Source organism: Bidens hawaiensis, unplaced genomic scaffold, assembly GCF_021521415.1.
Source record: "Bidens hawaiensis isolate Kalapana, Puna unplaced genomic scaffold, B.hawaiensis_p1.1 tig00013121_1, whole genome shotgun sequence".
NCBI lineage: Eukaryota > Viridiplantae > Streptophyta > Magnoliopsida > Asterales > Asteraceae > Bidens > Bidens hawaiensis.
The window spans coordinates 64,871-135,891 of record NW_027492109.1 but is presented as its reverse complement, the minus strand read 5'-3'; the positions used below and the strand labels follow the sequence as shown (position 1 = coordinate 135,891).

General features: G+C 35.3%; 2 protein-coding genes, 2 long non-coding RNA genes and 2 pseudogenes across 8 annotated transcripts; 3 read left to right on the top strand and 3 right to left on the bottom strand.

Annotated features, from left to right (window-relative positions):
• Nucleotides 1-13,614: 13,614 nt before the first annotated feature.
• LOC143543443 (putative methyltransferase TCM_000331 pseudogene) lies at nucleotides 13,615-15,961 on the bottom strand (annotated as a pseudogene). Its single transcript, XR_013137072.1, has 3 exons — nucleotides 15,761-15,961; nucleotides 14,567-14,812; nucleotides 13,615-14,453 (listed from the first exon to the last, which is right to left on the bottom strand). The product of XR_013137072.1 is annotated as a putative methyltransferase TCM_000331 pseudogene (transcript).
• LOC143543444 (benzoate carboxyl methyltransferase pseudogene) lies at nucleotides 13,705-14,070 on the bottom strand (annotated as a pseudogene).
• Nucleotides 15,962-27,862: 11,901 nt separating the features above from the next.
• Nucleotides 27,863-29,080, bottom strand: LOC143543454 (uncharacterized). Of its 4 annotated transcripts, none has more exons than XR_013137075.1 (3): nucleotides 29,039-29,080; nucleotides 28,070-28,149; nucleotides 27,863-27,982 (listed from the first exon to the last, which is right to left on the bottom strand). It is a non-coding gene; the product is annotated as an uncharacterized LOC143543454 (long non-coding RNA). The 4 variants fall into 4 exon arrangements; XR_013137073.1 differs by lacking the exon at nucleotides 29,039-29,080 and adding an exon at nucleotides 28,717-28,995; XR_013137076.1 differs by lacking the exon at nucleotides 29,039-29,080 and adding an exon at nucleotides 28,454-28,476.
• Nucleotides 29,081-29,760: 680 nt separating this feature from the next.
• Nucleotides 29,761-44,354, top strand: LOC143543435 (pathogen-related protein-like). The gene is made up of 6 exons (XM_077035757.1): nucleotides 29,761-29,904; nucleotides 30,094-30,226; nucleotides 30,306-30,344; nucleotides 31,719-31,722; nucleotides 41,349-41,607; nucleotides 44,283-44,354. Exons 1-6 carry the CDS (start codon nucleotides 29,761-29,763, stop codon nucleotides 44,352-44,354), a joined length of 651 nt encoding a protein of 216 aa, XP_076891872.1.
• Nucleotides 44,355-53,001: 8,647 nt separating this feature from the next.
• Nucleotides 53,002-54,318, top strand: LOC143543434 (nuA3 HAT complex component NTO1-like). The gene is made up of 2 exons (XM_077035756.1): nucleotides 53,002-54,097; nucleotides 54,182-54,318. Exons 1-2 carry the CDS (start codon nucleotides 53,207-53,209, stop codon nucleotides 54,224-54,226), a joined length of 936 nt encoding a protein of 311 aa, XP_076891871.1. The 5' UTR covers nucleotides 53,002-53,206; the 3' UTR covers nucleotides 54,227-54,318.
• Nucleotides 54,319-56,531: 2,213 nt separating this feature from the next.
• LOC143543432 (uncharacterized) lies at nucleotides 56,532-57,697 on the top strand. The gene is made up of 3 exons (XR_013137070.1): nucleotides 56,532-57,107; nucleotides 57,185-57,534; nucleotides 57,567-57,697. It is a non-coding gene; the product is annotated as an uncharacterized LOC143543432 (long non-coding RNA).
• Nucleotides 57,698-71,021: the final 13,324 nt, after the last annotated feature.

Here is a 71,021-nt window from a genome sequence, read left to right as displayed (position 1 = left end):
ATCGTCTTCCTCATCATCCAACTCCTTTAAAGCATCGATAACGTCCTCAACATCAGCATCATCACCCATATCAACAACAACATCACCAGCTACATCTGTAGACTCCCCCTCAGTTGTGGAAGCCCCAAGAGCCTGAGAGGTTCTTGGCAGCTCACCACCTGCACCCGAAGGTGCATTGGGATCATCGTCATGATCTTCTCGTCTTTTCGTTCTCAACTCATCGCCCCTACACGTCTTCTCCCCCTGAGATGCCAAGTAATCCTTGAAGGCATCTATTATTCGTCCATGAACACGTAACGAGAGGTCGAAAAAAAACTTGGTTTCGAGGGTTAGACGACCCGAGGTCTCTAACCGGGTAAAAGTATAAAGTGAATGAAAGGATGAAATCGACAACACATACCACTCAGTATAGTAGAAACAAGGAACAAAAGATCGAAATCGAAAGTGTATATAAGAAAGGTTAACCGGAATTATGGTTAAGTTCGCCGGAAAAAGTTAATAATAAAAAAATTTTACTGTTGAAAACCCCTTTTATAGGGCTGAGTTGGTTCAGGCGAAGTTATTCTTAACTTCGCCTAAGCGAAGTTAAGTACAACTTCGCCGATTCAACAACTTCGCCCGTTATTTACAAAAACAGCCCTTTCAGTTTGAAAAATCTTGAATATATCCTTATAAGTTACCAAAAAGAGTTAAACAAAAATGATCAAGACCCAGTAACCAACAATAAAAATATAACTACAAAAACAGAAAATACTTATAAAATTTTAACGAAATAAGGGATCAAATTTCAGTCTAGACAGGGACCACTACGTTTTAGAAAAGATCCGAATAGGAATCATACTAACTATGTGACTGTCACTTGGATCCGTGTTTGGCTGTATTATGACATAGAGAAACAGGTTGTAAGCATGTAATAACTTAAATGGTTTTCATTGTTTCTGTGATACGGATTAAGGTTCAGTTAAGCTCAAAAATTTAAGTTGGCAACAACTCAGAGGTAATGATGCCTTCTATCTATTCTCAAAGCGTATTTGGCTGTACCCAAGTCACCCCGAATTGACTTCGACCCATAGTGTCTGATTAACTTGTAGATACTCGTTGTCTGCTTCCCGTTTTCTTCTTACTCCAAACTTGAGAAATCTTGAGACGTTTCGGTTCTCGTGTTTATTGTCACTATTTCTCATAAGTACAAAAATTATACATGAATTTTTTTATTTTATTTTATTTTTTTTTTTTTTTTTTTAATCAAACATAAGAATTTTCATCGGAGTACTAAATCACTGCAAGTCCCGAATCTGGATCACTGCAGTATCTTGAAATGCTTTCTTCACGGGAATCAGAACACTCACGGGCTCGTGTATGACTGGGTAGTCGCTTTTCTGCCTATCCTTCGAAAAGATATGTATGAAGACATACAAAACTCTTAAGGAGTTTCCACGTAAATTCGAGTAAATTTAAGTTAGTATCACATCTACTTTTACACACCATTAAAATTACCATGACATACAATGACTGTTCTAAAGCCTTTTAAGCTTAATAACTTCACTAGTTAGGCACACATAGTCAGTATATATATCATTTTCCAAGGTTGGATCAATTTTCTTTTAAACACAGCAAAGAACTTCTTACGAAGTAATAGACTTGAAAAGTAATTTCATTTCCCTAAAAAAAATTTTGAATTCAATCACCCCAATCATGTCAAAGTCATCAGGTAAACGGCTATCCTGAAGATCCATTGGATCAGCTGGACCGACCACATACAAGTATGTGTCCTTCTTACTAAGAATGACCGACTAATTTTCAGCAACTGAAAGAAAAACATGTCAACACTGCCCCAGTTACTTTCAGTCTTCCGGTTAATGGCTATCCTCATTTCCTAAGTCGAAAACAAGGACCAAAACATATCCGAGGAGATGTCCATCAAACTGAGGTAACCGACTAATTTTAAGCAATAAAGACACCTTTTTTTTTTTTTTTTTTTTTTTTTTTTTTTTTTTGAATCAAAAACAAAGACATGGTTACTCGGGATTGATCATCCCATTTAGCTCAATTAGGTTTTGAAATCTGGATTTATCAAACGCTTTTGTAAACAAGTCAGCAAAATTTTCAAGTGTATCAACTTTTTCGATCTTGATCAGTTTCTTCTCAGCACAATCCCGTATGAAGTGATGACGAATGTCAATATGCTTAGTTTTACTGTGCTTCACGGGATTGTTAATTACTGAGATGGCGGCAGTGTTATCAATTAAAATAGGAGTGAGTAAGAAATTCAGACCATAGTCGCGCAATTGTTGCTGAATCCATAAAACCTGAGAGCAGCAGTTGGATGCTGCCATGTATTCAGCTTCGCAAGTTGAAATTGCAACTGATGTCTGTTTCTTGCACTGCCAGGAAACTAATCTTCCTCCAAGAAACTGACAGCCTCCTGTTGTTGACTTCCGACTCTGATTACAACCTCCATAATCAGAATCAGTATATGCCACCAGTTCAACGTCTCCTCCCTTTGGGTACCACAATCCTAGTTTCGGCTTGCCCTTGAGATACCGCAAAATCCTCTTCACACCTTTCATGTGAGATTCCTTTGGGTTTGCCTGAAAGCGAGCACAAAGACAAACAGAAAACATTATATCAGGCCTAGAAGCAGTTAAATACATTAAAGAACCTATTATCGCCCGATACAGAGTAGGGTCCACATCTGCGTCACCATCTGATTCAGCTCCCAATTTGTGATTGACGCAGATTGGAGTGTCATATGGAGAACTGTCCTCCATCTTGAATCTTTTCAGCACATCATGAACATACTTTGTTTGATGAATGAACATCCCATCTTTCTTCTGATCAACCTGCAATCCTAGAAAGAAAGTTAGTTCACCCATAGCACTCATCTCGAATCGTTTCTTCATGACAGCCTCAAAATCTTGACACATGGATACTCTTGATGCAGCAAAAATGATGTCATCCACGTAGACTTGAACCAGTAAGAAGTCACATCCTTCTCTCTTCACAAACAGCGTACTGTCGATCAAACCCCTTTCAAAACCATTTTCCAGTAAGTAGTCCGATAACGTTGAATACCAGGCACGAGGTGCCTGATGTAAACCATATAACGCCTTGCTCAACCTGTATACATGATCAGGAAAGTCTGGGTCAGGAAAACCCGGTGGTTGCTCAACATACACAACCTCGTCAACTTTCCCGTTAAGAAACGCACTCTTTACATCCAACTGAAACACCTTCATCTTTTTGAAAGCAGCAAACGCCAAAAACAATCGAATCGCTTCTAACCGGGCAACAGGAGCGAAAACCTCATTGTAGTCAATACCCTCTTGCTGATTAAAACCTTTAACAACCAGCCTCGCCTTATTTCTCACAATAATTCCCTTATCATCTCTCTTGCACTTGAACACCCATTTCGTGCCTATAGCATGCACATTCTTTGGTTTTTCAACCAAAGACCAAACTTCCATTTTCTCGAACTGAGCCAACTCTTCTTGCATAGCTTCGACCCACGAGCTGTCCTTCAAAGCCATTTGATAATTCTTCGGTTCAATTTGGCTTATGAAGCAAGAGTACAAACATTCATTCATAATACCTGTATCTTTAATGCTTGAATAAACACAGGTGTGCTCATTCAGGCTACTTCTGGTTTGTACACCCGAGGACACGTCACCTATAACATTCTCCAAAGGGTGATCTTTGTGAATTCTCGTGGTCGGAACAGCACCGACATGTAAATTTTCTTCCAAGTTTGAAGAGATCTCATCTATGGTAGTTTCAGGCTGAGAGTGAAAAGGATTAATAAACTCATCTTCAGTTGAGGCCGCAGGGGTATCAATAGAGTTTGATGTGGAAGGCTGAGATTTTTCTGTCATCTGATGTTGCACTAGCTCCTCTTCCTCATCAAATATCATCTTCGTCACAACTCTTTCGTCTTCTTCAGCAATTTCCAAATTAGGTACGTTAAACGACTTAAACAGTTTAACATAGTCAAAAAGCTCAGCAGGTCCATTGCTTGGTTTTGGCGGTTGATAACTAGTAATGTCGGTGTTACAAACCACCTCCACCTTGCAAGTTGTCGTATTGAAGACCCGTCTGTTGGGAGTCCCAACAACATAACCGACTAGGATTCCCTCATCGGCTACTTCACCAAATTTCGAGTTAGTCTTCAAAATCGAACAAGGAGAACCAAATGGTTCAAGACCGCACAAGTTGGGCTTCCTACCGTGCATAAGCTCGTAACAAGTTTTTCCAAGTCTCTTAACTGTTAACACCCGATTCAGAACATAGCAGGCTGTAGCCACTGCTTCAGCCCAGAACATCACAGGAAGCTTTGAGTCTGCCAGCATAGTTCTGGCTCCTTCAATCAACGTTCGGTTCTTCCTTTCAGCTACTCCGTTCTGTTGTGGCGTATACGGAGCGCTGTATTGATGCTCAATACCCTTCTGTAGACAAAAGATTTCCATCTCAAAGTTCTTGAACTCTGTCCCATTATCGCTTCTGATGAATTTAACTGATTTACTCATGACATTCTCGACTTTTGTAATGAGATTCTTTACCATCTGAGTCGTCTCGTCTTTCGTTTTCAGAAAATATACCCACGAGTATCGCGAGTAATCATCAGTTATCACCAAGCAGTAAGAAGTACACCTTGACTTTGTACATTCACCGGACCGAAGAGATCCATATGAAGTAGTTCTAGAGTACCAGCAATTGAGTTGATCGTCTTGGTGAGATGGCTTTTCTTGTGTTGTTTTCCCTTCTTGCACGCTATGCATTTATCTTCAAAGTTAAAACTCTTTAAGGGAACACCCATCACAAGCCCATTTTTGACAATGAAGTTCATCTTACGAAGATGAATATGTCCCATTCTCCTGTGCCATAATTCTGATTCTGATTCGCTTGCCTTTGTCATTAAACAGGATTCTCTGGTGGCCATTTCAGTAGACCTCATATCCATCACGTATGTATTCGTTTCACGTGGAGCTTTCATTACTATCCATTCTTCTGGTATATGAAAACCAGGCTTCAATACAATCGCTTCATTCTTAGTGAAATGGACAGTGTATTCTTTATCACAGATCTGCGACACACTCAGCAGATTGTGCTTTAATTCCTCCACAAAGTTTACATTTTCAAGTGTCATTCTCCCATTCGACACAGTTCCTCTTCCGGTAATCCTTCCACCGCTTTCACCAGCAAAACTAACTCTAGCTCCCTGAACAGGTTTTAAGTCTTGCAACAAGTGTTTGTTGCCTGTCATGTGCCTGGAACAGCCGCTATCTACAATCCAAAGATTGTTTGCAGCCCTGTTCAACTGTTCCTGCACCATAAAACAAAGAGTTAGAATCTTGGGACCCAAGACCAATTGGTCTTGGATCGATACATCCCGTATCCTGGCTTTCTCAAGTTAGCATCAGGATAATTTCTGTACGTCCTGTTAGGGAATCTCCCTGCAGATTGAGTGTAATGCCTTCCAAACCTATGAGAATTGAAAGAGTTATATCTTGTGGTTTGGTTGAAGAACTGAGGTTTGTATTTATGAAAACTTGAATTAGGTACATTTTTGACATTTGAAAAGTTTCCAATTTTAGCATTTACAAAATTACGCTTATTCTCAGTTTTGTTAGGCCTCACACCTCTGAATCTCGGCTTTAGAGGGCAGTCTGCAACTAAATGCCCTAATTTGTTACATCTAAAGCAACATCGTCTCTCCACTTTCTTGTCAAATGTTGATTTGGATGTAGAGGCAGTTTTACTATCCGTTTGTCTCACATAAGGTGGGACGTACGGATTGAGTGGAGTATTCTTTTTAGCTACTTCATTTTTATCTCCATCGGTGGGTAAACCTACCTTCTCTTTTGTCTGACCAGATTCGGACAACATATCCGAATCTGATGAGACTGGACTTGATACAGAAATATTCACACTAGAAACATTCGAGCTTGTTTCTCCACAGCTAACACTTGGTTTTGTAATCTTGATTGGAGTTGTCTGAGGAACTTCGAAATCGACAGATTTCTGAACACTTGGATTATAAGTATAATTGTGGTTAAAGGGTGGTGGAACTTCGTGATATCCGATTCCTCCCCTCTTTGCAGAGGTACCTGGATCACTCACGAGGTGATCAAGGATGGCCGAGGAATTCCTGAACTGCTCAAGTTTGAGGTTCAGTTCCACCACCTTTACCTGGTGGTCAGCAATCTGTTTATCCCGATCAGCAATCACTTTAGTTTTTTCTTCCAAAACTTCATAACTAAGATCAATAATTTCTACTTTCTCAGCAAGTTTGGTTTTTAAACTTTGAATGTCTTTTTCACAAGCCTTAATTTTAATTTTATAACTGTTTTCTCTGGCTTTAGTAAAATGGTGATCTTCTTTAATCGTTTTAAATTCAGCATCCAATTTGACATACTGATCAGTTATCGTTGTGAGTTGCTCAGACAAATTCTCACAACTAGTACAAACAGTCTTAAGACTTACCTCGGAGCGATTATCCTTGTCATTTGCCATGAAAGCGGTTTCTTCTTCATTCGCTTTCTCTGTTTCTTCAACCTTCTCACATTCTTCAGCTTCAGTCTCAGCCATGTTAGCCTGTTCACCAGAACCACTTGGGCGTTGATTCCAGTTGTACTCTCCTGCCTCTCTGGTCAACATGGCATTTATCTCTCTGTTAACTCCTGAGTGTTGTGTAGGTCGACCTTGTCCACGTTCAACCCTCTCATTTCTGCATTCCTTGGCAAAGTGCCCGTACTGTTGACAATTGTAGCACCTTACCTTGGACTTGTCGAACCCGGGCCGACCACCAACGAACTTTCTCCCCGTTTTATTCATGAAACGCTTGACTCGCCTCACTATCATGGCCATTTGCCATTGCAAGTCCATCTCCTCCAGATCATCAGCATCGATCTGGTCATAATCCTCATCCAGAACAGCAGGGTCCACAATCTTCCCCTGGATGTAGTTTTCGTAGGAAGCAATAAATGAAGCATAGACTGCAAACTGCTCTTCAGCAGATTTTACACTCATAGGCATCTTGGTATAATTATTGCTTGATGCATTTACAGAAAAACTACTTGTGGATGCTTGAGGCTTTGAAGTACTAGATCCTCCAGCAACGAAACATACATCACCATTCGTGTTTACAGAAACGTTTCCATCATGAGGAGAGTCGGGACCTGACTCCCCTTTTGAGTAAAAAGCTGCAGATTCAGGTCTCGAGCTTGAGCCTGAGTTAATCTTTGCACCATACATACCAGGGTCTTGTATCTGGTCTGTTGGTGTTTCTTTTCGAACCATATTGAGCTCATAAGTTCTGAGCTTGTTTACTGCAGTTTCCAAATCACAGTTAGGAAAGTCTCTGTCTTCCCTCATAAGGACGGTGTACATTTCCCACTTCGGTGGGAGAGCATCGAGAAGCTTTTCGACGATCTCTTCTTCTCGGTAGGCAATCGAATAATTGCTAAGCTCTGTCATTAGATGATAGTATCTGGTGATAATATCATCCAAAGATTCATTCTTCAAATATTTGAAGACGGAGAACTGGGTCTTCAAGAGTTTAATCTTTGAGGCACGGATACCTACGTTCCCCTCGAATCTGTTTTCCAGAGCATCCCAAAGCTCTCTTGCAGAAGTGTACTTTCGAAACGTATGGAGAACTTCTTGAGGAAGTGCCATTGTTATCGCTGCATGGGCCTTGCTCTCGGCCTCATACATTTTCTTTTCTTCGTCCTCCATTTTACTGTACTTCTTCACCACGTCACGTCCTTCGTATTGCATGGTTGGAGGAACGTATCCATCTTGAATGCACACCCACATTTTGGCATCCTGATATTTAATGTACTGGATGAATCTATCCTTCCATGCCACGAAGTCTGTTCCCTTCATCAACCTCGGGGCCTTAGTGGCTGACCCTGCCTCAACTTCCATCTTGACCAAATCGGAGATGTTGATAGACGACATCCTTGTAAAACCTGAAAAACCTGAAAAAAAAAAAACAAGAAAATATTAAAACAGCTCAGTAAGCGAAGTTAAGGATAACTTCGCTTGAAGGTCAACTTCGCTGAACAGAGAACTTCGCTGAGGTCTTTAATTCGCTTGAAATGGCGAAGTTAAAGTTAACTTCGCTTAGCTCAGGCGAACTTATGAGTTGAGCAAACTTGGGTAGTAAGCGAAGTTGAGGATAACTTCGCTAAGGCGAACTTATGAAATCTGCGAACTTAAGTGTGAAGCGAAGTTGCGGATAACTTCGCTAAGGCGAACTTATGAGTTGAGCGAAGTTGTGGTTAACTTCGCCAAACCTTATATCTTCGCCAAAAACCCTAATTCCAGTGACGGCAACTTCGCCTGAATTCAACAACTTCGCCTGAAGATCAGCAAGTTCGCCCGATGAACCTGGAAGTTTTTCCAGATCTGTTTTCTTCAAACCAGAAGCTCCCGATCAATGCTAAGGCTTGAAAATGACTGTCAAGCACTAGTAGAACACAATCCCAACAAAAATACGTCTCGCGAATAGGTCAAACGAGACGAAACTACACCCGCGTGAAATCCCGAACCTCACAATCGAGCCGATTGGCTCTGATACCAATTGTAGGTTCCTTGAACGGATCGTACACGGGATGTTCTCTAACAACGCAGGTGCGGAATCCCTGCGTAGGTAGGTTACGAGTGTAGATATAGAATAACACAAGCAATGAATCAAACACGTAATATTATTAACCAAACACGTGACTCGTAGTCACTATTACAGACACTGGAACTAGCAAACACGTCTGCTTCTCGTAGTCACTATTACAGACACTGGAACTAGCAAACACGTCTGCTTAAACTCGAACACTTGACTGAAACCCTAAACTGCTTAACCTACTCACGTTTCGGCTGAAACAGTGAATATATACACGACAACTTCGCCACAGGCGAAGTTGTCTGTAACTTCGCATATTCAACAAGTTCGCCTGAGCGAACTTGTTGACAACTTCGCTTGTTCAACAAGTTCGCCTGAGCAAACTTGTTGACAACTTTGCTAGTTACACAATCTAAAACATAATCAAATACACAATTACAATACAGACTCGATTACAATTACAAGACTATGAACTACTGACAAACATGTACCAACAGAGATTGAGATGGAGGATGTAACAGCTGAAGAGTACCCGGACTTGTATCAAAACGCAAACGTTGATCAAGGTGCTCCGGTATTTCATGAAAATGTAATTAAAGAGACTGAGGAAGAACTGGAAAAGGTTGTGCAGCGAACAGTTCCTTCACTCAAAGAAGTGACTGATGATGACGTAGAAAGATGGTTCAAACGTCATAAAGTGGGTAAAATTATCAGTGCTTATCGTTATGTAGATCAAGAAAGAAAAGATACTGTTGCTGCTTGGATTGAGACTAATCAGGTGACTACCTTCAAGACTGTTTCAAAGGTACACGGTGATATTGTTTCATGGGCTTATGACTCTGACCTTAAAGTATGTATAGTCAAGTGGGAAAAGGGTGTCCAGTATTATGAGAGGATAATGTATGTTTTAACTCTACCGCGTTGGGATGTACGTACCCTCGCGAGACGTCCATTTATCAATCGTGGGGGTCACCGAACGGCTGAGTGGTTTCATCAACACTTACTGTTCGAGGTCAATCATGGCTTCAAATTCTTCAAGCCCCAGGTCCCAAGACGTAAGCGCATTGATGAGATTGATCCAAGGACCGGCTGGAAGAAACTTGTCTTGAAAGTCAAGCCGCCAAAGACAATGAAAAAGGTTCCTGTGAAGACAATGCCTCAAAATATTTATCTGTCTTTCAACCGTTGGTACTATGACAATCGTACTGGCGAGGCCGTTATTGTTCGTGGTCGAGGACTGCAGACCGAGCTCGTCAAGATAATCGACCCGATGTGGTTGGTAAATTTATCAGAGACAGACAACCACGTGCTACACAGGAAGCAGATTTTGTTTGATCGCCAAGAAGATTACGACCTGGCTATGCAATTCCAACGAGTCGTTCGTGTGTGTCATGAACATGGAATTCATAGTTGCAGAGACTGGCAGTCCAAACGTTCAAATAAGTTAAACACAAAGAGCTCAAGACGAGGGGGTGTCTGTTAGTGCATGGTTTTGCGTCTAGAGTCTTTGTATTTATCGTTAATGTTTTATTTATCAATTAATGTAATATTTAATGTTTATTATTAACTAGTTCATTAAGGTTAAGTCTAGTGCGCTAGGGATGTTAGCGAACTAAGACTAGTTCGTTAAGGTTAAGTCTAGTTCGCTAGGGATGTTAGCGAACTAAGACATTATAATGTATTCCCTCCTGATTCGTTAGGGGATGTTAACGAATCAGGGGGTGGTTCGCTATGTTAAATTATGTAACGAAGGGGAAGCTGGTTCGCTAGGGGATGTTAGCGAACCAGGTCGCCTTCTATATATAGTAGACTACTGTTCACTTTAATGTAAGTTTTGAAAAAAGTTTTTGGAAAGTTTTGCTGTCCAGATCTCTCTCAAGCTTCACCTTAATATTATACTACTAATCTATTGATAATATATATACATATATATACAACACTGAATCGGTGTTAATTATGAGCTAGATCTAGTACTAATCGGATATTCACAGATCTGAGATCTGTTATTGTTATCGATTGGTATTCCGGGATCAAACACTCAAGAGTGTTGTTCTTCTCTATTCACAGGTAAAACACATTATTTATTTTTGTTAGTCTTTCCTATATTTGTTTGTAAAACACGTTAATGTGTTCGTCGTGCCTAAATATTTTCGGTTGCAGCATGCAGCAGCAACTATGAGTCTCCTTTTGTTTGTTTGAATCGTTGAATAACTTAACAGAATCTTTAAAATGATACTTATATGATAATCTCTTGCAGAACAAAAAATAATTAGATTTCTTTCCTAAAAATTAAATGTGTAATTTGCATAGGTATTTTAGGAATACTCAGCATCTAAAGTTTGGCCAGTCGAAGGCTCCATAACGTTTGATTAATTTATCCACTCATTTAAACTGTTGGGTTTAATGTGGAGGCTCGATTGTCTTGGGTCCGGTTCAAGAGAACTATGGAGCAGAAAATTAGAGATTAAATGGGTTAACCCGCTTTGTTTTAATTAAATCTCATATTAGTTTCCTTGGTGAACAAGTGGAAAACCCTAATCTTGTATCTATATATTTATTCTTGTACTTGTATTTCCTCATCACGAGTGAGGCAGAAAGCAATAATAAAAGGATCCTGGTTGCAGCCCGTGGACGTAGGTCAGCCGACCGAACCACATAAATCTCGCGTGTTCATCTTCGTTTATATTTTTCTCTTGCAGATTATCTGTGTTTACGTGTGAGTTGCAATACCCGAATCCCTAACAAGTGGTATTAAAAGCTTAGGTTAGTTACACATCGGAGAGCCTGAAAAGAAAGAAGTCAACACTGCAGAAGAATACTCAGAGGATAAGTTTTTAGTTCTTAGTGTTGAGGATAACGTTGATTCCTGTGTCATGGATTTTGGTGCTTCATTTCATGCTACCCACAGCAGTGAAGCATTGCAGAATTTGAATGAAGGTGATTTTGGTAAGGTTGTACTGGCGAACAATGATGTTCTTGATGTTACGGGCATGGGTGACATGAATGTAGTTACTTCAGCCAGTTCATGGACCTTGAAGGATGTCAGAGTGATTCCAAGATTAAAGAAAAAGTTGATTCATGTCGGGCAGTTGGATGAGCAGGGACATGAGGTTAAATTTGGGAACGGGCAGTGGAAAGTTGTTAAGGGAAATATCGTCATAGCTCGAGCCAGAAAGAGGGGTTCATTGTATATGATTAGTTTATCGTCTGATGGAGTGACCGGCCCAGTTCAGAAGAAGACCAAAGTCCGTTTCACAGTGTCTATTGGGCAGAAAAAAGGTTTGTTTTGCAGGAGATAAATCCAGAGCCACAGGTCATATTCAGGTTGAACGTGGTAGAAAAGGTTTAGAGAAACAAGTTAGGGGTTTTCGTGGCAGTGGGAGCACTGGAAGTCAGTCAGTCAAAGCTTTAGCCAGAGTTACCAGACAGTGGGTTAAGAGAACCAGTATTTCAACGGTTAAAGTCTCTCTAGAAGATTACATGCTCAATATGGAGAGTGTTGTTTGTTCTCAATGTATTCCAGGATTCGGCAGTTCGTGTGGGAGCCGATAGGGACAAAGAACGAGTCGGTGGCAGTTGTAGCCATGATTGATGTGTTGGAGCTCGGGGGAGCTTCAACAGGAGTTCAAGTTAACTGATGAGAAGGTAGATGCAACCAGGAAGACGAGGAAGATTACAAGAGGTACAAGCGACCATCGGTAGACAGGAAGATTATCAAGCCTCCAAGTGGAAGATTGTTGGTTTAATATGGAGGCTCGATTGTTTTGGTTCCGGTTCAAGAGAACTATGGAGCAGAAAATTAGAGATCAAATGGGTTGGCCCGCTTTGTTTTAATTAAAGCCCATATTAGTTTTCTTGGTAAAACGAGTGGAAATCCCTAATCCTGTATCTATATATTTATTATTGTACTTGTATTTCATCATCACGAGTGAGGCAAAAAGAAATAATAAAAAGATCCTGGTTGCAGCCGTGGATGTAGGTCAGCCGATCGAACCACGTAAATCTCGCGTGTTCATCTTTGTTTATATTTTTCTCTTGCAGATTATTTGTGTTCGTGTGTTTATTGCAATACCCGAATCCCTAACAATAAATCTGCAAAGGTAGACTATAAATCCTTTTTAGTTGAAGGTTTGCATGTGGATTAAAAATCAATCACAATTAATATGGAATAAATATTTATGAATATTGCATAAGTCTATTTTAGAGATGAAATCAAATTGTTGAAAATTTACCTATATCGGTGGATGCTCTTATAGTCTTATTCAACGACTTTGTCATCTAATCTTTCTTTATTGCATAAAAATTCTGTTCCAATTATTATCTCGGTTGCACAATACTTATTAACCTGTGCGTAATATTCGTTACCAAGTTTTTTATGACCTTATGAATCGAAGTGGTTACAACGTGTGCAATCGTCACTTAAAAAGAGTGTACCGGTGTTCATTTAACTTCTGAAATTTTGATTAGTTGGTCATTCAATTTATGTGTTTGATTTATCATCTTTCTATGTTAAATAAATGATGCATCAAAAGTTTAAGATAAAAAAAAACTACATGTAACGTGGTCTCTAATAATTAAAACCGCTACTGCATTGAGAAGGCGAGCTATCATTGAGGCTAACAAGGTATGGGCTCAACAATTAAGTGAAGATGTGGAGATGAGGTTCTACAAGGACCGTCGTGACTCGAAGAAGAGGACGTTTCCTAAATATCATGTCGCATTTCTTTTAGCAATTTACGCTTCAAACAATACAACGACATGTGAAGCTGCCAATTTTATTATGTTGATAATAGATTATATAGCAGGTGTATATGCAGGACCAATTTGAGAATTTTGAGAGTTTGTATGTCTTATTCTTCAATTAAAATACATTGTTCACTGTTGCAAAAGTTGTTTGAGAGTTTGTAAAGTAGTGTTGGTTATCTTTTGAATAAGATGTTGGTGATTATTTTCCTATTTTCATTTAATAAACTATTCCTTCATAAATAGAGGATTCAAGGGGACAATGACAAGAAATCAAGAATAAATATATCAATACATGAAACAAAAAATGACCAGTAGGATATTATGAACACATTAATTTTTCATATCTTGGTCAATGAAATGGTTACCAAAAAGCTTCTTTGTTTCTTTTTTGTGAGATATTCGGCCACGAGCTTCCCAAACTTCTTAAATAGCATGTCAATAATGGAATTCCCAAAATGAGAAATCAACAAAGGTTCAAGAACCGCTCTCATAAGTTTTGTTATGTTTACCGCGTGGATTAGGCTAAGCTCATTAGAATCATACATGTTTGTGTAATCGTTGTCGTAGGGATCCCAATTTAGTTTAAACCCATTCATGTTATCAAGAGAAAACGATCCCTCATGTTCAATAATGTTCCTAACTTCATCCTCACATGGAAGATACAATGGAACATTGAATGACTTAATGTCCGATTCATTAACCATTCCCGGTAGTAATAGTTAAAGCGTAATTGGTTAGTCACATGAGCAAAGCGGAATAACTAGAGCTTTTACCGAAAATATTATTCACTATCTTGAATTCGAATTTGGGTATTGAAGAACCATATATATACCTCTTTCGTCATGTCGACAAGTGATTGCCCGAGTAGCTCCAAGAGTGCATAATAATCATCTTTTCTTGGATCAACAGTACTCCGAACGACAAAAGTAAGAATCATGCTTCCACCACGTACTACTTCCTTGGAACGCATTTGTAAAAACTTTGTAAAATCAATTTGATATTGTTTTCCATATGCTTGGTATACATCCGGAGGACTTGCTTTTGCCATGCATATATTTGATCCGTTATTTTCAAGGCCTTGAGGCACCTATCAAATATTAGAATGACAATAGTTTTATCATTTCCAATATTTTTTTGGAACCCACTTTACTTATAATCATATCAGATAATTAGAACTACAAAGTTGGATATTATGGATACCTGAGAAAGCCAATGGTTACTATTAGCACAGTGAACAAGGTGCAAACTTTGGTCGGGGAAGAGTCTACCATAAAAGGAACCTGGAACAGCTGAAACAAAACAAGGGCCAAAACTTTCTCCTTTGTCCCTCTTAAGCTTTTCATAAAAGTCGGGTAATAACTTAAAAATAGAATTGAAATCATTTCCAAAGAGGTCATTTAAACACACTTGAAACTGTTGCATTTTACGATCATTTTCTTGGCACACCTCTGAAGAAACACTAAGTGAACCCTGGGCAGATTATAGATAATCTGGGGGTTAAGTAATGTTTCCCACGAGGATGAGGTCTAGCAGAGAAGGTTGTTCTTCAGGGGACCTGCAAAACAGACACCGTAAGCTCGTCACTGAGAAGGGGGGGTTCCTCCTTGTGACCACCCTCCGGCGTGAGAATCAGACTAGATTGCTCTGAATATAAGTATATATTAAAAGATTGCTAGGTAAGATTGAGATATCAAATGATGTCCTTACCATTCCAAGGTGTTGGAGTATTTATAGCCGAAGGTAGGTTTCCTAGAAGGTACAGCCGGCTGAATAGTATTCCTGTTCTACCAACAGTGGACTACGCACAGGCCATGCTGGTTGGTGGATAGGCTTCGGCCAACAGTAAAGGTCGGCTGTACACTGTTCCTTTACTGCCGGCTACGCACTGTTCTACCAACTGTAGGCTGCGCACGTCCCATCGTAAGGGTTGGTGAGTAGGCAGCGGCTAATAGTGACAAACAGTACTAGAGGGTGCTCCTCCTCGTATTGTTGTCGGTGAGCTGTCACCCTGTGATTGGTTCATGGGCTGTTCTGGTCAAATTGTCTGTTCCGCCCATACCTTAGTAGGTATAGTACGAAAGATCTTCCAGAAGCATACGGACTGGCTCATTTCGGCGGGAGTATTCCTGCCTTGCTCATTCCTTCATGTGACTACTGAAGTGGCTAATACATTGTGCGTGTAGCCTTCCCTGATGGCTTGTATCCGCAGCTGCGGGAACAGGCGGGGTACTTCACCATTGGGAGGCTTTCCCTGCGGGTACAGCTGGCGTACTGCGCGTAAGGTTCTCTGAGCATGGTGGGTCCTGCTGGAGCAGTTGGTCGTTGCGCAGACGTCCCTGTTCAAGGTGAGTCTTGCGGGTCCAACTGGGCTCTGCTGGGACCTACCTCTTCAACCTCATATAATGTATCAATAATATTAGACGCAACCAATAGCGTATTGGTGCCAGACGAATACCCTAAATCTGCAACCGTAAAACAGTCCTTGAAAACATCATGCTTAGCCAAACCCTTGATTGATTTCTTTAAAAATGGCACAGCTTTTCGTATCCCATTTTCCTGGAGAGAAAACAAGAACAAGTAATTTAAGACATGCATTTTTTTTGTAAAAAAAAATTGAAATAAAAGGCAAGCGGGCACAAGTTGCGCCACTTATGTTTATGGTATCACTCAGACCTGAATCATGGAATTGTTGGCATAGCTTGTTTCGCCATCGCCAGCATTCATATGTAGGATGTTTTCAAGGGTCATGGTTTCCTCTTTTTGCCTTTTCTTTACCTTTTGTCTACGTTTTGCCTTTGTTCTTTAACCAACTTTTTGAAAACCCTTAACATTAAAAAATCAAAAATACATTAATAACTATACAATTTTTGAAATCTTTTATTTTATTGGGCGTTTGGGAATTGGACCATTTCTAGATAAGGAGAATTAAGACTTTGTAAGAATATATATATATATATATATATATATATATATATGGGAAAGATAAAGAGATAACTCCTTCTTAAAAGAGAACTAGAGAACTAATAATAAAATATATTTAATTTAATTAAAAAATTTAAATTTTTTTTCTTTCATTCTTCTTATATGTTGTTACTAGTTTGAAGCATGTGTATTACACGGGTAATTGTTAAAATTTTAAACTTTGACCATAAAATGAAATATAGTTAACAAATTGATCATGTATTGTTAATACAATTACAATTAAATAAAAATTACAAAATTACATAACTAAGATTACACAAATATGTTACGAATAGGTAAAAACTTCCTTTTACACTATATTTGTGATTGCATTAGCAGGTATACATTGTTTATCAAAAATCAAAATCTTTAGTCCATGTCTGCTTGTAACTCTTAATAAAGTAACATATAGGCATGCTTATAACTCTTGATACAGCCATATATAGTTGTCCGTGTGACAAAAAGGTTCTCCAAGTACATACCAACTATAGATAAATGATAATATATATCTATGATACTAATAAAAAAATATTCATACACATAAAATATCATAGCTTTTAATTAATTAATATGATGTCATCTGAAAACATCTGCTCTTTAAACGTGATTATCCCAAAAACAATATACATGAACTTTGATGATATAATCATTCTTAAAATCTTTACAATTTAAAATTGATTGATCATGATAAATTTGTTGTCATTAATATTCTGTGTATGATAAATTTTTAATTGACTTTATATTTTACAATTAAAAATTGTATAATCAAGCAACATAAAAACCGAAAATTTAAATATAACAAAATGATTTGTTTATTTCATATGAACGTAATTCTCAGGAAAATGAAAAATACATACTAACATTAAAACCATGTTCAAATAATAGTGATTATTCTGAGTTAGAAGAATATTGGAAGATTTAAAGTTGCATAAAGTGAAAGTAGTGATTCTTATTTATAATCGTTGAAAGTATGGCTGTCACTTTTACCCGTAACATGAAACCCAACTCAGAAAAATACGTACCTGAACCCAAACTAACCCGACCCAAGAAACTCAAACCCAAGAATATACTAACCCAAACCTGAAGTGAAGTAATTCGGGTTGGTTCTTGGGTCCGAATTCTAGGTTTCGGGTCAACCTTAAAACTTTTAGTTTTAAAATCCTATGTATTTTTAGGTATTAAAGGCTAAGCCTTAGCCGCTGACGTTATTAGGATTTAATCCAAGTCGATTGTTCTCATTCCACATATTATGAATCGAACGTTTATTGTTTGTTATTTTGAATATAAACCATAATAAGCACTTTAATTAAGACTTCAAAATTCACTAATCGTCTCTTGTCAATCCATATGGAGAATAGTTATTATACGTAGTAAATAAACCTATAATTTTAATGTCATACATTGAAATGACTTAAAAGATAAGGACCATATATGAAAATTGGTTGAGAAAAATGTGAGGAGGGCTATGGTATTGACAAGTGACAAAAATGGTAGGCTTTTATTTGAATAGATAGATTCTTCACCACAAAAAAATATAAAAACTAAAAAAAAATTAAACAAAAACTCGTAATGCATATATGCAATACGTCGACTTTTTCTTAATGCATATGTGCACTAGTGTGTATTTTTATATGTGCAATAGTGTTGATTAGCATATATGCAATTGTTTGTATTGTATATGTACAATAATGTTATATTATATATAAAAATTTAAAAAAAAATCGACATAGTGCATATGTGCATTAGTGTTGTATTACATATATGCGATGGTGTGTATTGCATACAATTATTAGTGTTGTATTTGCATATATTCAATAGTGTGTATTGTATAATGCAATTGTGTTGTATTATATGTAATAAAACACTACTGTATATATGCAATAGGCATTAGTGCACATATGCACTAAAACGACAAGTTTTTTTTTAGTATCATTATCAACTTATTAGAAGGAGGAAAGAAAAAAAATCACAAAATATTTTTTTAAAATAGTTAAAAATAATTATTTACTAGTTCTCTAGTTCTCTTTTTAAGAGAAGTTCTCTCCAGATCTCACCTCTATATATATAGCGTTGAGTTACTCTACAAAGGCCAACAAAAATAAGAAGTGTGAGAAGTCATAACTAATTGACATATGTCAAGTATGAACCACATAAAAATGGTATAAAAGTAATAGTACACATTTTGTCTCTCCACATGCAAGTCACATGTTAATTCTCTTATCATTTTAAAACGTCTATAACTTATTCAAATGATATTCTTTTAAAACTAAAATTCACCATAATAACAAACGTTTTATTATTTTTAATATGAGTATGATTTTGTTATATAAAAATAAAATTACATCATTGTGTCTTTTTGCTTACCATTGTATCTTTTTGTTTGTCAATGTGTTTTTTCGTCATTGTGTCTTTCAACTTATCATTGTGATTTTTTTAAATACTAATAACACCGTTGTGTAATGATATGTAAATGAAAAATACCAACAACTTATATAATACATAAAACACAATGATTAATGCATATTACACAATAACCTGAAACGTAAAACATAATAATGAATACATATAACGCAATGACCTGAAACATAAGATACAATGGTAAATACATATAACACAATGGCCTGAAAGGCTGAAACATAAAACACAATGGAATCTACATATTATACAATGACTAGAACGTAATACACAATGAACATAATATTATTTTTCTCAACTTAAGTGAATGTTGAGCACAATGACTAAAGCACAATGATAAGTAGAAAGACAAATGTTGAACACAAAGATACAATGGCGAACAAAAAGACACAATGATGTAATCTTTGTTTTAATTTTATTTTTAATATGAGTACCAATTGAAGAACACAATGACCAAAATTATAACACAATGCATACAAAAACTCAATTAAAAAACACAATGGACAACCAAATAACAAAATATAAAAAAACTCACTAACTTTTTTTATTTATATATAACAATATGATATTCATATTAAAGATAAAAAAACACTTGTTATTATGATAAAAAAAATCTAAAAAAATGTCGTAAGAAAAAGTTATGGACATTTTAAAATGATGGAGAAATTGACATACGCCTTGCATGTGGAGATAGAGGGTCATCATAAATGAGTTATTACTTTCATGTCATTTTCATCAATTTTTATTCTTAGATTAATCTCCACCATCCAAATCTAAGATTAATGGATTAGATTCCTTCTGACCGTTCTCAATTTTTTATACTTTGTATTTTAACTTTAGCATATATACATATATATAATATATACTTAAAATTTGATGATTAAAGAATTTCATAATAAATAAGATGTTATAACCCGGTTTAAAAGTTATTTGGGATTGGCAAGACCCATGACCCGTTAGTTTCTTTTTACTATAATATTGTTTTTTAATTATATATAATATTTGTTTTTTAAATAGGATGCTACTTTTTAGTATATCCCTATTTTATAGGGTTTTCAAATCAAGTATTTTGTGAGATTAATTTTTAATGTAATGAGATGTCATAACTCGTTTAAGGGCTATCTGGGTTTGGTGAGACCCATACCCGTGAATTCGGGTAAAATGTAATAGAAGCTTCCATTTACAAATAAAGCAACATGATGGCTTGAGATAATGTAGGGAGATTTCGTGTATATATATTTACTAGCTTTTATCCTCCGTGCTACGAGGTTGTCTTATATTATTCCTTTATAATATTAATATATATTTTTTGAATTTAAATTTTTTTGTTGTAACGAAGTTAATAATATATTTAGGATTTGATGATGAAATAATTTCATAAATAAATGAGATGTTATAACCCGGTTTCTATATAGGTTTGGTGAGACCCATGACCGGCTTATTTTTCTACTATTAAATTGTTTCTTAATTAATTATAAATAATATCTTTTTTTAAATAAGATATTATTTTTTAGTATATTCCTATTTTATAGGATTTCCATATCAAATATTTGATGAGATGATTTTTAATTTAATGAGATGTTATAACCCGTTTAAGGACTATCGTGGTTTGGTTAGATCTATACCCGTGAATTCGGGTCAAATGCATGAGAAGCTTCCATTTACAAATAATGCAATCTAGTGGCTTGTGAGAATGTAGGGATCAACCAGAGAGCTTTTAAACGTTTCGTTTATATATATTTAAGATTATTATTAAGATACTAGCTTCAAAGTCCATGTGATGCACGGAAAGCTCAAAAGAAATACAATTAAACTATATAAATTAAATGATTGAATTAAAATATATATATACTTTATTAAATTAAAATAGTTTAATAAGTTCAGATTATATTTTCTAATGGAATATTCATACGAATACGTGGTGCATTCTCACGCAATTTCTTCATAACCACGAAAAGGATGAACCTACTAATTTTATAAGTTGTAATTATATTTTTTAATGAAATAGTGAATTCTAACAAAAGATTATAAGATGTTTCATTATAAATAACATAAAAAGAGAACATCATATATAAAAATAGCATGACTAAAACACGTTTTGATTACATATTTGAAAGAGATGGATGAGACTGTTGGAAAATATGATGAATGGATATTTGGTGGTTTTATTAAATATGACTCTTCAAGTGATGAATTAAAGGCTACCTCTTAAGTGATGTTTTATGTCTTTTAACTAGATCACTTATGTCACTTTATTAGAGTTTTAATGTCTAATATTAAGTCTCTAATTAATAAGAGACTCTTCATCCATGCATGGATCTATATAAGATTTCTTGTATGTCTCACTCAAAATAGAGAGAAAGAATTCTTGGAGAAATAACAATTGAAGACTTCATATGTGAAAACTTATAGAGAGGAATACTCTCTACTTGTTTCCATCACCATCTTATTCTTCCATAAATTTTCTTTTCAATAACACCGCTTTACCTAATGCAATCTCGGGTGCATGTGTCATCTCCGGTAGTACACACACTGTTCCGGTTGTTGTACATTGGGAGACAGACGGCTCTTTAGTAGAGACCCGAAATCTAGTTTAAGGGAAGCGTATTGAATACGTGCCTCAACCACGCTCAATTATATATTGTTTCGTTCATCTTTTATTGCAGTCAACGGAGTTGGGTCAAGAACACGAATCTATAGCCATAACAAGGAAAACTAAGTCGAAGGTGAAGATATTCAATTGGTAGACGACTCAAGTCAAGAAGTTTGTGTTGAAGCTTTCACCAAAGACGTCGGCTTGAATATTGATATTTATATAAGTTGTACTTTATATTTATTTCTTTTTCGCTTTTGTACATGGTATTTCCCTTATATAACGAGAGTATCGTTATATTAATTTTATTTTAAATAAAAATTGAACATATATCCTACAGAATCTCCATGGATGTTAAATGAATACGTAAGAATAAAATTGTTATTCATTCATAATGTATTCTTGTTTTTATTTTCTTAGACATATAAATATCATCCAGTAATTTTTATCACATTCATCTCATACACTGAAAAGTGTTTATAAACTAATTTAATAAAACAAAGGTAGATATGATTTCATTAATTAAATATATAAATATTTTTTATTATTCTGGCACAAATACTTGCATATTTTTAATCTCTATAATTTAGGTAATTAGTTATTTGATTAAATGATGGATTGATATGTTTTGATTACACTGACATAAATTTTTTTTTACTAAAAATAGGAAATAGTTTGAGCGGAAATTTTTGGCTAAGAATGAATTTTTAAGTATTTTACATTATTAGATTATATAGATATATTATGAGAGGAAAGTGAATGTACGGTTGTAACGTATCTAACTTAGATGCAGAACCATCAAAACTATGGTTGATATCATTTAAGAATCTAAAAAAGTTAAGAACTCTTAGAACTCTAAACAACAACAAAAAAAAATTATATATTAACATTATTTAAGAGTAGTTTTATCATATTTTATATAAAAAATATTTTATTACTATATTAATCATAAGTTTACATATGTGTAAAATTGAAGTACTAACAAACTTACATGTGTAAAACAAAACATAGTTAGGTATAAAAACAAATTTTCAAAATTGTAACCGTAAATATAGACATAAAAATGATAAAACTACACTTAAATAACATTAACATACAAAAATGTTTATAAAAAACGTTAATTTTCAAGAGTTCTTTCAAGTTCTTAAATAATTTAACAGTCCTGTAATAATACTCATATATATATATATATATATATATATTATATAAAATTCGTTGGACAAACATCGGCTATGATTATAGTGGGGTTTGATTTATGTTACACACCTATTTTAACTGAAACCAAATGGTTTTCAAAAATTTTGAAACGAAGTTTTGGTTTCGGTTTCGGTTTCGGTTTCGGTTTCGGTTTCGGCTTTGTGTGTAATAAAAAGTTGAACCTAACTTGATGTATAGATTTTCATTTGTTATTTCTTATTTTAACTTATTTATTAGAATTTAATAAATATGTAACTCAAATATTCTTTCTTTGATAATAACAATTAGTAATTAATTAACAAATGATTTAGGCTCAAATTCATTCTTTGAATATATTTCTTTTCGGCCCAAAATTTCTCCCAAATGGCAAAACCAGAAAAGCCAAAGCCGAACCGAATCAAACTGATAACCAATAAAACCGAAACCAAGTTGTTTTCATAAATTCAAAAATGAAGTTTCAGTTTTCGGTTTGGTTCTATCCCAAACCCAACCCAACCCAGCCCAATCCGAACCGTATAGACCCCTAACAGAACCCATCCGGTTAAGTCTTCTTAACTATTCTTCATTCTAACCATCTAGTGAGCCAATAAGACGACCGGTTCACTATCCTATACGATTCTTAAAATTATTGTTTACAAACAAACTACAAAACGGAGGAAAATATTAAACCGAATGAATTTCTTGAGGAAACGTACCATTTGATGTCTGCATAAATTTAAGATCCTTTGGTTTAATTCACATCTCACATCTTGACAAATGAATTATTAATATAAGCTATTATTAAGATCCACTGGATGCATGAATAAATAAAAAAAGGAAGACCAACAAAACGTATGCAATGACGCAATTAGCTTTTATAAACAATAACAACTTGGTTATTAACCTTATCATATTTCTTTTCTACTTTTATTTTAGGTATTTGTATGAAGCTGGGAGTATATTGAGGGTGATCTTGTTTGGATAATGAAGAATATGTGATCAAGCACATAAAAAATGTCATATCTTTTCACAAGGACAAACAATTGTTTATGGAATTGCTTAGAATCCGGTATTTTTTTTTCATATCACGATCAATTTTATTAAAACTTTAACCTTCTTGTAGTTATGAAAGAGTGTTGTGTAGTTCTATTTGTAAACTTGTTTAACTCAAAACATTTGCATACTTACGCATGCGACATTGGGTACTGATTTTACTTCAACATAATCCAATATTGAAAACTTGGAAGGGTCACATATTTAATTCACTTAAAGATACAAATGATCCTTCAGATTACAAAATTACAAAATTATTTGGTAAAGCCATAAAAAAAATGATGTGGGCTATGGTGGTTGTAAGTTTTCTTATATTTATTCCAAATTGTTTATGCTTATATTTTAATTAACTAATTGTTAATTTAGTTATTTTTTTAGTGTTGTCAACAACCTAAAGGATGGGAGTGTGGTTATTGTGTTATGATGGCTATATATGTATGATTTTGCTATTAGTTACAAAGAACATATGGCAAGCATATTAAATTTATACACTCCTATATATATATATATATATATATATGTTTAAAATGTAATATGACTTGTATCTATCTTTATGTTGTAGCTGGTAAATAAAAAAAAGAATGGTTCCTAAAGATGAAATTAACGAATTTGTAGAGCGTACTTTAAAGGTGTTTATATCATTACCTTGTGACCGTTAGAACGTGGAAGATGAATGAAGGTATGCTCTCTCTTTAATAATAATTTTGTCTTTCAATTTCTTCAACTTTTAGAGTTAATTACACGGATGGCTAATTAATTTTGACCCGTTTGTTCACTTTGACTTTGCTTCTATCCATTTGACCCCAACACCTATGCGTGCTAAAGGGTTTGTGACAACATAGATCATATACAATGTTAGGTGTTTCTAGGAGCCCCAAAGGGCTTTATATTAACTCATGCATTTATATTTCCTCCTTGATTTTGTTCTATAATGGTAGTTAATATACAGTTTTTTTTTTTGTGTATTGGTAAGTGGCAAAGAGATTGTAGCTTGTGGTGGATAAAGGAGGTTGCATAAAGTCGAATATAGTTTTTAAATGGTTGTGTATATAGGGTTATAGTGAATGTTTGGATAATTTTGTATGTTTTTTAGTTCTATGGACTTGCTGTAGCTATTTAATATATTTATAAAATGACTCACTAGTATATTGATGTGTGGGTAAAAATACGTGTATTAAGTGTGTAAATTCATGTGTTTTGATTAGTTATATATTGTGAACACGATTACTTTGACTGCGTTTGTGGTTACATGTGTGCGGAGCTTAACGGAGCTTAAAGAAGCTAATTTGGAGCATTCATGATGGAGTGGAAATGAAAGTAATGGTCTATGAGATGATAGAGAATTGAAATATGAAGACGTGGCCGCAAACGAGAAGGAAAACGGAGTTGAAATGAAGATTTTATGAAGAAAACAGTATTTTGGCCTAGCAGTGACAATAAGGTAGAGTTCATCAACCGTAAAAAACAATGTTGAAATGAAGACTAGGGGAAGAGACTTTCCGAGCTAGGTTTCCTATGTCGAAACTTTTTTTTTTAAATTGTAGGCGATATAAAAGCAAGTTATGGATGGTTTCAAGAGGGCCTACACATGAGAATGAAAAAGAGTTTTACAACCCTACAAAAATAAACATTGTTCGTTAAACTCGCATCTGGTAATCCGTTAAATTAAATTGTAGCACCCTCTGTCAATGTTCTTAGTCAGCTTGTATCCAACCCATGACATGACGAAATCATATGGACACCACAACAAGAGTCCTATGGTACTTGAAAAGTGTGCATGGTCACTCATTAAAGAATCAACTTATCAAATTACATGATACGGTATTGTGTCAAAAATAAGGTTTGGATTTCAACAATCTTGTTTTGTGATAAATAAAGCAGGATCTCCTTATACATCCAAAGGAAACGAACGCTCTTCTCTTATTGAGGTGCTTAACAAATTACATGATAGGGTATTATTTATATAGGGAGGCTAACTAGGGTTTATTTCTTTCCAACAAGTTACAAGAAATAAAATAAAACAAGCTACTAAAGTTGGGTAGGTGGCCAAATCACTCCACCTTTCAACTTTCAAGTCTTCAATTGTCCAACCCATGATGGGCAGGGCTACACCCGTACTAAACCCAACAAATATGACGTAAACGCTTTGTTTTAGGTTTCGTTTTTAAACTTGTTATGGTACTAACTAGAAGTTGATAGCGAGCAGAAGATAAATTTCAACTTTGTTTCATATTTTGATATTTAAATTAGTACTGTTTTTACTTAATATATAAAATTGCCAACCGATATATTTGTTTTATGTTTGTACACTTGGTTTTAACAATTTCTTATTTAATGTCTAGGTTCGACAATAGCTCAGTAATTTTTAGAGAAATACTGTCGATGATAATTTGAGAAGATGAAAGATTTTGTTTATTAACATAGGTAGGTGTTTTTTTTTCTTAAATATTAGCTTGGTCTTGCAACTTCGTACGGTTTAAGCAAGTTCATCTTCTATGTTGGTTTTTTATTATATTGATTTCTTGTTTGTCAAGGGATAATATCACTTTTCTACATTTAACTAACAATCAAGCTTTGGCTCATTAAGATCATTGAAAACGAGCTTTGCTCTTTTAAGAATTATCGGTTCCTATTAGAATCAACAAAGATATTCTCAATAAGGACATGATTTGTAATTTTCATTAACCAGAGGTCAAGTGTGGTAGGTAATTAGTAAGAGGCTAGTAGCCAGAAATCGCCGCTTAGAAACTTAGTGGCAACTTAATTAGATGCTTATAAAAACAAGTAGTCACTAAGTTAATAAGTTCCATACATGCATGCCTTTGCATGTTAGTGAATGGTGGGGTAGTTAGCATGCGATATTGCATTAATTAAGTCTTTGCATTGTTTGTACTTCTTTCTCTTCTAGCTTAATTCGTGTTCTTCGTTGCCTCCTCTCTATACTAAAACATGCCAACTTGGAACATATAATAATGTAAATAAAACAATTAAAACTATTAAGTTTTATGCAAAAAGAGGTCTAACAATAAAAGATTCAGTTGACTTTTAAGATGTAGCAGAGATCAGATCCGAGAAAACTGCATGCATAGTTTATGGAGAAATCCCAAAAATGGACATTTTCATCAAAAGGGTTATAAGATTAACCTTGTTTCGAAAATCCCTAAAATGGCCGCTTCAAAAACTGTTAATCACCCGTTTTCATTTGCCATCCACCCCAATAAAATCCCTCACCTGTTAACAAGATTAGCCATCCAACTGTTGTTATAAAAACCCAACCGTTTTTTATAAGAATCTAACCATTTAGATTGGCCACCCGAGCGCTTTTATAAACATCCGACCGTTTAGATTGGTCACCCGATCGTACTTTATACAGTCGGATCTGATGGAAACAAAACTTCAAACAGACAAACTGTTTATTAATAACTCGTCAGGTTTGAGCAAAATATGTCGGTTTTTAAAAATGGTCGACTTTTTATACAGACATGTGTCTGAATGTGGATGGTTACATAACCCGTCGTATGGTAGCTTTTATTTGGGTGGTCTAACTGTTCTTGGATGACCATTTTAGGTATTTCTAGAAATAGGGGCTAGTCTTGGATGGCCTCTATATATTTTCATCTTTTATACATTCATTTCCAGATTCAAACATGTAAATTTATGTTGCAATTGTCTATAACATAGCTTAAAATAACATAACTACACTTGGAATCGGCTTATTTCAGCTATGAAATTTCATAGCTAAGCTCGTAACACCATAACATAACCAATTTCAACTAAAACAAAGAAAAATATGGAAAAAAAATACATATAAAATGGACAATTTACCGAGCTTAACCGAAACCGACTCATGCATAACCGGCGGTTAACGGACATGTGGTTAACCGACCATTCGGTTATGGTTGTGGTTAAGCAGTCTTCCATAACCAAACCAACTTTGCACACCTCTACTAGTATTGGTACACCTCGAGTATTGGTCATGGTAAACTAATAAATTAGTAACAATGGTTACAAACAACACTTCATGAAGTATAAATAAAAGTAGCACTTTTAAAAGGAATAATAAAAGATGTAAAGAGCGATTTTTGTAAATAACTAGATTTTTGACCCCCCGTGTTGCGGGGGTGCATCACACCGTGAAAAAAGAGACGTGCGTTGTGTTATTAACCCACATGCTGCGGCGGATTTGTGAGATGACAAAGTAAACCGACCGACCTATTACCCGACTTGTGAGGAGACATGCATTGCGAACAGGTAACTTGTTCCAGTATATGTCTACAGTTGAGGTTAAACACTTAAACGAACCGCTCTAATGTGAGGTTGGACACTTCAAAGCAGGCCAGTTTTCTTGTTCCAGTATATGTCTACAGTTGAGCCCTTTATTACAAAGCCTTTAGGTTTGTGCTATTGAGTTCTAATACCTGTGCAAATTAGCGTTTCCGTCACTTGTCAGTACACGTTAATACTAATAACTTTATTAAAAAAAGGTCAAAAAAAGTCGGTCTGACCTCGAGTGCTTTCTTAATACCAACCTCTGCAAGATCCAAATCCGTAGCGTTCATGTACGCATGACCCCAAGTTCCGATACCTGTGTAAATTATCGCCTCCACGTCAAGTGTCACTACACATTAATATTATTAATTTAATAAAAAATAAATGTATATGGGTCTATCTAACCTCTAGTGCAAACCTTTGGAGCCTTATGGGTCTATCTAACCTATAGTGCAAATCTTTGGAGCCTATTGCTAAGTAACTAAAAGAGATGTAATAGTGACATGCATTTTACATATACAGTGATGACGCTTATGATGCGCTTTTTAATTTACTTATATAAGCGAGTAAAATTGATTTTCGTTTAAAAAATTAGGCCAGCTAGTTATTAAACAACTTACAAAAGAAGGTAGAGAAAATGTGAATTAATTATTTGTGTCATATATGCAGCAACTTCTTTTGATATTTTGAGACTGTACACTTAGGTTTATAAAAAGGCCTCTTATGATACCGATGGTAAATATTTCTTTCTTTAAAGACGCAATACTTGAAACGTTTTGCAAAGTAAAAGGAGACCAAAGGCAATGAACGAAGCATGAATGCACTAACAGTTTGTCAGCTATTAAGCTATATATCAGATTGCAACAAACCTAATTAAGCGTACCTGTTGAAAACATTGTTATTAAGAGCGAATTTGTTGCCGGGAGTGTTTGGGCGCACACACTTAAAAGTTAATTAAACCTGAGCTTCAATGAATCACTAAAAAACAGATTAGTGTAAAAGTATCTTGGTGGAACTGGAAGATAACTATGTTAAGTATTTAATTAAGCTGTTGACATGTATGTCAAATAGATAAAGCAAAGTTAAAGCGTCAAGCATTTCATCGAACACCAAACATGCACCTCAAACATCAAAAAGCAACTACAATTTTATGAAGCAAATGAAAGAATAGGATTGTCGATAAAACCAAATCAACAACCCATAACCACTAATCTTCGGTGGAATTAGGCTACCGATATCAGCCCCACTACAGCCAAAAGACAACCTTTGTGACCATCTCCATAGTCAACACAACAAACTACGAAATATAATAATGTAAGAGAAACGGTGAGTTACACGTTGCTGTAGAACCCAACAACCCCTTTGTAATTGTCTAGGTACAAAATTGACTGCACGGAGTACCAATCAACTGCACCACCGACCCCCAAATTTGTAATATATAATGACATTAGTAACATGCATGTCTAATGTCATTGCATGTTAGTGTTACGAGAATGGTAGTTAGCATGTGACGAATTAAGCCATACGCAATGAAATACCGAGTAGTAATTTCTCTCCAAGCTTAAATTGTGTTTGCCTCCTCCCTATACTAAAACACTAAAACATACCAACTTGGAACATATAATAATGTAAAAATAAAACAATTTAACAATGAAAGATTCATTTCACTTTAAGATGTAGTACTAGGAACGTTTCGATCAGATCCTATGAAACTGCATGGTTGTTGGTTGTTAACCTAGGATCTCATGAACTATACAATATATAAATAATACTAATGTTAAATTTGGGGAGCCAAGCATTAACATTTTGTTAGATTTTGTTCAGAATTCTAATATAATAAACAACCGGAAGTCAAAGGTTGTTCTCATCAATTGTTATATAAACCTAGTACCACATGGTGTTTTTCCATCATAAACCAAAACAAGCAATGGATCAATACGTAGGTTCAGATGTAGACAAATACAGATGCTTCATGAGTGGTGAAGGTGAGAAGAATACCAAATGGAGGTTTGGTGAACCCCTTAACTATGATAAGGTCAACAAATTCTTTGAAGAAGGCAGGACGCCCAAGGTATTGAATTACTCGCTAACGGCTAAATCCTAAACACACGAATAATAACACATACAGAAATCTATATGCAGCATTGTGTCACATATCACATTATATTAAGTCATTGTACATTTGTATGTTATCCCATTTGTGTTATTATTATTAATCTTTTACTAGTAATATTTTTGTAATATTTTCATGTGTGTTAAGGTATGGCCTAGAGGTTCGTTAGAAGAAAAGGTTCAAAATCTGGTTAAAACATGGGAAATGGAGTTATTCCATAAAACTGACCCTAAAGATCATAAAACGGTTGATATCTCAAAGTTAAGAATTTTTGTTAATGGTACACTCAAAATAAACTTCAACTTTTGTTGTATATAAGATTAACTATTGTAGGTATTCTAAGGACCCATGATTTTCAGGTCGACACCCGTCAACACCGGAAGGTGTAGCTGAGATAGGTGGAGGATGTTGATCAGTTCTTCATATAAGCAATATAAAACATGATAAATATTAAACCTATGAACCTGTTACAGCATGAAGAGTAGTAACCGCAGCAGGGTATGATGTAGTCGACATGCTTGTCATCTTGATCGAGTTCCCCTTTAGGATGTATAGTTAAGGATGGTTAGGGTTCTTGAGAGGAACCCGGTTTAGAAGAGAGATGAGACACATGAGTTACTTATGTGTGTGAGATTAGGTTATGATGTTAATTTATTCTCTCTATATATACACCCAAGGGGAAACCCTTTATTAGCTGTTAAGAGTAATATTGCCCATCAACAATTACCAAGCTAATATATAATAAGGTATAATTAATTATTTTGATCTATTATTATATAAATGATAATGATGGTCATATAAATAAATATATAAAATATATTTATTCTTACATTCTCCCACTTGGCCGAGTAATCATTTATTATGAGTATTAGATAAGCCTGATCAGGATTTAACACTCATTTTAGTTTTAAACTCAAATTGGAGCAGAGAAATACAGTCATTGAATTGAACATCAGCTCAAGACCCCCATTAATCATACTGCAGTCCTTATTTAAAACCTAAGTAGTTATGATCAAAATTTTCAAGTAAGCCCTTCAGAACGTTTGATTTGTATATTTAATTCATCTATATGTCATTATGCATGCAGAACATATTAAGAGACGTACAAAATCAAAACTGATGAGGAAATTTAATAGTTAATCATTCATAGTACGATATGCAGTTGTACGTGGTCATTAATAAACCCCTCATGGTTATAAGCGCTTTCATAATATTTATGGGTAATAGACCTTTAGTTATAGGATCCTTAAGCATATCATGAATGTATTTGTGACAATCGTCAATTTCAGGTTAACTCCGTTAACTCAACTCTATCAATCAAACTTAAGATCATTGAATCTATAAGCACACTTCATTACATTTAAACTAGGGTTTAAATGACGCTTAACACTTACTACATATGTAGTCTTTCGGGATTTGCACCGAAACGCAAACGAGTTGAAGCAAACGATTGATGAATAAACGAAAAACGTCAAAACAGTAATTATGTGATAATTATGTGTTAGACTTATGTGTTACGTGATAACATGGTTATGAACATTAACTCAAGATGTAAACTAGTTAGTTAAGTTAGAAAAACAACAATTGAAAGTAGAGGGACTTGAGTGTAACTTGTATGTTTATAAATATATCCTTAACAATCAACCCTAGCTCATTATTATTAACCCCACAAGTCCGATCGGCCCCTCCCTCCCTTGCTCCTTGGCTGCCGTCAACTATACACACACCTACAACCCTAAATTCAAGCTTTTGATTGAAGAACTAGGTGCTAGGAAGGTATAATTGATCATCCTTTACATCCTTGTTACTTGATTTTGATGTTTAATGGGTTAATTGAAAACCCTAGCTTGACCGATTTCATGTATGTATAGTTAATATGATTTGTTGTTGATTGGATAATGATTTGATAACTAGATTGAATGTTGTTGCATGTTAATTGTTGTGTCTATGGTTTGAGTTCAAACAAAAACCCTAATCATGTATGTAATGGGTAATTGATGTGCATGGATAGTGTTTATGGAGTCTAGAGTGTTATATGAATGCATGATAGTTCATAGGTTGTTAATATATTGAGTTTGGATGCAAACAGTTTCTGGACAGAATGTGTATATAATGTTTAAGTGACTGTAACGAAGTGTAAACGTGAAAATTGGTTGAGATTATTGGTACTACAGTAAACTAGGTTGAGTCTAGTTTCTATAAAGTATAAACTTGTAATTTTTAGACAAGTAGAAGTTAACTTTAATGATTTTACAAAAACGTTGTGCAAAGCTGAGCTGTTAGACCTGCTGTTAGGTTGTTTTGTAAATGTTATATTTCATGATCTACGAGACCAATTGGGTTGGTTCCACTTCTGGAAGTTGACTTATTGAGTTAGGAACCTAACCCAAGTAGTCTTGCATTTATTGGATTTTTCGTTTAACAGGAATTGCAAATAACATTCTGTTGCGCATGAATTTGACTGTTATGAGTTTGCTGTAATGATTTGATGATTGTGAGAAAACTATGTGGAATAAAAATATAATAAAATATGTTCTGGAAACCTAAGACATATATGCTTCTGTGATGATTTTTGGTGAATTAATTGAGATACTATGATCGGTGGAATAGTACAATCTTTCAAGTAGGATTTCTGTCTCGGTGAAACTAGCTGCTGAGTTTTGTGAAATTGCATGAAACATGATACTTGCTAATTTATTATCGTGTTTTGACCAAATTGCCCTTGAGGGGAATGATTGCTAGATAAATGTCGTGTTTTGACCAAAATGCCCTTGCGGGGAAATAGTTGCTAGTTAATTGTTATGTGTTGACCAAATTGCCCTCGTGGGGAATAGTTGCTAGTTAATTGTTATGTGTTGACCAAATTGCCCTTACGGGAAGTAATTGCTAGTGATGTACTTTATGAATACGTGACACGTAAATGATTGCTTACACATGTAACGTATCACAAATACATTGTTAAAGTCACACACGATTCACAAACGAAACACGAAACATGTTATGTGCATAGGTATTATGTGCCGGGTCTAGAGACTCGATAATATTCCGACACTTAGAAAAAAAATCTCTTTGTTGTTTTAGAACGCTAGAGAGAGTTTTTCTGTGACGCGCATCTTGGTGATTTAATTTGGGAAATTCTTCGCAAACAGTGAGTTTCACTTTCCCCTCTTTAAACTGTTTTCAAACGCTTTTCACTTGAGGGAGATAACATACTCCACAACGCATTTAAGATTTTGTTATAAATTATATATCACTTGTAAAGGCTAAGTGGCAAACGAAACATTTGAAGTCCTACACATCGAACCGGTTAATATTTTGAATAGCGAGTCACTGTTGAGTAGTACTACTGGGTTTGACAAACCCCACCCAACGCTAAACTCGACTGGAGGTCGAGCGGGTGTAATTTTGGCTAACACGTACCATGGTCTGGAGGACCTGGTGACAAGGCACTTAATAAACGAGTCAGCTTCGGTGTCGAACACTTAGTAATACTTGTTGTATAGACTAGCTACCTATCGATATATAATTGACATAACACTATCTGGTAACGCAAAACGCTGTAACGCTGTAACGCAAAACGCTGTAACGCTGTAACGCAAAACGCTGTAACGCAAAACGCTGAATGCAAACGCTAAACGATTTATTTTTATATAACTTGTGAACTCACCAACCTTGTGTTGACACTTTTAGTGTGTTATTCTCAGGTAGCCGAGGCGGGCGCGCGGTTTAGGAACATGCATTGATTGAAAACGCTTTTGTTACGCAAACTTATTTTTAACGGTTACCATAGGTTTTAAGTCGTCCTGCGTGACGCAACTTTTGGATTAAAGGATTTTACGCTTCCGCATTTATTTACTCGTAAACGTTTTCATGGTTTTGAAACTTTGTTTTATGGTTTGATTATAACTGATGATTCCGATCCTGTTAGTTCACACCCTCTGACGGTAAAACTCCGTTAGTGGATTTTGAGGGTGTGACAGTATTCGATATGAAAATTTAGAATTCCTCAATTCGTTCATAAACGAATAATTAATTTCATATCAAAATTTAATGCAGCATCTATCAAACTGTTACTGTTTGAGAAAACATGGTAGCTGACGTTATCATAATTAGTCTTTAATATATAAGTTATTTGGAGTTTAATAAAACTTATGAGTCCACTAATAAATATTCAACAACATTTATTGACAACAACGTTGTAATTAATCAACATATTATGTTGTTATGACTTAGGTTGTTGTTATCAGTTCATTATGACTCCTCCATGAGATAATTTATCTAATGACATAAGAATATATCCCTAAAATTACATTTTCTTATCTCTGAATATTACAAAGTTTAGAGTAATATACCGGTTTGAATTCTCACTTCTTCTTTTAAATTATAGTCTTTCATTTCTTTTAAAGATTAATACTCTTTTAGATGTTTCACATTAATCTAGGCATATCTAGTGTGTTACAATTTTGAGTAATATCTGAACGAGTATAGACTTGAACCTACATAAGGCTTCTACTTAATGAAGCATAAGGTAATAATCTCAATGATCCTATTATCCTCTAAATAGAGCAATATTGTTTGTTACATGTGTAAGGACCCATTTAAGATAAAACTTATAGAACAAAAATAATGTCCCTTTGGGTCTATCTAAGAATGTTATGATATCTATTATGTAAGGGATATCTTTGAGATATTTCATATCAAAGTGTGTGAACAATGCTTTGACTTATGTAACATATACTTGTCAAAAGAATGTCATCTATATAAGGACAAGTTTGTTTTTAGTTGCTCCCACTCATCTTGAGGTAGGTACATTAATCACTTGGTTTTGATGAAAATAATTGTATAAATATTTCATCAAATTTTGATGCTTGCATTAACCCATATGTGGATTTTATTGACTTATAGACTAAATGTTCATTAACCTTCAGTATATAACATTTAGGTTGTTTTATGAGCATGTAGATATGTAAGTCAGTTATTAGGGAAAGTTGTTTTAATGTTCTTCTAATGTAGCTCTTTAAATATTATAAGCTACTTGAACAGTGATGATCCTCAAAGAAATGTTTTATAATATAGGTTATAAGATTCTTTGATGATTTATTCCCTTTTGAATCTAACCTTTAAAAATCAATTATGCTTCTTAGTGTTTTAACGTTTGTGTTAGGATTTAGTTTAGTTATGAACACCTTTAGGTGATTCAACCAAATCTCAAAACGTTAGCGACTTATGGAGTCAATTATGATTGATGATAATGGTTTAATTATAAGGGGTATGATCAATAAACTTCCCAACATCCAATTCAACTTTAGTTAGAGAGGTTACATAAGCATCAAATTTAGTAGGTTTTAAAACCTAGATGGTCTCCTAAGTTGATTATTAGGTAATTTTAAAAGTCTCAGTTTTATGGATTAGCTCTTAGTTAGGTTGCTATCATTTTCAGGATTTTAAATGTTTAAGATTTGGCGCAGTATGATGTACAAGAGGTGTAATTGAAGTAAAATTTAACATCTCTCTTCCCCCCACCACTTGTACTTCTAGCAAGTCATTATAAAGACTTTTACTGCTCCCACTGACCTTAGAAACCTTTAGGAAATTAGCAAACTTAGGGTCAGTATTTAAAACCAATAGATTCTAATAGAGAAACAAGTTAATAATATAAGTTGTTGCAGTTTCTCTTGGTGAGGATTAATTTAGTAAGAATTCTGAATTTGTCCACGTTTAAGCAACAATGAAACTTTTGTAAGAGTAGTAGTAAATTCTAAAGAGATAAGTTTTGATGGAATAGTGTTATGATGGAGCAGTGTCTTGTACAAGAGGTGTATTTGAGATAATATCAAGTTTTCACTCCCCCACCTCTTGCAAATCTTGTAAGTTATGATTGAGACTCTTAAGGCTCCCACTGATCTTTAATATCTCTAGGAAAAATACAAGAGAAGTTTCAATGATGTACATGACGTGGGAATCTGTAATATATATGTTAGACTTCATTTGATTCCATTAACGTCCAGATGTCATAATAAACTTAAAGGACATATTTAGAAGAAATCGTATTAAGTATATATGAACGGAGCTCTTTAAGACCGCGGACCATAGAATACTGATGTAAGGCCCCGTTACCGGTAGCCCTACTTTGGTGTTGGATTTACTTATAAACACAGTTCTAAATATCAGAGTTAATTAAAACTTTACGCGGAATATAACTTCAACCATAACGTATTACAAAACTGTCAAATCTTGTCTTAACAAACATTCAAATTTATTTAAACATAAAACATAGTCTTTAAACATCACAACATTTCTTCGAGATGCCAGTATCTTCGATTCCATGTGTCTTCAATCACGCGAGCTGCCTCAATCTATTTGCCTGCGTGCATACTAAAAGTCAGCCATGCTGAGTGAGTTCTAGTTAATCACATAACTCACTTTACATACACATACACGTGCCCGAAGGTACGCATTACATACTTAACCTATTCATCATTCTTTCATATACATTTATAACTAACCTTATGTTATAAAGAGCATTCGCCCTACATACCTCGGATATTATTAGGGTCTGGTACCCTCCATCATCGGATATTATTAGGGTCCGGTCACCCTCCATCCTCGGATATTATTAGGGTCCGGTACCCTCCATCCTCGTATATTATTAAGGTCCAGTACCCTTTCTTCCATACCTCCTTAACATACCTTCTATATACATAATCGTAAGTTTCGCACATACATACATCATTCATTCTTCATCTTACAACATACATATAACATCAACCATTTTTTGGCAGTACATGCAATTCCGAAGATCGTTCATGTACCGACAAGAAATCATTCATACATTTCACATAATACATATATGGCATACACTTATCACTTAGGATAAGTGTATTAACTAATCACATCGAGTATGCACATAGCCCCGAAAACATAACAAGGAATGGGGCTAGAAACTCACCTGAATTCGGTTACGTTCACCGTTAATTGTTATTCCTTTCTTCAGTTGGGCACAGCTAACTGTATAATAATTACATGCATCAATTAACTATCACTACTTATCTCGTGTTTCTAGTCTAATTATAACCCTAGACGAACGGGGGTTCGGGGGGCAGCGCCCTGGCAGGGGGGTCTAGGGGCGGCAGCCCCTAGCAGGGTCCAAGGGGCAGAGCCCCTGGCTGGGGTCGAGCTGCCAGGTCAGCTTGGAAAAATTTTATTTCCATTAACTGCCTTATCACATTTTTCATTAACATTTTGAATCATTAATTAACGTGCTACTTTAAAGTTCAAGGGCTTCTTTGTAATTAAATCATTCTTTTCTAAGTTCAGGGACCATTCTGTCCTTTTGCTAAATTTCTAGTTCGTTACTTATCCTTAACGAATTGGCTTGTTATGGCGAACTGGTTCTTGTAACGAATTGAACCCTCTAGCGAACTGGACCCTTAACGAATCAGTCCAAAGCGAACCAGTCTATGTAACGAATCGGTCCATCTAATTTGTATCTTTTCTAACGAAATGGTTATAGCGAATCAAGGGTAATTCGTTACCCTTTTCCCTTAACGAATTGGATGCGAATTAGAGCTAGTTCGTTATGTTCCCTTATACGAATCAGCTAACGAATCACCTATTAATTCGTTAGGCTCCGCAACATTCTCTGACATTCCTTAACCTTGTACCACTATTCCGGCGCCGCCATTGCCGAAAAATCGGGTTTTCGCCGGAAAAAACGAGTTTTCATTCATTTTTCACCGTTTTTCGCCCCGTTCGATCCAGATCTGAGCTAGGGTGATCCCTAAGCTCATCTTAGGTTTGGTTTATACCCGATTCCATCTGGATCTCGTAACTTAAACGGTTTAATGGTGTCGTCTCGTTGTTTCGTGACCATATCTAACTGGTTTAAGTTAATAAAACGTCATACTAGTATTACCTCGGGTCGGTGCTCGTTTTCCTTCTTGGTTTCGGTTTGGAGAAAGGATGAACTAGAGAGAATCTTAAGTGTGTGTTTTGGATGGTGTATTGAATATGTGAAATGAAGAATTAAATGGTGATTAAGGGTTTATATATTTATGGATCATGGGCTTAAGCCCATGGTCTTTCCCTCTTTCTTTCATAACCCAAGTCCATAACCCATACCCATTTACCCAACACTAGCCCAACTCATTTTCTATTTATCTAAACCGATAACGACCCACTATAAAATAGACGAAATTTACTTTATTATTATAACCGAAAGTAGGATGTTACAACTGATTAGATACAAGTAAATAGCATTTTAAATGATAAAAGAATTATGTCTGAATATTCCGTTTGAGTAAGTTTCACGAATGTTAGTGAAATATAACTTATGGTGGACCCATACTTATTCCTTAAGCCAAGTAATGTTTAGGGCATTTAACACATGATTTAAAATCACTAAGAATGAGATTATATGAAAAAATCACCCTCATCAACCATGTCATGATTTCTCATAAAATTTGGTTTTAATAGCTGAATATTATAGGTCTCATTTGTCTTTCGTTAAATTTTTATTTTCATTATAACAAAATTTGTGAAAGTATACATTATCATCTAGTTCTATTTTATAAATGTTTCAATCCAGATATTGATAACAAATAATATAAGAGTTTAAGGTAAGAGTGACTTTATGTTGGCTATGCAAACCTTATAACTGTCATAATGTAACTTAAGTATTGATACTAAATTCTGATTAATCTTAAGAATATTTAAGGTATCATAAAGTGTAATTAAAAGACAGCTTATCATGGTGCTAATAACCTTAACATTTAAATTTGTCACTAATACTCATGTTAGTTATTTGTTGATTTCGGGTAAACATATAGAACTAGACTCAACAAATCATGTGTTAATGGGAATATTAGGATTAGCAGACTTATATATCATTATTATACAACTATCAATTTTAGCAAGTTGTTCTTTTGAATTATGGATAGTCTTGTAATGTCTATGCCTAATCTAATGGCATATTTTTGCAATGGGACTTCTCCTTAAGAAACCTAAAGCTGGAAGTAATACTTGTATTTTGTCTATTAACCTTAGAATTATCCTCTTTTAGGTTTTAGTGGTAGTGAGTTGAATAACATCTTATTTCTAGCACCAGACATTTCTTTTCGTGTACGTATGTTGCTGATCAACACACTCATTTTCCTTTGGTACTTCTAAGTGTTATAGTTGATTCGTAAGGCACCAAATTGTACAGCTGAAAATTTTAGTATGTAATGTACTAAAAAGAATGTATTTATTTCCATGTGTAAGCCCTTAATTTTATGGGTCATAGTATTTTACATTATGATGTATTCAGTAATGCCATTTAACCTTATAGTTAGAATTTTCAAGAAAGAATGCATGCATCTTATGAGTTATTTTGATTAGTCTTAGGAAAAACTAAATCAAGAATAACTCTAATCATAGCATTTATTTAAATAAATTATTGATTATCATTATTATAAGAGACATTATGATTGACGCATCCCATTTGTTATGCTCTAGTTTTTAATATAATGATTGTTATTAGAAAGAGCAGTAGGATAGCCATATCATGTGTTAATGAATAATTAAAATTGAGAAGAGCTAAATGTTATTAAAACTCTTTATGAGACAAAATTCAATTGTATTTTAAGATTAGAGTGGATGATTTGGATGAGATCGTTATTTATTCAAGAAAATATATTGAGTTATATTATGGGATATTAAAATAATATAGATTAAAGTTTATGATTATTAGATTAATGAAGGATCATTAATATGAGGATCACTATATTTTATTGAAGATGTGATATGTCTATTATTAACATCAAACTAATATATTATAATTAATAGTTCTACTTAAACAAAAAATAAATCACCTTTGGACAGAATTAAAATTTATTTAAGTATATGTGCAAAACAATTGTAACACATCACCTTTGGGCAGAAGTGAGACAATTATTTTAATTATGCACGAGCTAGTTTTGCTAAATAAAAATGTAACAAATCACCTTTGGGCAGAAGTGAGACATTTGTATCATGTTAGGCAAAACTAACAAAAGTTTTTCAGTTATACTTGAATGATAGGGTAAATGTAACTCGTCACGTTTGGGCAGAAGTGTTACATCAAAAGTTCATTCAAGTTAAGCCTTTATGTTTTGTAAAATTTTATAATATTTAAGGTTTACAAAACATTTAATTAATTAATAGCGGAAAATGTTTAGAGTAAGGATTTTTAAGTTTTCGGTAGGACCTTATTTTGCGGAATTAGTTCTCGGAAATTTTGGGTTCCCGAGAATTGTCAGTTTCCGGCTTTTAGTGGGTTTTTCAGTATTTGGGTGTTTACATGATTTTATGGAGTTTTATGGAAAATGTTAATTTCGGTATTAGTGAGTTTTCGGGTTTATGGGTTATGGCCCCAAACCATTTTAGAAACTCATAAACTCTTAAAACACATAAGCTATTTTAAGCCCATAATACGTGATTTTTAAATAGTCTGTGAACCCGTAAACTGGTTTAAGCCCCTTAACCCGTGATCTTTATTAACTAAATTAATAATGATAAGATTTGGTTCAAATCTTTTTAATGATTAACAATTATATTTGTTTTCTATTTTAAGGGGATTCAAATATTTTAAGAAAATATTAAAACTTCTAAGTTATCCAAGATTTGAAAAAATATTTCCCTAAATAATCATTAACAAATTTTAATCTAGATTTTGAACCAACATACGTATAATTTTCGATAATAATGATGAACACGAAGAGCATCATCGAAATTTTAACAATTAAACATAAAAAAACTTGGAATCGAAATCTTTAAACATGAAATTAACAGATTTGGAAAATATTAGAGTTTACTAAATATGAATTTTAACGATTTTAAAAAGTTTCATGTATTGTTTTCGTAATAGAACATGAAAAACAAAGAAACCTAAAAAATTAAGGTTTATCAAGTTTTAGTCCATGTCTTCTGATTCAATTCCAGATTTACGGTAAACATGAAGAACTGATTAATCAACATCACTCTGATGCCACATGTTGATCAGTTCTTTATGTAAGCAATATAAAACATGATAAATATTAAACCTATGAACCTGTTACAGCATGAAGAGTAGTAACCGCAGCAGGGTATGATGTAGTTGACATGCTTGTCATCTTGATCGAGTTCCCCTTTAGGATGTATAGTTAAGGATGGTTAGGGTTCTTGAGAGGAACCCGGTTTAGAAGAGAGAGGAGACACATGATTTACTTATGTGTGTGAGATTAGGTTATGATGTTAATTTATTCTCTCTATATATACACCCAAGGGGAAACCCTTTATTAGCTGTTAAGAGTAATATGGCCCATCAACAATTACCAAGCTAATATATAATAAGGTATAAATAATTATTTTATAAATAAATATATAAAATATATTTATTCTTACAGAGGATACAATATGTTTCTTCAAACTTCATTACCGAAAAATGCCCGATTGTATGATCCTAGTAAAGAAACTGTGGATACGGCTCATGAACTCTTCGCCACCACGTTTCCTAGAGGTTTTGCAATGGAGATTCTAGAGGTTTATTCCGGTCCTCCAGTGACCGCGTATAAGTTCAGGCACTGGGGTTACATGGAAGGACCGTTCAAAGGTCATCCACCTACCAATGAATTGGTAGAAATGTTTGGTGTATCTATAATGGAGGTAAGAATGCAAACTAGCAATTGATTTTTACTGAAATTTTATTTTGCTTTTATTTTTATTAAAAAAAAGACAGAATTACAAATTTTGTCCTTTAAAAAAAGCCAAAAACCGGTTCGTGTCCTTTTCTAAGTTTCCTTGCAGGCGGTGTCCTTTAAACTTTTTTTTTCTACACGTTATGTCCTTTACGCTAACTGGGTTAGAAAAACTCAGTTAAATGCCCTCACGTGAGACGCATGTGAGGGCATTTTTGTCTTTTTGCCTACCCTTCTTCTTCTTCTTCTTCTTCAGATATGAACACCTCTAAATAAACCCAGATTCCGGTCAAACTCGCCAAGGGATCACCACCGCCACCATAGCTCCGCCACCAGCCACCGCCGGAGAACCCATAAACCCAGATTCCGGTCAAACTCGCCGGAGAAGACACAAACCCATCTCCGGAGAAGACACAAACCCAGATTCCACTCTTTATCCCCATCTCTTTCTCTCATCTCTCTTTCTCTCATCCCCATCTCTTCCAGATCCAACATCAGGGCAGCCACAAAACCACAAAACCTAATTAACCTACAACAACAATTCAACATAATCGAAGCAGCCACTTGCACACCATACCACCAAACAACCATAATAACACCATCGCACTTAATATCTAAAATTAGTGTTCTAAATAGCTTATTAGGTATGAAATTAGGGTTTCCGACGGACAACAACCACATCGCCGTTAAGATCTAAAATAAGGGTTTCCGGCGGAACACTAATCGAGGTCTTGGTACACTTACCGTCCCTTTATTCATTTGGTCACTAGTCCGATTGGACTTCTAATCATCGTCTAATGCTTCAATCACCACCAATCGCTACAAAGGGAGCTTCTTTTGGTCGCCGGAAACGAGAAGGCTTGTACCCTCTACTGTCGTCGCAAACAAGCAACCTCGTGATGCCCAAACCATGTTAGTATACACCGGTTTTGTGGCTGCCCTGATGGTGGTGGTGTTAGTAACGGTGGCAGGTGGAGGTCATGGTGGCTAGGAGAGAGAGAGATGAGAGAAAGAGATGGGGATAAAGAGTGGAGGTCATGGGAATACCGTAATTGTTACCGGATCTGTGTGTTAATAGATACAGAAGAAGAAGAAGAAGAAGGGTAGGCAAAAAGACAAAAATGCCCTCACATGCGTCTCACGTGAGGGCATTTAACTGAGTTTTTCTAACCCAGTTAGCGTAAAGGACATAACGTGTAGAAAAAAAAAGTTTAAAGGACACCGCCTGCAAGGAAAGGACACGAACCGTAATTTGGCTTTTTTTAAAGGACAAAATTTGTAATTGGGTCATAATAATAATAATATTATCGTTTGTTATTGTTATTATATAAACTCAAACCCTAACAAACTTCTTACCGGAACTCGAACTGCCAATGGCGTCACTCCGATTCACTCCGTTCTCAACCTGTACGGACCGATGTTCACCGGACGTCAAACTGTTCCGCTGCCGGAAGCCAGTATCCGTCCGGTGCTCCGCCGGAGACTCTACGGTTACCGGAGGCGCTGATTTCGATGCGAAGGTGTTCCGGCATAATTTGACTAGGAGTGATAATTATAACCGGAAAGGATTCGGACATAAGAAGGAGACTCTGGAGCTCATGAATCAGGAGTATACGAGTAAGTGATATAAGATTAAGTTGATTTTTGTTGAAATGTTACAGGATACGGAAAGGATTCGGACATAAGAAGGAGGCGCTGATTTCGATGCGAAGGTGTTCCGGCATAATTTCACTGGGATTGTTGGTTTGAAGTGATGTTGATGTGGATGAGGGAATCGGAGATGGAGCGGTGGCTGGTGGCGGAGCTATGGTGGCGGTGGTGATGGTGTTTGAGGAACATAGAGAGAGAAGTGAGATGAGGCAGCACAGAAACAGAAGAAGAAGAAGAAGAAGAAGAAGAAGAAGGGTAGGCAAAAAGACAAAAATGCCCTCACATGCGTCTCACGTGAGGGCATTTAACTGAGTTTTTCTAACCCAGTTAGCGTAAAGGACATAACGTGTAGAAAAAAAAAGTTTAAAGGACACCGCCTGCAAGGAAAGGACACGAACCGTAATTTGGCTTTTTTTAAAGGACAAAATTTGTAATTGGGTCTAAAAAAAACTTAGTTAGAAGTTAAGATTTTACAGCTAAAATTCAACTTTAATACTCTCTCCGTGCTATTAAAAGTGTCTAATATTTCATTTTCTATTTGTCTCATTACAAATGTTCACTTTGGAAATTTATTAATCAATTTTCAAGTTTACCCTTAAACACACACAATTTGAATTAATAAACAACATTGATGGACCCAGTTTCCAAAGACATTATTGTTATTTGGTAAGCAAAAAAAAAGTAATCATTCAGTGTAACTTAAATTTTGTATTTTTCAAACCATGACACTTAAAGAGAGACGGAGGCAGTACAATCTTTGACTGTTTCAACCGTTATTTTAAGTTATTAACTGAAGTTGTGATTTTCAACCAAGTGTTATCTTTAATTTCTAAAGAAAGGTTGCAAACAAACCATATTCCATGGCTATATATGTTTGCGACAGTTTCTATCGGTCGCAAATTTTGGCCACATTTGCCTCTTTTTTCAGTAGTAAGTGTTGTTCGGGTATCTTGATCTCAATATGTTTATGTGATTCTTTCACTTTTTTGTTAGTTGGATGAAAACTTTAAAGTCGTCAAGATGGATTTGTCTACGACAGAGGAGAACTACTCGCCGGTCTCATGAAGGGTGCAACTTGTGGCGCTGTCGGTGAAACTGTTACTGGTGCAGGGTCTTCGGCGTGCCCTTTTTCTTAAATGAAGTTGACATGTTTTTACCGGCCGGATTGGAATAAATGAAGTTGTGTTTCCGTTTTTACAGTATTGGAATAAATGTAGTTGTGTTTTCTTTTGGTGTTTGTACTGTCGTATGTCTTGTTTTCCGTTTTAATTTTATTAGTATGTTACTAGAGATGTTGTCCATCACTGTCTTTTATTATTGTAACAACTTATTATAACTTAATTTAAGGCCTACCGTTGTGTTTCAATATGTTTACGAGAAACAAATAATAATTACAAGGAAAACAAAACAGCTTTTCAGGTTCTGAAACTCTCGTAATCGGGTTCATTGTTATGTAGCAGATTATGGGCCACGCACTAACTCTGATGTGTCGGTGATTCTCCTATGATGTATTCAGTACTTGACTTGTTTCTTTAACTCATAGATGCGTAGTTTTAAGTACTTGACACTTTGTATCTTTTAGCTTCAAAATATGTCTTTAGAATCTTTAGCTTAAGCATTTTTATTAAACAAACAAGCAGATAGGTTTTGGTGATTATCAGCCATAGCCCACAGGATCTAATAGGATTGAAATCAAACCACTGGTTTTGGATTCGGTTTGGGAGTAATGGATCAGAATCATGTTATAGGAATCAACTATTAGCGTTGGAATGGGGATTTTAGATTTAGTCATTACTTAACAACTATATAGTCGTGTTATGCCTAATACGACCAATTTTAGGATTTTTATACACTCCCCATGTATTAGTATATAGATATGTATTGGATATGTTGGCTTACTCACAACCCTTAAAATGTTTTCTATTATGTTAAACTTAAAAAATGATCTAAAATGGTTTCTGAAAGAGGCCAGCCTTCGTTGGCGTTGGATCTTCGTTAAGCAACTTAAACGTTATGGATGTTATCGTGGCAAAGAGCCAAAGAGGAATAAAACTATTTGGCATCATTATGATTTATGTGAAATGTCAAGAGGTCCGAATAAAACTCAATGCAAGTATTATATTATACTATATATTAAAAGACAACTTCTGATGTATTGTCTGTTTGTACTTTCTACTTAATTTGTTGAACAATTTATTAAGCATTGTGTATGTTGCACAATCGATATATATATTAAAGCAATAGATTTTAACTCAACTTCCCCTCTTTCTATTGGTTGTTTCCTAAACTTTCTATATATATCTAACACCTCTCTAATTTTCATTTGAATAAAATAAATCAAAATTAAATTAAAATAAGATACAATCAATTCTCTTTAATGATTCTCTTTAACTTTAATTTAATATTTAATTTAATAATGATTAACCAATTTATTAATTAATTAATTATGATTTTTATTATTTATGCTATTTTTATTATTATGTATCTAACTAATATAACTTAATTAACCTAGAAACTCAAATCAATTTTCCTCTTTCACGCCTCCATTCTCATTGATGGTTCTATCATGTTCCACCTATCACTTTCTTCAACTAATTTATCTGTCAAATTCACAGTCCACCATCGATGAAGGTGCTCACCATCAACATTACCTCAAGTCGGTTTAATCATCAGACTTCCTTCCAAGTTTAACTTATTTGAGATAATTAATTGATATTCATCCATTGGATTCAATATAAAACAACCTAATATACAGAGATTACGGATTTAACTATACTATAATTGTGTGTAATTTGATATTTATGAAATATCAATTTCTGTAATCAATTTCTGTAAATTAGGGATATATTTTCCATTTGATTAAGGAATTCTTTAATTACGGAATTTCTATATTTTAATAAATTATGATATATCATTTGATCATTTGATTAAGGTTTTGATTAAGCATTTTTAAGGGTTACTATAAATATGGATTTTGACTGATTGACTAATTCAAAATTAGTCAATCAAAGATTTTAATATATGAGGCTGATTCTAATTTGAAATATATGTTAATTTATAATTATTATTACTACTTACCATATGTTATATCAGTGACTCAATTTTTAAATTGTTGTTTATTATAATAAAATTGTGTTATTGTTAATACATAAAAAAAAGAAATTACTTGGTTATTTTTACACAGTTTATATCAGTTACTTAATTATTCAAATGCTTTTTAATTATATTATGTTGACTATTCTTATAAATTTTAACCATATGATTCACAATTTAAATATATCATAATTGATTATAATTTTAGATATTAAATATACGGTAATTGATAATCATTCAAGATATACGGTAATTATTTAATTGATTGAATTGATGATTAATTATATTCATGTAAATAAAAAAGTAGTAACTTATTTTTCCATATTAAAAAGTTAATTCCGTATGTTTAAATATAGTATAGAATTAAAGATTTGAATTGAATTATTTTGTATTTAACAACATTACATTTTAGTAATTCAAATTTTGAAAATCCCTTAGTTATCTCTATCCCTTAGTCCTCTCTATCCCTATGGGGTAGAGGTAAGGCTGCCTACATCTTACCCTCCTCAGACCCTACCATAGCTTTGCTATTGGTGGGATATACTGAGTACGATGATGATGATGATGATGATGATGATGATGATGAAATTTTGAAAATCCCTTAGTCCTCATTCCCTAATTTTCATCTATGATTTAATGTAATTAAAGTTCCATAATTTTATGTTTTTAATTAAGTCCGTATATACATTCCTTCTTTATTCATTCCTCCCAAAATTCAATCATTTATTATGAACTATATGTAAATACTTCACTTTCACACAAGAATTCTTACACTATCACACCAAATTGAGTTAAAACGATTTTCTTGATTTCTAAGGTTTATATTTTTGTTGTTTATATCATTCAATTTTTTTTTCGTTTTTTGGTTAAAAGTGTTATTTTTCAAAAATTAATGTTTTTTTTCCACCACCAGGAAGATGGAGCCAACAAACATCACTATGTTGAAACAATTTGATGTCCTTAACAGTGACTGTATCCTCAAGGTGCGTATTCTCAAACTTTGACGTCTGAAGGAAAATTCAAAGCACGAAGAAGATTGGTCCATCGAAATGATTGTTCAAGATGAAATGGTAGTTAGCCCAAACAATAATCAATACATGTATATAAATTCCTAAAAAATTAGCCCGGAGATATTTATGTGTACAATTAGTTATATACGTCTATTTATACATCTCGAATCCCGTGTAAAGTTGTGTTTCCGTAATGTTTTAAGTTCGTTTAAGTTCGAGTTTTGTTTATCTTTTATTAATTTAGGTTTTGAGTCAAGTTTTATATATTTATCGTGTTTTAACTCTTTTGGTGTCTTGCATGTTTTACTTAATTCTTTCTATCTTTTCATGCGAAGTTTAAGTACGTTTTGCTCGTTAATGATTACATGATTGTTCCACTTAGCGTTTCGATTTGTTTTCATGTAGATGGTGATTTGTAAGAAAAGAAGGTCTAGAAGGTTCTAAACGTTACTTAGAGTTCAAGAAAGGGATCTAACATGGTTAAATAATAAAGAAAAAGCAAAAAACGAAAATTCCCAAAAGAGGGCGCCACGCCGTGCCTAGGCAAATGCCCAGGATGCCTTCGTGGGGCGCCTAGGGAATCCTGACCAGCCAAACTTTGTTAAACCAAGGCCCAGCTCGTTTATTATATAATGGATGCAAACCTAAACGAATGGAGAGCTTTTGGCAGCCGATTTTGAGAAGGATAACCAAGTGTTGAAGGTGATTTGAAGCTAGGAACCAAGGAGGATCGAGAGAGCTTTCATCCGGGTGTTCGAGGATCAATCGCAAAGGGTTTTATCGCTCTAACTTTCGTTCTTTTTTCATTATTCTTGATGTCTTTCCTCTTTGTTTTAAGACTTATTTAGGATTGTTTTTAATAATGATGCTAGGCTAGACTTCATGTCTATCTAGGTTTGATGAACATGTTTAAGACTTGATTCTTGTTTTGGACTTATGCTTTGATTATGGTTTTGTTGATTTAATAGTAAAAGACTTGATTTTGTTTTCATGATTCGTATAAGTATTTATTATCTTGATTGAGTGTTAACTATTGCTTCACGTAGATCTTTTATCTTTTGATTATGTTCTTTAGATTTAGGGTTTATGTTTAATTAATTACTTGGTGTTTTGATTATTATGGTTAAATGGGCCCATTAGATCATAGAAGCTTGTTGATAGTTGGTTAAGGTTTTAAATGTTTTGCTAAATTCCAATAGCTGTAAGGTGAGGAGTTGTTCATGTGTCTTGGTCAATTGCATGCTAGGATAGTTAGTGACAATATTCTTGCTTATTGTGTTGATCCATGTTCATGATGTCATGTTAGCTTATCAAGTTATCTAGGGTTTAGTGTTTCGTAAGATTGTTTGCTTTAGATACTATTAATTAACCCTAATTTATGACTTTGCGGAAATCAATTCAACTGATTGCTTAATAATCTAATAATTGTTCTACGGGATTTCATTTGATTCAGTCAAAGGTCCTTAGGGTTTGTTAGATGAACACGTTTAGAAATCAGTTTCCATAATCATGTTATTTGTCCATTGCTTGATGATTGTTGATGCATGGGATTCTTACCTAGGTAGATTCCTTCTCTGATTGGTTTCGATCTTGTGTTTAGTTGCTTGTTTCTCGTTAACTTGTTTATTTACTTTCTTAGTGTAATCTTAGTTTAATATTAGTTTAAAAACCCCCCTTAAAACATTAATAATAAATAGTCGTGTTGTAAGTCGAGTCTAATTAGTTAATTAACGTAATTTATAGAGTCCTGTGGGTTTGATATTCCGGACTTACTTAGCTTAGTACAATTGACCGGTTCACTTGCCGGTGTTTTGTTTAGTTGAGTCTTAGGTCATGTTTTTATTACTTGTTTAATTTAGTTAATATTTATTGACTGTTTTTAGCACATCAATTAGCCCAAACAATAATATAAGTCCGTGTATAATTTTTTGGGATTTATACTATCGAAATGACTGCATATTGCTAGGAGAGGTTGATTTTTTTTTAATACAGGTATTCAAATTTCGTCAACATTTCAACCAAAAAAATCAAAATTTGGTCACCATTTAATTAAATGTATACAAGTATGTTTTGTGATATTAAATTTCCCTTACATATTGTTATGAATTTAATGATTTATATCGTTACTAAATCTAAATCTAACTCGAATTGCATTTTGGCATGCCTTGGAATATTGTAAGGTTAATTTATCCAACGATGTATATTGAAATAAGGTTTGTATTGTTTTCATTAGTGCTATTTTTATCATTCATAAGTGTATATATATATGTGTGTGCGTGTGTGTGTGTGTGTGTGTGTGTGTTTTATTATCATAATTACATTTAGTTATGTTTATTTTATGTCACCATTTTATAACCATAGTTCTCAAAGTTTTATGCCATTTTAATATTTTATAAACTATAAAACTTTAAAGTGTAACTCAAATGTATATTTTGTAAATCAATGGTCAAACATTTCAAAATGTAACATTAATACGATTGAAACTTATTATTTTTAAAAGGATTTTCAATTTTAAATTTTAAACTTTTGAATTTTATAGGTCAAACATTCCATAATGTCTAAATGTGCCATAATTAAAAATGCATTATTACTAAAAAGATATCCAATTTTAAAATTTAAAATTTACAATAACTTAAATATTATTACAATCTGGTCAAACAATCCATAATTAACCTATTAATGTAATTATGATATTATTCCAATTATTATTAAAATTCAAAAACATATTAAATCATCTCATTTACATTATATAAATCTTGAGATTGAAAACCTTAACAATTATAACCTCTCTCTCTCTCTCTGTTTCGGATTACTATCTCTATCATCGTCAATTCCGGTAAGAGGGATTAATTATTTTCCGGTAAGGTTTAATTTGATACTCGAATAGTCGATTATCATATTATTCATTATTTCATTAGCAATTTTTTTCTTATCCCTTTTTGTTTATAACGAATTTAATTATTATATAATTTTTTTTATAATCTCTTTAGGTTCCATATCAAAATAAAAAATTCAATGGAGATGTTGAACTATTATGGTTTTCCGGTAATGTATTATGGAAAATACTATAATACCATATGGTTATTAGCATCTTGAGTTGAAGCCATAACAAGTTCAAGTCAATATTAGAGTGTATACAAGTTATTGCTCTATGAATCGTTAAACAAGTCATATAAGCCAATTGATGTTTCCAAGTGTTTTGCTATTAAAAAAATCAATTTGTTCCTTTTTATATTAATCATTGACAACAATGAAATGCTACAAATTAAAGTATAAACCTTGTATAAAAGGAAGTATTTAGGGAGTTGTAAATATTAAATTTATGATACTTTTGTTAAATAAATAGTTAGATTGTATAGATTTTTGTTCATGTTTATTTTAAATTATACTTCAATAAGTTCTTCCTATATCTTGTCAAAGTGAAAGGTACTTAAATTATCAAAAAAAAAACACGAGGCTCATAGTTGGATGCCAATCCTTACACGTTGAAGAGATAAAATAATTTGTGAATTAATTATTGGATATAGGTGAAGGGAATGTTGGGGGTGGGGGTCCAAATGACGACAAATGAATGTACAAATTCTCGATTATCTTCTAATTAACAATTCATTATATTCATTATATGATTTAATAGACTTTGTGTATCCTTCGATTTTAGACAAGTTCAATGAACTTACTTTCAAGAACGGTCGATATTGTTGGTTAAAATTATTTGTTTTTATAATTAGACGAATAATATAATATTCAAATATATAATCAAATTTCTTTACATGACGGATTTCCTATTTTCCACCTATGTAGTACACGAGTTAGTAACCTAGTAATGTATGATAAGTGGTTACCTCATTTACATACACGTGGTGTTTTTATGCGGTGGTTTAATTACCTTTCCTTCCACCTGTCTGTTCTTTTATTGTGGTAGATTTTTAAACCGCAGTCAAACTTGACTTTGAAAAAAAACATTTTAGAACAATATTGCTAGGTGTTGAAAGGAACTTAGACATCATGTTGATTATAATTTTATATTTATGATAATAGCTATATAACTTAATATCTCGGTTGCTACAATATTGTTTTCTCTATGTTAAATAGTAGGGGTGAGTAAAAGTCAGTTTGGTTCGGTTAAGACTTATGAGAGTTAATCATAATCATAACCAAGTTTTGGTTATGGAAGATTGCTTCACCAGAACCATAACCGAATGATTGGTTAACCATGGGTCAGTTTTGCTTACGTTCGGTTAATCGTCCATTGTGTTTTTCCCTTTGTTCTGGTTGAAAATGGTTCCGTTATTGTGTTTCGAGCTTAATTATGATGTTTCGAAGCTGAAATATGCGGTTCCACACTTGGTAGTTGTAGCATGTACTAGATGTTTGAAGCTAGAAATGAAGTATAAAAAATGGAAATAGTGGTATAAAAATTGAATAAACACAAACATATAATATTCGGTTCAATCTCGGTTTAAATTGGTTTAAGGAAAACACGTTTGTCGTAACCCTAACCGAATGGTTGGTTAACTAGATTCAGTTGATCATAATCGTCGATTTTATTCAGTTTTGATTAATTTCGGTTACTTTTAGTTAACGGTCCGGTTATCGATTATGGTTTGCGATTTACTCACCCATGTTAAATAGATTAGAAATAAATACCAACAACGAAGTGTGTTTTGTTGATTTTTTTCAAACTAGTAGCTTTTATCAAAAGAAGGTGGGTTCTATCTAGGGGTGTTCTTCGGGTTCGTTTTTCGGGTTTCAGGTTTTTTGGGTCGGGTTCTTCGGGTTTCAAAGTTTTAAATCTTGACCCGAAACCTAACCCGAATCTATTACGGGTTTTTCGGGTTCGGGTAATTCGGGTTTCGAGTATCCTAGAAAACAAAACAAAAAACATACAAATTTAAAAAACTACAATGCTAAAATTAAAATAACATATTATTCTTTGGTCGTAAACAAATAATCAAATAACAAACCAACATAACTTGATAAAACAATCCAAAAGAAGAGTACTAACTCAAACCATAATCGTTTTCAATCGAACGTTATTTGGTAGTTCCCGATTACGGTTGCTATTAGTAATAAACGGAAAACATATATAACAATAAACAATCGATCTATAATAGTTGTAATGACAACAATCGATTAGGACCAGATTCTGGTAACGTTAGTGACTAAGACTTAGCATATCATACCTAAAAATATATTTAATTTCAAAACCAAAAGTTTATTTGGGTTATTCGGGTTGACCCGAAACTTATAAATCAAACTCGATAACCAACCCGAATTACTTCGGTTCGGGTTCGGGTTAGTCTTTTCTCGGGTTTGAGTTTTTTGGTTCGGGTTCGGATTTTCTCGGGTCGGGTTTCGGGTAAAACTGACAGCCCTAGTTCTCATATATAAAATCAGAGGTCAAAACCACTTAAAAAATTAAACATTAGAGGTTTGTTCGAAAATAAAAATTATTTTGGGTCAAATGAGATACTATATAAAACAAAGGACCAAAATAGCAATTCCATTATAAATTGTAGCATTCATCATTTAAATACGTAAATACTAAAATTAAAATACTTTAAAACTAAATTTTTATTTAACATTAATTTTGTATTTTAACTTTTTAAGTGGATCCCATTACCGCCAGTTTAAATATTTGGTGGGAACCAACTGCACTTTCACTTCAAAAACTTTAAATTTCACAATTTTCACAATTACTCAAATTTCAAATTAAATCACTAATTTCTTCTTCCCGGGTTTTATTTCATTTCCAACCCCTTATTTAAAAAAACCCAAATCACACACAAACCTCAAACCTTCAAACCTGCAACAATGGCGAACCAATTTCACAGCTTACCTCCTCACAAACGATACCATCTTATTAACCAACCAAAATCCACTTCCAATTCTCCACATTCTTCAATCTTGCCGGCAAAAAAAAGAAAACAGACATTAGATTCACCCCCAATTGGGAAAAATCTTGAAACCCCTGTTTCGGCCGCCACGGCCACCGTCTGCTTACCCGCCAAAAAAAGAATATGTGCCCTCCACCCAAATGCCATTCTAAACAAACCCTTTTCATCATTTGATCTGAATCTTGAGTATGACCCAAAATCAGATCAAGAAAATGATAAAAAACATGTTCTTGATAAAGATTTTGATCAAGAAAATGAGTGGGAAGATGAAGATGGGATTTTGTGTTGTGTGTGTCAAAGCACAGATGGGGACCCACAAGACCCAATTGTGTTATGTGATGGGTGTGACTTAATGGTGCACACCACATGTTATGGTAATCCACTTGTGACCAATGTGCCTGATGGTGATTGGTTTTGTGCTAAATGTGAGACTAGTGAGAAAACAAGAATTTCATCCTTGACTTGTTGTATGTGTCCGGTTAAGACTGGGGCGTTGAAACCGACGGTAGATGGTCGTTGGGCGCATATTGTGTGCGTGTTGTTTATACCAGAGGTGTTTTTTAGTGATCCGGAGGGGAGGGAAGGGATTGATTGTTCGAAAGTTGTTGAGAGGAGATGGGGTGGGAAGTGTTATGTTTGTAGGAAGTCGAGTGGGTGCGTTATCGATTGTTCGGAGGAGAAGTGTGGGTTGAGGTTTCACGTGAGTTGTGGGTTGAGTGAAGATTTGTGTTTTGAGTATAAGGAAGGGAGGAATAAGGGGGCTATTGTTGCTGGATTTTGTAGAAGTCATACTGATTTGTGGATGAAGGTAATGAAATTGAGATTATTATTATTATTATTATTATTAATGAAATGATTATTTATTAATGTGTTTTGATTTGTTTGTTTGCAGCAACAAGCAACTGGGAAGTACAAGATTGTAGCAAGGAATGAGTGACAAGATTTGATAGTTAAGAATAGAGTTTTTTTCTTTAAAGTATTTTAGATAATGGTTTTGATGATAGTTTGTTATTTTAGTTTTCATAGTTGATTAGGTAGCTTTTGGTTTCTTTGTTGTTAGCATTGTTGTTTGTTATACAATAATTTCGGTTTTAATGGTTTTAATATTTTATTTGCAAAGTGAGAATATGTTCATTTGATGTTAAATACAACACATAAGTCCAGAAATAGAATGAAAAGGAATTATTTTTGTTTTTGTTGGCTTGTCGGACATGAAAAGCAAATCTAAAAGCTCATCCAAACACCCCCTTAATAAACCAACATAAATGAAAAAAGAGATGTATCCACATTTGGTTTGTGTTTGTTTAATCATATGCTTGTTTGCTTAATAAATAATATTTTTCGTCCGTAAAGTTTACTAAACATCTGGTTGATCATTTCATTTAAGACCAATAACATTTTTCTTGAGGTCGTAGTCATTAGATTCCTAGTTGCGCTCATTACACATAGATAACAACTTTTTTTTATCAATACACATGTCAACAATTGTCAAGATGTTTATGTGTTATTATATTGGGCCAGCCCAGCCCAGCCCATCTCTCACTTGATTTTGGCGGATCATGAAAAACAATAGTAAAAAAAACTTAAAAAACACTTGTCAAACAATATAAAAACTGAAAATTTAGTTTTTTGGTTTTTTGGTTTTATGTATGGTTTTAGTTTGAATTGGTTATAGATTGATATTTAGTTTATGTTTCTAATTAAAATGTTTGGGTCCAAAAAGTGATAAGTATTTTGAATTTGCGCATGAAAATTTACCCCTAAAACTTTTGTTAACAAGATTGAGTCTTGAACTTGTCACAATACAATAATATTACTTAAGTATGGTTTTTAATAATAATAAAAAAATTATATTTGGGTAATTTGTTCACCTTTCCTAAAAACCCAAATTAAATCCTACTATGGAATTTACATTGTGTAAATTTCTAACACACTATACAAAATTCGTGGGTTTGGGGTTATTAGAATTCATGTTAGTTTCGACTGGAACCCTCAAGCACATCTTTTTTGTTGGCCGTGTATGAGTCAACCTTTACCTAGCTGGCTGGTCGGGTTATATAGAAAAAACAGAACTGCTTTTTGTCATAACCTAGATTATTAGATATATAGTTTAAACGTAATAATTTTATATACATTTGTAATTCTAGATATTTAACATGTAAAAGATAAAATAAAATTCTAGATAAGCATATCGTATTTGTGTCAACTTGCAAAATTCATGTCGTGTTCGAGTTTCTGCATCAACCCACAAAAACTCTTCAAGCGAAGGGGATACATTTACTGCTCCTTATGATGTTGCTTTTATTGAAGGATAACTTAAAGTTGAATGCCAGAGAATTGCAGGTGAGCACATGCATGTTTCTTGTTAATAATTTTTGGTATTTTATTTTTTATATTAATTTCGTATTCAATATGATTTATGTTGATGATTTGAAGCATCTCTTTCGCCCTGTTCTTGAGTTTTTTTAAAGGAGGGAAATGAGAGGAAAACTAAGGATAGTAAAAAAATAGGTGTTCTTGAGTTTTTTTTATGATGGAAAGGAAATGAGTATGAGGAGTTAGGAGGGATTAAATTAATGTATTTTTCCAATAAGTTATCCTCCCAATTTTGGGATGATTACTAAGGATAACTATTTTTTAACATAGTTATCTTTTCCTTCCATCTAATTTCATTCAAACTCAAGAACACACCTAATTAAAAAAAATTCCTTCTCTTCCCTTTCCTTTCTTATCCTTCGCTCTCCTTTCCTTTATTTTCCTTGGTTAAAAAACTCAAGAACAAGGCGTTTGTGTGCAAGTGAAGGGAGCCATTCCAAGCTTGCCTCTTGGATCTTCTTTAGTCTATTTAAAGAATATAAAGTTAATTAAACTACAATTCTCTCTCACATAAAAAAGGTATAAAAAGTATATATATATATATGTAATTTAAGTTTATTTATGTGATCTCCAATAGCATAAATCCTTTTAAAGAGTTTCAAAACTTTATCTAAATGGCCTTTTTCTATATCCAAAATATATCTAGAATACACACCTATTATGACCTTAAGTGAGGTTAATGAAATTCATATATGTTTAATTTGTATTATTTGCGCGTAAATAATCCAACAACGTAGACCAGATAAAACTCGTCTTTTGTTAGACAAGTGATCTTCAAGGGGTTAAAGGCAGAAAACAACGAAATTTAGATTCAACTATCAGACCTTTGCTAGAGGGAGTCAGACGTTTAACATTGCGTCAGTTTCATACGACTTATCATCACGGCATGACACCGACATTTGCTGTAAATTACCGAAATTAATTATTAATCAAAGAGTGTTACTATGAAAGATATCAACTAATCGTATTTATGGCTTATCTTGCACCCAATTAACATGCACATGGGCCTACACAATGTCTCAAATTCTTTCAAATGAATAAAACAACAAAAAATTGATAAAAAGTAGACTCCATTTAACCATTTTTTCTCTCTTTAACTTTATCATATGTCCCCTTTAAAGACCATTAGTAGTGTACTATATTACTTTCACTAGCATACACAATTCTCTCTCAAACAAACACAAAGTTACTCAACATATTTCTTCAAGAAACATAAAAATGGCTTTATGTTTTATATTTCTTCTCATGCTTCTCCTAACTCATTTATCTATACATTCATCGTTGCCCATATCAAATCTCGACGTTTAAAACTCAAATCTTTAATCTTGTTTTCATGTGTTTAATCAATAATGTATTTTTTTTATGTTACTTAACTTATTTGTGTTGGTTTGTTACCAGATAAAGAAGTTGGCAAATTCAGTGCCACAAAGCTGAACGATAAGGTAAAACCGTTATTGTAACCTTCGTGTTTTTGATCATTTTCTTGGTTCTTGATGCTAATTGTTTCCATGTATCTTAGTTGTTCATGGAGAATAATAATAGTGGCAAGAGGTTGGAGTTGCATGAGGCACACTCAGGGCCAAATCCGATAAGTAATTCATTCAAAGAAGAGGTCCCTAACATAAACTTACAAACCGCCCCTTGACCGTCTACTTTGACGTTTATAAGTTTATTTTGTGTAGATTGGTAATAAGATGAACATATTTGTAGTACTTTTCAACACCATCATTCTTGTTTTTAGATAGTCAATGTGGGTGTTGCTTAGATTGTGTTAATTTTGCTACTAAGCAAGTAATTATATGGTTTTTAGTCTTTTTATGGTTGTTGTAACTTGTAAACATAAAGCTTGAGACTAGTTAGCTCAAGAAAGTGGCTTGAGTCGACCACTTCCAAATGGTTAGCTTCATAAAGTGGCCCCAAGTCATTGTGTCCGGTCACTTTCATCGTCTAATTAATTGGTATTATCAGGGGTTTAAACAAGCCAAGCTAAGCCCAAATTTGCCTAAACTTGACTATGACTCGTTTAACTTACTAGAGCTCGAGCTTGACTCGTTTCAAGTTTTATTTCTAAAGCCCAAGCCCGTTTATAATTTATTAATTAATTAATATACGCTTTAGATATGCGTAAAAATTAAAATTGAAAAATTATATATTACGTATGAGAAAAAGATTCAAATAACAATAAAGAGTTTCTTAGGAATAGTAAGAAGAATCAATAGTTTTTGACATGTAGCATTATAACCGGTAGCGGATCCATGATTTTTTTATGGGTTCACTGTTTTTAAATGCTCTGATTATGTACGACCGGGCATAAAAATGTTCAGGTCGATTCAAAGGTTTGGGTCAGTTTAAGCTTCAACGGTTCAGGTCGGGTAAGGTTCATTACGTAACATAAATACGATAAATTAACAAAAAATAAACATCGCCATAGAAAGGATAACATAAATAATAAAGATACGTCGACTTTTTAAATCTTGAGATTTTACCAAAACAAATTTAAACATCACTAATCTTCTAATTCAATTAACAAACTTCGACATAATCATTCTTTCTAATTGTAATTTCAATAAATAAACAAAAATAATTGAAGCAAAACATTAAAATATATCGTACGGTGAAGACTGAAGTGAAGGAGAGATGGAGAGGAGGTTCGAGGGCGTCGCGACGGAAAGACGCAACACGCAGAGGTGGGTTGTAGGAGTTTGAATGTTTGATGGTGGGCACTTAGGGTTTGAGGCTGCAATGTTGTTGGTGTCATGTTATGTATGTGTACTGTGTGTTAACAATGTGGGGGATGTGGGGTTAAAGAGTAAAATAATGAAAACTCTAACTAGTAAGCTGGAATGAAAAAAGAAAAAAAACATAATTTCACGCTAGGAGGCAGATTCGAACACGGGATTCCTGAATTGAAAGGCGGAAGTGTTACCACCATACCAGAAATCTGAATTGTTTATGGATTCACTCTCAAAATATATGTGTGTTCACTATCATAAATTACACCTATATCCTATATAAATTTCGAAACTCAGTGGGTTCCCGTGAACCCGTATGTCGCTATATAGATCCGCCCCTGATTATAACCTATGGTGAAAGAACAATTCTAGAATACTATGTCGGTTATAATGGTGAAGAGTAATTCTAGGAAACTATGTCGGTTTTTGGTATTTTTAAATCTCAACATTTGATTAACATTATCCAATGACTATGATTTATTCATAATCTTCCTAGAAAACTACTTGTTTTTAGGTTAACTCTACCCTACGTATGTATATGTTAATATATTTTATGTAGTTATTTTATCATAATTTTATAAATAATTATCATATAAAAATATATTACATATAAATTATATAAATAGTAGACTCGTTAAGGTTCACGAGCTAGCTCAAGTTCGATAAGTGAAGCTCTGGTCCCGGATCATTTATTGAACAAGCTCATCTTTAGGCTTGAGCCCAAGCTCAAGCTCATTTAAACCCGGCCTGATTTAAGTTTTTAACGAGCCAATCTCAAATAACTCATAATAGACTTGGCCCGTTAACACCTCATAAGAGTTTATGAGATATTATACGGTTTACCATATAAACCAAAAATCTGGTTGGAAAAACTTTCTTTCCACATTACCTTTACATTTGGTCCAACAGAATCTTTGAAAGCATATATTGTTTGTGAAATCCCAGATAAAGACGGCAGGCACTACAACGGTCGTACCATCAAATCTATCTCATTGAATTCCACCGTTAAATATATATTTTTTATAAGCGTTTGGAACCGTTCTTTAAAAAATGTCAACTGTTAATACTGATTTTTACGCTTCAAGTCTGACTCGTCTAGAAACAAAATAAAAAAAACTCACTTTATTCAGGTTTCGAACATGAAATTTTACAGGTCTCAAGTCTAAACCATCATTCCTAATGTCGTTGAACCAGAAGGTTAATGGATCCACCTTTGATATGTATTATGTAAAAAGGTCCAAATAAGTGAACAACAATTTAACGGGTCTAGGCTAATAACAAAATTACTTAGTAAGGGTCCAAAAATAGTCTTTTCTATTTTAGGGAATATGTTAAAGAATAATTATCATGTTTTAAAAGTGTTTTAATTAGGTCGTTCATGTAATTTTTCTATGAATGGGGTCACTAAATATTTAAATCGAGCCTCATCAGATTTTTGTGCGTCTAGAAAACAATGGAGGAGAACATGTGGGGTCGGGTTTGCAATATATGTAGTTATATTCAACAAGCGTTAAGTATATTAAAAATAAAAATATAAGAAATAAAATTCATGTTACTACGCCACATCAACATCAAAAAAATAGATAAAAAGATTTCTCATTGAAACGAAAACGAAAAATTGGTAGAAAAAACATGTTAAAGCCAATAATTTAATAAAATAAGAAAGTTGAGTGATTTAATTATAACACTTTTTAAACTTGAATGACCTAATTGAAACATTTTTGAAACTCAGTTAATATTCTAAAAAGTCACCCTTTTATTTTATATATAGAGACATGTTTTATTAATCTATGTAGCATCCGAAACCTCAAAGGCATGCCTGATTATGTGGTAATACTATTACCATATTACCGTAATGATATACCGTTAATACTTTTAACATGAATATGTTAAATTAGTTTTTAGCCCACGTGTTACGCGGGTTTATTTAGGCTTTTGTTTTTTAATATTTTGCAATTATATTTTCTAATTATTTGTTTATTTCTAAAATTAACCATTTTTGTTACTTAAACATAAAAGAAAATGTTATAAATGTAAATTTATTGTTTCTCACTCTTGTTTCGAGAAATTTAGAAACAAATAGCTATGAATGATTTTGTTGTTTGCATCAAATTTGTAATTCCGAGCCATCAAGTCAAAATAAACATTTCTATATTCAGTATATTTTACTAACAATATGGCATATTCAAACCTATTAGAAAAATAAATAACAACAAAAGTGTTAAACGGGTTTATATTCAAACCTATTAGAAAAATAAATAACAACAAAAGTGTTAAACGGGTAAACCAACTTCACCTCTTGACTCGTTACCCAACTCAACCCACTTGTAAGGTATAGAAGAATCTAGTTCCTTGACAAATTATGATTACAAAGCTAAATTTAGTTGAAACTTGTATTTTATATTTACGAAAATTTAATGTTGGTTCATATTACCTGAGTGCCGGTAGGATCAACATCAAGAGCGAGGAAAAGAATGCACCGACAAACCCAAAAAAAACATAAGTTGGTATCATAATTTAGTTATGAAAATTTCATTGCCAAATTTCTTATAAAACTAATATTTAATCAAATGTTTATGTGAATAAAAAAGCTAGATTTATAAAATTTGTAAAGTAAATGAAATTATTAGCTACATTATTATTTTCTAAAAAGATGAACTTACATTTCTAGCCCTTGAAGATGAATGTGTTCGTTCGTTAATATTTTGTCAAACAACTGAATGGGTTTTCATGAATAGATATTATGGATATGTAGTACATATTGCAAAATGACAAAAATAACTATATATATAACTATAGTCCTGCGTAGAGATGGTCAAAAAAACCGGTTGGGGAACCGGTTTGTCGGTTTAAACCGGAAACCGGTTTTTAAGAAAACCGGTTTTTACCGGTTTACAAACCGCCGGTTCTTATTTCGGTTACGAGTTTTAGATCCAAAACCGGTTAACAAACCGGTTAATGAAAAAACCGGTTTTTTTTAGTAACCGGTTATGGAAAAACCGGTTAACCGGTTTAAAAAAAAACCGGTTTTTTACCGTTGAGGAAAAACCGGTTAACCGGTTTCTCCATAACCGGTTAACCGGTTAAAAACCGTTTTTTTTTTACCGTTGACTAACGGCTATATGGCCGTTTTTTTTTTTGACCGTTTTTTTTTTTTTACCATTTTACCCCCACAAACATCTATATATAGTTTAGGTTGGGTATTGGTTAGATCACACTCGATTATACAACTCCATACGCTCTAAACGTTTATTTCATACGCGATTATTTTGTTATCTCACGCTCAATTATACCACATTACCACTCCATACGCTCTTATTTCGTAGTCAATTATCATGGCCTCCCAAAGTGCTGCTTCATCCGTCAACATGAGTGCCTCGAACACGGGAGAAACGGTCGTTCGGGTCATCCCCACGAAACGAAACCAAGATGTTTGGCAACATTTCGACCTATGCGAAATGTTTAACGGTAGCCAAAAAGCTCGATGCAAACATTGTTTGAAGTTTTATGGCAAAGATGCAAACTCCACTTTAAAAGCGCATGTACAAAGGCCCTTTTGCAAGGCATTGAAGGACGAATCGGGAAGTAGTTCGCAGCCGGAGATGACGAATCAAGGAGCGGTGTTTACGTACGACCTTGAAGCGGTACGTCAAAAGTTTTCAAACTTTGTGATTCAACAAACACTTCCTTTCAACCACTTCGACAACCCTCAATTCACGGAGATGATGCAAAAGTATGTTCAACCACGCTACCAACACGTAAGTCGTTCGACCCTTAGAAGAGATTGTCTTAAAGCATGGAAAAACGCTAAATCCGAACTAATTTCATACTTTTCAAACTTACAAACTGGTGTAAACTTAACAACGGATGTGTGGTCGGTACCTCATGGTTCGCCCGACTCATACATTTGTGTGACGGCTCATTGGGTTGACCCCGAGTCGTGGCAAATGATGAAACGAACCGTTGCGTTTCAATTGTTTGATTACCCGCACACGGGTAGAAATATTTTTAAACTCTTGGATAAAGTCATTCGACAATACAAGATTGAACATAAAATCTTTTCAATTTCGTTTGATAACGCGTCCAACAATACGGCCGCGGTTGGCCATTTAAAATTAAAGTATAAACCTATTTGTGATGGAGCGTTTTTTCATAGCCGATGCATTGCACATATTATCAACTTGGCCGTGCAAGATGGGTTAAACGTGATCGAAACGCAAAGAAACAATTTTAAAAGAATGTTACGAGATGTTTTTAGCAACAATAAAACATTTTCAAGATACAAAAAATTTTGTGTAGAAGCTAATTGTCAATGGTTGGGGCCAAATTGGGATTGTCCAACAAGATGGAACTCGACTTGTGATATGTTTGAGAAAGCCATCCAACAAAAAGAATCATTAATTGCGTTTCATCAAATTTTGTCAAGTAGGGGTAAATGTGCACCGTACGATCCTAGAAACTGGTTATTGATTGAGATCGTTACGGAGGTCCTTCAAATTTTCAACATCTTATACTGATTCGTGAGATTATTAGGCAACTTAAATAGAGTTGTGTAAACTAAAATTTCACCGACTGTTAAGTGTGGGGTTGAGCATCATCTTACTCCGAGTTTGGATGCCCGAATAACACTTACAACTTCTTGAGATTTTGGTTGGTGCACATTTACAGTGAATCATCCTTGAATACAATGAAACGAAGCACCGATTAAGGTTTCATTTCATAAAATGATGTGCACCTGAATTGAAGGGTTCATGCATCCGTCGAACGTGGGCAACTTGGACGCATCGTGTATTTTAGATGCACTGTTGTAACTGGTTTAAATGCAATGTCGTAAGTTGTAACTCGTTTAGACACATATTATATCAAACGTGCGTCGATATTATATTATAAAATATAAAAAGGCTTTTATATTCTAAACTCCATCGTATTCTACCATTTCTCCCTTTTAATCTCCATCCTTGTGACGTGACGCGCTTCTAGCCATTCATTTTACAAATGAGTGGCGCATATTGCTTCCTACCCTTCCTAATATTTTAACCTTATAATATATATATAAATTATAGAAGGTTAATTGTTGTGTTCTAAAGACTAAAAAGCTAAATTAAAATATTTAGATCGATCATCCAATATACAATTAGTTGGTTCTTAACCCGTTAACCAATGACCCATAAGTTTCTCTAGTCGTAGAATTAGAATTAAATAAATTTGGGCTAAATCTGAATCGAAATGAACTTTTAATAGGCTACGAAATTCATGTACATTTAAGTGGCGAATAAACTAACATTCTTATAAATTGGTGTGCATTTGCCATTTATGTTGAGTCGGGGCCAACCAACTTACAAGATGCTTGCCACAATTGATCACATGTTTAACATCTTTTATTGACCCGTGATATTACTAGACAACTTGTGATGCACAGTAGAAACTAAATAGATTTCAACAATTGTTGAGTGAGTTGAAAATCATCTTAAGAAACGAAACCGGTGTTTTCTTTCATTACTCTCGAGAATGGTTTGTTATACTAGGCGATGATGCCACCGAGTTTGGATCCCCGTAACACTTGCAACTTCTTTAGATTTTGATCGGTGGCACTTTTGTAGTAAACCATTCTTGAATACAATGAAACAAAGCACTGGTCAAGGTTTCATTTCTCAAGATAATGTGCTAGACCCTCACTTAAAAACAATCAAAAGAATTTAAAAAAAAAAAATCTAGTATTGGATTAATTCTAAGTTAATTGAAACTAAGGTCACATGCAAGTGGTTCATAATTCAAAATTATGTGTGTGCCTCACATTTTATACTGATTATTCCTTGGCAAGTTTGTCTTATGTAGCAATGTAGGATCAATTTATTTTCTTAGTTTTTCCAGTGTGGGCCAAAATGCAAAGCAAAAGTAGTCATGGTTCCTAGTTTCTCACATGCCTATCAATATTTTTTACATTCGTAATAATTATGTTTGAAAATAAAAATATAGTAATTGTGTATTTATATTAAGAGGGTGTTTTTAAATTTTATAATTTATGAACTGAATTTGAAGTTTATTCAATCGTGCCTAGAATTTGATTCGAGTTTGCATAATAAAATTTCAATAAACCGTTACGAATAAGCTTATTTAAATTCAGAACGAATCAAATTAAAAAATCTAACGTTCAAAATTTCAATATAAAAATATTCCTAAACTAATATCGAACTCATACATAATACGTCAATTGCTACTTAACCCAAACTAGTTACAAATCAACATAAACAACATAACTAAATAAGTCAAAATGTCCAACAACGTAAAGACTAACAATAGTAGACAAAAGGATTCAAATCAAGTTATCAAGTGTAAACAACTGAACGGCTAATCGACATATTTTCTTTCAGCCCAAAATAACTTAACTAAATTAGTAAATCATATAATTTGAAGCCAATATAAAAGTACACTGCTATATGAAACTTATTCAATACCAAAAATATATATATAAATGTTATGTGGGTTTATATGAATCGAACTGAATTTGAGATATCAGATTCAAATTCGGTTCGCATTCAAATTAGATTTGAGTCAAATAAGAATTCGATTCAAATAACTAGAAATTCGAATTTGAATTCGGTTCAAATGAATCTTGGGTTTTGGTTATATTTCAAACACATAGTTTACATTTTCATTGATTTGCACTTATAGATATATCAAAAATAGTATCAAATCTCGCCAACCAAATCCAACATTAAAAATAGTTATTTTAAAGTTTATAATGTTACTGAAGAGGTAGGTCCCAGCAAAGCCCAGTTGGACCCGCGAGACTCACCTAGAAGAGGGACGTCTGCGCAGAAACCAACTGGATCCGCAGGACCAACCATGCTCAGAGACGTGACGTCCTTACGCGCAGTACGCAAGCTGGTCCCGCAGGAAATGCCTCCCGATGGTGAAGGACTCCGCCTGTTCCCGCAGCCTCGGATACAAGCCATCAGGGAAGGCCACCCGCGCAGCAAGGCTACACGCACAAGGCACTTAGCTCTCAATCACTCAGTGTCACCTGAAGGAATGAGCGAAGCCGGGAGCTATCCCGCACAAGGGCGGGAGGGGGAATACTCTCGCCCAAATAAGCCAGTCCGTACGATACAGGAAGATCTTCTGTACTGTACCTGACGAGGTATGGGAAAAAGATCTGACTAAAGATACGACAGCTTACTGACACAGTATGGCGAGCAGCATGCTCCTGTACTATGTCACTATTAGCCGCTGCCTACTCACCAACTACTGCCATACCACGTGCGTAGCCGGCAGTTGGTGGAAAAGGAATGGTATACAGCAGGCCTGGTCGCTATCAGCCGCTACCTACCCACCAACTACCAGCAGGGCACGTGCGTAGGCTACTGTTGGTGGAACAGGAACACTGTTGCAGCCGGCCATACCTCTTTGGAAACCTACCTTCGGCTATAAATACCACAAATGGTATGACCATCTCATCTTATCATATCTTATCACATTATCATCATATTATACCTGATATCTGCTCTAGCAATCTCTTAATATACATTTATATTTAAAGAGCAATCTAGTCTGATTCTCACGCCGGAGGGTGGTCACAAGGAGGAACCCCCCCCCTTCTCAGTGACGAGCTCACGGTGTCTGTTTTGCAGGTTATCAGAAGAACCATCTTCCAAGGGTCTAACCCCTCGTGGGAAACATCTATCTAACCCCCAGGTTACCAGTAATCTGTCCGGGGTCCGGTTAGTGTTTCTTCATTGGCGCCATCCGTGCATAAAGCTAGAACTTTATTTTTCTCCAGTTTTTTCAAACTTCTACAAAGATGGTTAGAGAAATTCCGGTAACCACAACCCCAGCCACTGGGGGGAATACCGGCAACACAGTTTTTACAAACACTACCCCGGTTGCCCAAGCCGGGGCAAGTGAAGTAAATTTTACGAACACTACCCCAGTTACACAAGCTGGGGCAAGTGCAGTAAACAATCGCTCGCTGGGATTCACTGATACCCAGTTTGAGAAACAAAGACTCCACCGCCAAACTCTCGATGAAGTTAAGGCATGGGCGGAGGCACGACAAAAGGAATTCCAGGCTGAGTTGGACGAACGCTTGCGTTCCATCCAACAGGCTGACGAATTCGAAGATTACTTGGATGACTCGGAGGAATCCGACTCCGACGCGAACCCTCGCCATAGGGCAAAAGGGAAGCGTAAGGAAATGGAATCCCAACCGAAAAGGCATTTTGGACAAGCCTTCAAACCAAAAAGCACAGGTGGAAGTCCACGAGACTTCTCCAAAACGTTCAGACCAAACATTGCAAATGCAGGAACGTCCAAGTTTGCAAGGGACATTGCGGAAGCAATCGCCCCAAAGAGTGCCAAACAAATGCCTAACATAGGCACATATGACGGTATATCTGATCCAGACGATCATTTGAACAGGTTCATAGCGGGGGCAACCGTCAGCAATTGGACGGAACCCACGTGGTGCTACATGTTCCAAATGACGCTTGTTGGGGCTGCTAGAGCTTGGTTTGATCGTCTACCGGTCAACCACATCTACGACTGGGCAGACTTCCAGCAGAAGTTTAGCCAACACTTCAGCCAGCAACGGAAGTATACCGAGGAGCAATGGACAATCCTCAAATGCATACGAGAAGAAGATGAATCTCTGCCAAACTTCATCACTCGCTTCAACTCAAAGAAGCTAAGTTTGGTCAATATCAGCGAAGATCTTGTTCGCGCTGCCTTCATCCAGGGCGCGCATGACCCAGAGCTCATCCGCACCCTAACGGGTAAAGATGGCATGCCATCCACATGGGATGCCATCATGACAGCAGCAAAACGCTATGCGGAAACGGAGAAGCAACTGGGTAGAGATCTCCCACAGAGCACAAACCTCTACACTCAGAAGACGAGAGAAGACAACGTCCTCACCGCCCGACTAAATAAAAAGCGGAAGCAAGGCATTTGGCAGTCAAGGGTAAACTTTGACACCTCATCCGGCTTGCAACATCGATTGGGCGGAAGGGATAATGCACAGCCGCACCGGAACTCCAGATGGACGCCACTCAGCAAGAGCGTCACTGAGATATTCGCCACTGAAGAGCTCCCGTGGCCAAAGCCTCCAATAATCCGACATCGTCACGATGCTGATCGGAGCAAATACTGTGACTTTCACAAGACAAAAGGCCACAACACTGAAGAATGCACAGACGTAAAAGACATGGTCGAAGCATTTGTCAGAGATGGGACGCTCGCGCACCTCGTGGCGCAATAAAAGCTGAGCAGGCGGGTGCGTGTAGAACCCCAGCTGGGGAAAACACGAATCAAAATTCCAGCTTCAATATCGAGACTACATGCTGCGTAAAGAACGAGATCCCGAACCAGGTGCGTATCGGCTCGATGGCGCTCCCATCCCAACAACATGGAAGGGAGCTCATTTACAAAGTTTGCATGTAAATCAATTCCAATTTGTAAAGAAAAGGCCAAGAGCCACTTCTAATGGAAATGATTCTCTTTAGAACATCGAAGCTGATGATTTTACATTTATACTTTTCTAAACACTGGTAACGGCATTCACATTACGAGAAGTCGTTGCGTGGGAAGGCGGTCCTACCCGCACGAACCCAATAACGTGACAAACCTTCACGCAAGTCAGTTGAAGGGGAAGAGTTCAATTATCCCATTAAATGAAAGTGCCGGTCTATCCGCATGAATCATGAAAGGAAACTGAACAATAACCTATTGACAACCGCGCGTCGAACGGTTCAAAACAAAATTCTTAAAAGGATGAGGAAAACCTACACGCAGGTCAGATAAGGGTAAAGTTTTGCCATCCTACTAAGTGCAAGTGACGGTTCTACCCGCACAATCACGAAAGAGGAAGCAAAACTTCACACCTATTGTCTACCACGTTCAAAGGTTAACTTATCCTCAAAAGATGAGGAAAACCTACACGCAGGTCAGATAAGGGTAAAGTTTTGCCATCCTACTAAGTGCAAGTGACGGTTCTACCCGCACAATCACGAAAGAGGAAGCAAAACTTCACACCTATTATCAACCACGTTCAAAGGTTAACTTATCCTCAAAAGATGAGGAAAACCTACACGCAGGTCAGATGAAGGTTAAAGTTTAGCCATCCTACTAAGTGCAAGTGACGGTTATACCCGCACAATCACGAAAGAGGAAGCAAAACTTTAACCCATTATCAACCACGTTCAACAGGTTAACTTATTCTAAACACTTGGAAAATTGCTAATTTAAACTAAGTATGCAAGTCATAAGTTTATAAAGCAAGGAACCCAAAGAAGGAAATAACAATCTTATACGCAAAAAGATTTATATTTCACAAATGAATTATTACAAGAACGGCCGGGTAACTACCCGCCTACGAAAAGAAAAAATAAATACATCTGTACAAGACTATTCTAACAGTGGGAAGGGATCTTCAGGATCAAGCTTCAGGGCCGCTTCCACTTGGACCCGCTCCATCAGAAGAACAGGGCGGTTCGAGGAAAGCTTTAAGGATAGCTAACCCATCATCAGCAGCAGCTACTTGGTTCACCTTCTCCACCACTGGATGCGGGAAGGCAGCGTATTGATTTACTGCTTGGTCATATATGGCTTCAGTATCAACATTGTACAAAGGGAAGTTGGAAGGCGGGAAGCCTTTCTCAACGAACCCTAGACCAAGCAGGAAGCCAGCCCGTTCCCCATCCTCGTGAGAAGCGTTGAGGGTTGCGCTCATAGCATCGTCGTAGGATGTCTCTGAAAAGAACCGATGCACAACCTACAAAGAAAATGTACAAGTGTAAGACTTCTGTCGCAAAGGAAAGCGTGAAGACAAAGCTAAAATACCTGAGGCAACGCTTCTCGAAGAAGCCATTCCTTGGCAACCAGAGCTTCTTGAAGGGCGGCTTGAGCTTGAGTGCAGGCGCGTTCAGCTTCGCTTTTGTTGAGGTTGGCAAGTAGCACTTCCTTTGCAGCAGCCTCTTCAACGCCCTTAAGCTTCCGCTCGGTGTGGTCAAGCACGTCCCTCTGGTCCAGGATCTCTTGGAGCTTCTTGGCATCTTCCATCGCCAAGGCATCATGAGCACGTTGGAGAGCCTCTAATTTGGCCTTGAGCTCCTCGTTCTCCACGCGTAAAGGCTCAGCAACGGCTTCAGCCTTGGTGGCCCTCTCAGTTGCGTTCCTCGCAGTCTCCTTAGCCAGCCGAAGCTGTTCGTTAACAGCTTGGGCAGCCTTGGAGCGGGCCTCGAGTCGCGCTTGAACTTCAACCTCGAGGGCCTTGAAGGCCTTCTCCTTCTCCGCAGCAGCTGCGGCCAACCGTTGGTTCTCCTCCCGAAGAGCCCGCGCTTGAGATACGTCCTTGGCGCGAGCTGCTTTCAACTTGTCGTTTTCACGACAAAGCAGCTCGACGCGCGGCTGCATCCGGGCTTGGAGAACCCGAAGCTCATTGGTTAGCCTACCCTCCTGGTAGCTAGCCATGGCTTCCCCCAACGCACCATGGGGAGCAGCGTGGCGAGCCCATTCCACGCACTCCACAGGGGTACGAAGGGTTGTTCCTCGGCGTATGTTCCATCGCGGAACATACACTTCATTGGAATCCGACACTGCAAAAAACAAAAAAGCAGTTAGGAAAAGATGATAAAAAATAAAAGTGAAAAAGGGCCAAAGGAACCCTACGCACCTGTAGGGTCTATAACAGGCCGATAGCCGCCGAACCCATCACCTGAACCCAAAGGAAACCCATCCAAAAGGTCAGGCAGATGGGAAGGTAGCAAAGATTGGCGAGTACTCCCATGCGTACCTGATGGGCCGGCCGTCGGTGCCGGTGGCGGGGGCATGGTGGCAGCCGCCGCAGTCGCTGCCGCAGAATCCGCAGCAATCGTAACCGCCGGCTCGGTGAAAGATGCTGTAAAAATCGCACTTACCACCGGCGGTGACGTCATCTCGGCTGGAACAGTCTGCTCAGAATGAGCAACTGAACCAGCGGTAGCAGGCGCAGGCGCCTGGGTCGACGCCTCAGGTAGGCTGACCAAGCCTACCGTCATCGGCGGAGAGGTACTACTCGGCACTCCACCCTGGAATGCGTCAACATCCACGCCTGCACAAGAAGATAAGTGTTAACAATAAATTTATGAAGTATGATAAATCTACAAAAACAAGGATGTTTGTACTTACGGGTTTTCTTGAGCCTGAACGTACGGACGGGCGGGGATGAACCCGATGGAGCCGGTCTCTTGATGCCGGTCACCGTCGTCGTCGGTTCTCCGGAGGTAACAGTCGTAGCCTCCGGAGCAGTGGTCTTCTCACCACCGGGGTGCCCCGCCACTTCTTCACTATCTGACTCAGTGTCAGATAGGAGCACTGGATTGGCCGTGGAGGCCGCCTTCTCCTTCCCTTTCCCGCCGGCAGCCCTCTTCTTCCGCACTAACGGAGGACCATCTGCGGATTCCTCAGAAGAAGACAGGTCAGGAATTCCAGCAGCGGTTACAACACTGAGGGGGGGAGGAGAGAATAACGCCTTACCTGGCCGCCGGTGGCTCAGGATCTCGTGGCCCAGCGGATAGACCTCCACAAACCGATCCGCTGTTTGCTCCAGGATGGGCAACTCATTCTCGTCAAGAGCACGAGTACCCACCC

What these genes read in the sequence shown, in the direction of transcription:
- LOC143543435 (XM_077035757.1), top strand. Translation starts at nt 29,761, where the DNA reads ATGGATCAATACGTAGGTTCAGATGTAGACAAATACAGATGCTTCATG. An exon ending in AAGAAGGCAGGACGCCCAAG is followed by an intron (nt 29,905 to 30,093) that starts GTATTGAATTAC and finishes ATGTGTGTTAAG; the next exon opens with GTATGGCCTAGAGGTTCGTT. An exon ending in TTGGTGTATCTATAATGGAG is followed by an intron (nt 41,608 to 44,282) that starts GTAAGAATGCAA and finishes CTTTTTTGTTAG; the next exon opens with TTGGATGAAAACTTTAAAGT.
- LOC143543434 (XM_077035756.1), top strand. Translation starts at nt 53,207, where the DNA reads ATGGCGAACCAATTTCACAGCTTACCTCCTCACAAACGATACCATCTT. An exon ending in ATACTGATTTGTGGATGAAG is followed by an intron (nt 54,098 to 54,181) that starts GTAATGAAATTG and finishes GTTTGTTTGCAG; the next exon opens with CAACAAGCAACTGGGAAGTA.